This window comes from Andrographis paniculata, unplaced genomic scaffold (assembly GCF_009805555.1).
Source record: "Andrographis paniculata isolate CXL003 unplaced genomic scaffold, ASM980555v1 Contig15END, whole genome shotgun sequence".
Classification (NCBI taxonomy): Eukaryota; Viridiplantae; Streptophyta; class Magnoliopsida; order Lamiales; family Acanthaceae; genus Andrographis; species Andrographis paniculata.
Genome location: NW_026137435.1, coordinates 1,330,698 through 1,384,688, shown reverse-complemented (window position 1 = coordinate 1,384,688; position 53,991 = coordinate 1,330,698). Strand labels below are relative to the sequence as shown.

The window sequence follows — 53,991 nt, the reverse complement described above, 5'->3', positions numbered from 1 at the left end:
ATTGATTTGATTTCTTTGTTTAAATACTCCCTCCAGCAGCTAGAAAGTATATATGTTTCTACGTCCAATTACAATAAATATTTTACTTTTTTTTAACAAATACCCCTACTTTACAAACTATCCATTATAATTAAAATACTATTATTTCTTAAACACTGCGTCAAAAGTAATTATATTTTTTTTTTTTGTGGACGAAGGGAGTATTATTTTAACATAATATTTTGAATAATACCCCCGTCAGTCTCCTATTTATTTATCGTATTGTGATATGAATAAAGTAGAAAAAATTTGTATTATATGATATAAAAATAATTGTATTTGTGTAATATATTATGTAAGTGTATTTTTAATATTAGTATAAAGTACGATCAAAATAGAAAAATTTATAAATTGTTAAGGGACAGAAGAAATATTAATTTTGATTTTAATTATATAATAATTTAAATAAAAATTATGTGATTTTAGTTGTAATTATTTTTAGTTGTTGGTTAAATTTATATTTAATATATTTATGGTAAATAATATTATTTAATTTTTTCTGTTTATTTTACTATTTCTACTGTTTACATTTAAGGGGATGAAAAGTATTTATTTCATAAATATCAAGGTTTTGTTTTTTCTATTATTTTTTTTATATATATTTTTTAAAATATAATATTTCATTAATTTTATATTTCCTATACAATTCTTTTATTATTTCATATATAAAAAAAAAAAAAAAAATTACTGCCCTAAACAAATGCATCCCATATTCAATTACATTTCAGATGAAAAGTACTAAAACATAACATTATAAAAATAAATTATTAAAAATATTGTAGTATTAAATTAAATATTAATATATACTAGTATTTGAAGAAGGTAGATTGTATTTTATTTTTTATTTAACTTTGAATACTAATATTTTATATATATATAAAATGCTATATTTGTGCAAATAAAATGATAAAAAATTAAATAATTGTTGGTTCGTTTATTTTATCAATATATATATACATTTATATATTTTTTATATAATTTTATATATTTTATGTAAAAAGAAAATATATATATATATGAAAAAATATTCCTTCACATAAAAACACAAAACAAGCAAACCATATGAACTATATTTTTTATTTTAGAGAATTTGATGTCATGCCCTAAACCCTAACTCCCAAAATACTGACATAATAATACTAACATAATAATAATAACTCGCTCCAAAATCTTCATCGTTTCTTCATATTTCCGGAAGAAAAATTACCAACGTGCTTTTCTCTGAATTGGCCAGCTGCGATAAACATCAGAATGGCTCTCAATTCCAAATTCGTGCAGCAGTACGGTATGATGAACTTGACCAACAGTCACGATTCGATTCAATTTTGTTGTTGTTTACTTCAATTGTGTCAATTTAATGAGTACTGCAGTGGTTTCGGAATTTGATTAAGGGTATGATTTGCTGCTGGGTTCCATTGCTGCCTTTTATTTATTCATGGCCCCTTACACCAAGGTTGAAGAAAGCTTCAATGTTCAGGTAAAATTGATTCCAATGACTGGGGTTTAGCATCTCTGCTTCTTGGATGGACTTATTTTCTTGATCAGATTTTTTTTTTTTTTCCTTTTTTATTTCATCATTTGGAAACGGTTTTCCATTTTAATTCAATGTTTCTTGAATTATTTTAGAAAGTGCTTGTATCAATGCTTTACTTGTTAATAGAACAAGGATTGTAAAGAAATTTGAGAGCTATTGTCGTAATCGATATTGGCTATGAATCAACAACTCCAACTGAGTCAAGAAGAAATGACATTGGCCTTCATTTGTTCTTCCAACTGATCTTGTTTAAGTGAAAGGGGAAAAAATGGAATTTTAGTTAGTTCAGGATCACATTGCCTACGGAATTTTACATAAATTATGAGACTAGGCATTATTTACTCAGCAGTTAATTGTTTTGCTTTACAAGTTGCAACTGGTGATATTTTGATTTCATATGTCTTTAGTATAAGTTTTTATCTTTTATTTATGTATATTTTATTTATTATTTGACTATAAGTTTCAATATTGACTTATTAGGGGTGTGATTACTTATGTTTTGGATTGTCTTTGGTGTTTGAGTTATTTTAGATTTGAGTTTTCTATGAAAAGTACATATTAAATGTGATAATAGGTTTTTAATGTGGTGTTTTTTGCTAAAATATATTTCAAAGTGGATTGTATAGTGCCAAAATGGGGACAAAAGCATAAGTGAACACACTCTGTATCAATTTAGGTAAACAAACAAAGTCATTTAATTGTCTATGAGCACTGAATAAATGAGCCTAAATGTTTTTCCATGAACGTATGGGACGATATAGAATATTGGCAATCACAAGCACATACATGAACAAGCCCTTCGGTGTCTAGCAAGTTATATTTCTACTAGTGTTCATTGAGATATAGTTTTGGACTTTGGCTGTGAACAAGCTTTACTTTTGAACGCTACTATCTTGTAATATATGTTTCCTTTAGTTCTTGGTCCTGATGAATATTGGGGAAAGATCAGGCCCTCTAATGTGAGTCCTATTGTACAGGCAATGCATGACATTTTGTACCATGGGCTTCATATAGAGAAGGTAAATGTTAGATTTTCTAATTACGGTTGTCCTGAATTGGATTCTCTCTATTTCAAAATAGTTTGGTCGTTTTAGAGCTATAAATGCATTTCAAAATAATTTTCATCTGAGAATGTTTTGTTATTGTTGACCAAATTGTTATTCCCTTGCTTACTCCTACATCTAATGGATATAATGTATTAAAGTAGTTGATGGCATATTTATAAAATATATACCTAATTAAATGGTTTTCTTGATATGCTTGTTTTTCTCTCAGCGATGTATACTTGAAATAGGGAGAGTATCAGAATATTTTGGCATTTGGTTTATTTAACTAATAATATTGTTTTTTCTGATCTGTCTCAGTATGACCACTTGGAGTTTCCTGGTGTAGTGCCTCGTACATTTATTGGTAGGTTTCCTCATGCTGTTTTTTTCTTGTGCTGCTATTGTAGCCATTGCTTTAGAGGCTTCAAACTTAAATGTACATTTATATAATTTAAAGTCTTTGTTCATTGGCAACAGTAGAAGTTGTGAGTAATCAATTGAATTGCTATAGTTGGAGATATAGTGATGAATAAGTACCGTAGTAAGTTGTGGTACTGGCTATTAGGAATAGAACTGTTGTAGTCAGCTTGATTTGTGGACTACGAGGTGGACATAGTTTTGCTGATTACTCTCTCATGCCTATTGCGAATTCCTGTTGGCTGCGCCGGTGTTCATGATGCATACATAGTTTCTCATGCCATGCCTAACTTTTAGCATGTACAGGCTATCAGACATTTGACTAGATAGCAAGTAATTTAGCGACCTATGCATTTTGTTGCTGAAATTTTTTCTTGCAATGGCTGTTTTTCTTATATCTATGGAAGTTAGATTAGAAATGAGATTTTCCATTTATCATTGGCTTTGATTTTAGATGAACCATTTGCGGAAGCAACAACTACCTGTGAAGAATTTGGGGTCTTCCTTTGTTCTATTGAAGTTATAATAGCTGATTTTTGGTAGATTGTTTGCTGTCTAGTTCTTTCAGGAATAACAACCTAAGAAGGTATTATTGATCTCTGACACAAGTTGAAATTCGGGCATGGAAGTGCTTTTAAGAAGAAGCCATTGTTAAATTGATGGATAAGCACTGTTTCATGTATCAAACATTTGGCAAATTTTTTTATTTTTTATTTTTTTTTAAAAATTTTCCTGCAAGATATGTAGTGAAATGATAAGCCAACTGTCCAACAAAAGTGACGAATTAATACTAGCAGAGAAGATGTCTAATTTTAGTTAATTGCATCTGTTTCAGAGCATAGTTACAATATAATATTAGGCTCTACCATTTATTGGAATGATCTATACCTCTTAGAATTGATCACTACTGGTTTCATACTTGGTGCCTTATGTATGTATAAGTTCTTGGGTATGAGTGATATAACCTTCAAACGTGGAGAAACAATATCAAGGGAAGGTTAATCAATCAGAGTGTAGTGCTCTTTCCACAAAATTCTTGTTTTTTGCAGGTGCCCTACTCGTGTCAATTTTAGCTTCTCCGTTTGTACTGGTTGCTAGTTTACTACAGCTGCCAAAGTTAATCAGTCTTTATGCAGGTAATACCTATTTCTGTGGCATGTGAAAGTTGTTTTAAATTAATATTAAGAAGCTTTTGCCAATATTTACCAAAAATGTAATAATTTTTGACAGAATTATGTGCATTTGCATGCTATATGTTTTGGTCTCTTTTGTGTTGTTTAGGAATTTAGGAATTATAACCAATGTATATTAATAACTTTTTATACAATTTGGTCAGATGTTTGCATTCAATTTATTATTCTTTTTCATCGGCCTTCATAGTTCTTCTACAGACAAAATCTCCATCTACAATGATATTGCTTCTTGAAAATTACAGAAACTGATTGGTCTAATGAAACTATTCTTTGCCTTGTGCAAATATCACTAGTTTTCACGTCTAAACTAGTGAGATCAGTAGTATATAGAATCATAGAATCCTTGATGTCTGTTTGACCATTTTGTGGTTCTTTCTCCCAGGGTGTATGCTATTTGTTTTTTCACTTCTGCTTTGTGATTCATTGGCATTCGGTTAATCATAAATCTGCTGAATTCACATTTCTCACATATAACATATGTCCATGCCAATTCACTTTGTCATATGTTCTGTTTAGTTCGTTTCGTGTTAGGTGGCATCATCTTGTCCACACTGCGGTTCTTTCGTATCCAGGTATAACCTTGAGATTGCTATTTCATTTTGCTTCACCCTTTTCACTCTTATTTATTTCCACGAGTTCTGCATAATAATGAATTATGCCTAAAGATATGTTATATTATTATTGTTGCCATTTTACATTCTTTTTTCCTCAATAATTTTCCGATCTATAATAGTGTTTATACAGTCCTCATCGTCACTCATTCAAAAGTTCTGTGATTTTAAGCAGATTAGGAAGAGTTTTGGATCTCAAGTCGAAGCCTTCTTTGTATTATTGACTGCACTTCAATTTCATTTGCTGTTCTACTGCACCCGGCCCCTACCTAACATACTGGCTTTTGGTCTAGGTAATATCACCTGCGGTGATGACCTGAAACCTTTTATTTATTTATGCTGGCAAGGTCTGTTTCCTCCTGAAATGAAGATTTGCTGCTCAATATGTTATGACAGGAATCAGACATGGTACCGTGTATGATTAGACCAATCTCCAACTTGATTGAACTGAGGATTGGCTAAGTTCCTTACATGTAGTTAGTCAGAATACTATTAAGGGTGTGTTTGTTTGGAGGTTTGGATTTTGAGTTGAGATTTGAATAGTAAAAATTTTGAATTGGAATAGTTGTATAATGTGATTTAAATAGGTGTTGATGTGATGTTTTGGATGTAAAATTAATTTTTAGTATAATATAAAAATGAAAAATAGGTATTTGATTTGATGTTTTTGGAGGAGGGGGAGAAATTTTTTGTGAATAGTGAAAATCTTGACAAATCCCCCAAACAAACACACCCTTATATCTGAGTTGGCTTCATTTCCAGTAGGACTATTTTTTTTGGCTGTGTTTTGAGTGTGAATCCTAGTTTTCCATTAAAATTGTTCTTTTCTGCAGTGATATTGACTAGAGTACACTCCTATTAAATTTTCAAATCAGGACATCATTGTTAATACAACAAATTGCTGATGTGTGCCCACTGAAGATTTGTTCCACTCCAATATATACTTTCCTTATAATTGAACTTTTGAATGTTTAATTGTCAACATATAACCTTGCTGACATTTCATTTTTTTGCACTAATGTTATGCCAATTTGTTGTGTAGTTAACTTGGCGTATGGATGTTGGTTTAAGAAGAGCTATTATGCAGCACTTAATTATTTGGTATGGTTGCTCTAACTGTTGAAAGTTCGCAATATCTATCAGATACTGTGCCTATGATTCATTTGTGTGTATATAAATAATGTTCTAGTTTCTCATTTCACTGCCCCAGTAAATCTTAGTTCCTGTTACTTGACAAAGATACAGCTTGTATTTTGTTGCCTTCTCTTTATCTCATTTACTATTATGATTTCCATTTTATTAATTGGATCAGCAATTATCTTGCAATTTTTCCGAAATTTAAATATGTCAACTGGTATTTTCTTATTTGTCTCTCATCATCAACACATATTCAGTTTGCAGAAAAACATCATCTTTTCAGGCTTATGCATACATCTTATCTTTTGATTCTGGCTATTCTGGATTGGCATTTTGGCATCCATCTGATTTTAACCTTATTATATTTGAAATTTATTTATTTATTTAGATTTTCTAATATACCCTGTTCACATATTGCAATAGCTTATTCTTCTCTTTAAGTTATGATTCTCTTCACTTCCCTCAGTCCAGGAAGTTCCCTTGATAAGTAGAAAAATAGAGAATTTAATGGGATAAACATCATTACAGCTTGGTTTTTTAATTGGCAGGTTTTTGCTACCCTCATGTTCAGATGTGACATTTTATTACTGGCTGCACCACTGGGCCTGGAGCTATTGCTGGTATGCTGTGTGACCCGTAACTAGTATCATTACCTGGTCCCTTTTGATTTATGCTTTTAACTCTCCTGATTTTGATCTACTAAGTTTATTAGTTTGCTCAATCATGAAGTTCTCTTCAGTTTTAATGCATTCTTATGTTTATCAAAATCCTATAGCTGTCTACTTATACAGAGAAAAATTCTTACTCAACCAACTTGACAGATGCTTTATTTATTTATTAGTTTTTGGTAGTAAAATTTATAGACAACATATTCTAAAAAATATATTTCTTTAGAATTTTACTATTCCGTTTCGTATATTAAACTTGATTTGAATTTCGGAGCTTGTGCGATAACTAAAATACGGGTGCATAGGTAGTGTGCCATCCTTTAAAATTTTCAATTCTAATAAGATATGACACATTGATGGCTGTTTTCTGCTGTTGTTTGTGCTATGTTTGCATGAAGTTCTACTAGTTTCTGACTTTGTTGACTTAATTTGCAGACAAGATCAGTTTCATTGCCAAAAGCTATATTATCCTGTACGGCAGCTGCTATGTTTTGTATAGGTTTGTGAAGGAAATTATGCCATTTTTACATCTCTTTATGTATTTAAATACAATTATGTTGATCATAATATATATTCATTATATTATCCATTACAGGTCTAACTGTAATAGTTGATTCATTCCTGTGGAGGAAGTTATTGTGGCCTGAGTTTGAAGTTTTTTGGTTCAATTCTGTGTTGAATCGAAGTTCTGAATGGGGTGTATCCTTTCATTTTGGGAAACTTTTACTATATCTTCTTTGCATTTCTATGTCAATTTCTCTTATCTTTGTGGTTCACAGCATATAAGCAAGTGCAAAATTGTATCATCTATGGTCTAAACAAGAATGAAATTATTCATGCTTCTGAGCTTGGTTCTTTATTTGTTTGCTTAAAGTTACATAATGTTAGTACTGACTTGTAATATCTGTGAGGATATGAGTCAATCATGTTAGGTAATATTGAATTGCATTTCCATATGGAATTATGATCGATATCCTAGTTTTTATTTTAATATAGTAGGTCTTTACTACTTGGATAAATTTGTAATATTGTTAATTATGTTGGAATGTCAACTTATTTCAAGTTTGTCCTTGTAATGGCCTTCATTGAATAGAGTGACAGTTACTTATTCATTTGGGATAACACATTTTAGTTTTGAACAGATAATGTTGCAGAGTATGTAAGTTTAAATGGTTACTTGTATATCGATGACAAGAACGAGCTTGGGCCTGTTGTTCGCGGGTTTAAACTTTATATATTTGTCTTCCGTTAAGATATTATATTTTGAATTGGGCTTGCCATTTGGTTATTGTGTGGACTTATTTATTTCTAGTAAGTAGGATTTAGTAGTAGTATTAAATGACAAATACCTAGGTTCGAACGCATTATTGAACTTGGAAATAAAGTAGTTTGGAGGCTTTTAGGCAAATACTTGGTTTCGTTTGATTGTTCTAATTTCTTTTATCTTGTTCTAACATTAACTATGGCTATTAAATGCTCGATTGTATGAATATGACTATTTGTAGATATATGCTAAGCAGAGGACAAGCATTCTTTCTTTGATGTTGAAAGCGTCTAACATGAATACTACTCTAGGCTTGACTGAAAAGTGAATATTTCCTTGCTATATTTGTGTCTGTTGATTCTTTCTTCATGTAATTTTCAAATTTCTCTTTTTGTTTCTTGCTATCTTGCCTTCAGACACATTCTTTCCACTGGTACTTCACATCAGCTCTTCCACGTTCTTTGCTGGCAGCATATCCACTTTTTGTGGTGAGTGACACAAAATATGATAATTGTAGAATGTTGATCAATGCACCTGAAACCTACCTTTAAACTTCTTTGTTTGTTCTCCTTGCATGCATACAATCAGTTTTCCTTTAACACCAGTATCATATCATTCTCCATTGATCAATCCTATAGCTTAATATTCTGTGCAACTATTTCATTAGTATTGCATAATGAATATCATGTGTGTAGATTTTCATTACTTGATTTGTTAAAGTTATTTGGCATCAATATATGAAAACACTCAAAATTTTGATCTGATACTTAATGAAAGCCTGTGAAACGGAAGATGTTGCAAATGCAAGTTCTAATGGGAACAAATTATCACCCTGTTTAATGGTTTTTTACGTTCTTGAGAGACTAATAACTAAAATTTCATTTTGTCTGATAAAGTTTTTTTCTTATTTATTTATTTATTTTTTTTAATTTTTTTATTGCAGTTGGGTGCTTTATTTGACAGAAGAGCCTTGTTTTATGTTGTTCCTGCTCTGTCATTTGTTTTAATTTATTCAAAGCTCCCCCATAAGGTAATGCAAACACATTGTGCTTGGCTGCATTTGACGTCATAAATACTGTTTCAAACACAACTAGTTATCAAAACTTTACTACTGCAGGAACTCCGGTTCATTATTAGTTCTTTTCCAATTTTCAACTTTTCAGCAGCAGTGGCAGCAACCAGAATGTATGTAGCTTCTCTAGTTAATGTTTAATTACTTGCTACAGAAAGTTAGAACCTATTGTTCCTAATGTATCTGCCAGTCATTTTGATGCTGATTTCTTTCTACCTTGGGAGACCCATAGATTTTCATTTCTTATAGTACTGAAAGAGTGCATGAACCATGATGGTTAGCGGCTTAGAAAATTCTGTGATTTTTTTGTTTACTTGCATAACAAAGTAGAAATTGCAAAAAAGTTAACGGCTATAGAAAATGGCTTAGCAAGGTAGTTCTACTGCTTGAATAAACTACATCACCAACTTTTACTAAATTGTAAAAGAAGAATACACATATATGAAGTAGATCTATGACTATTTTTCCCTAGTTTGCAAGAGAAAATACTCAACCCAGAGAAATTGGGTGTTTCTACCCCTTCAGAAATTGAAATTTGGTAAATAGTAGATCCACAACGTAATAAAGTCATAAGACATCTGGGTGAACAACCTTTAGGTTTGCATTCTATTTGTTTGCATTGTATTACTAATGTTTATTTATTTACAATGCCAGCTGAAGAAAATCTAAGTAGCAATAGCGTTAATCATTAATTTTACAGCACTTTCCATCTAAAGAGTCTACTGTTTGAGCATCTCATGTGGCAAATTAATTGATAAAGATAGTTGTGACTTGTTACTGTCAAGATGAACTATGAGAGATAGATTTTCTCTACTCTAGCATGTCTGTCTGCTCACCCATTTTCTGAAAGTCATCCATTCTTCACAACTCTGCCTTAGCCTAGGCTTATTCAGGAGCTGGGGAAGAGTGGATTATTTCTCAGAAAGAACAAAAAAACTGTCTTTTATGTCTTCTAATAAAAGTATATTTCTGCGAACAACTTTTGTGTGTCTTTGGTGTGTGTGCTCAAAATCCTCGAGTTTTCTACCCCTTGTTGGAAGTATTATTTTATCAGATCTTTTATTTGTTAAGTTGTTCAGACTTTCACACTTGTACTTCATTTTATCTCTCTGCATCTTTGCTACATGCCAAAAAATCAAGTATAAGTCAGCCATCGCTTTTGTATCTTATGTCTGTGCCTGATGATTTTATTTGGTCTGCTTTCGTGATTTTCTCCAGCTACAACAATAGGAGGAAGAGTGTTTGGAAATTTCTTTATGTTGGCATGCTGGCATTGTTCTTGATCAGGTTAAGTGAAGCAATATATCATTCTATGATTTAATCACGATATTTCGGCTGACTTCACTTTATGTAGTCTAGGGTGCACACTCATGATATTTATGGCATCATATGAGAACTATCCAAGTGGCCATGCCCTCGAAGCATTGCATAAGATGGGTGAGATCTCCCTTCCTATGCTCCCTTTCCTTGCACTCACCCCACACGCTGAATTCATTTTTCTTGTAGCAGGTCAATTAGAAAACAATTCAAAGGAAGTATGGGTTCATATTGACACTTTCTCAGCAATTAATGGAGTGTCCCGCTTCTGTGAAAATCCTGAACCATGGCGGTATGCCTATTATCTTTTTGTTGAAATTCTGTTTATAATTTAATGTGTCGAATTCTAATGATTTTTTTGAAAATATTTGGTGTGCTTCCACAATTTCCTTAGGCTTTCAAAATCAAGGATAATTGTTGGTACAAAGTCATCATTAGCTTTCTATAAATGTCCACCCGGGTTGGTGATATGTACATTTGATTTAGATTTCTCTGCCTTAACAATATTTTTTAGATAGAATGAAAGGTTCACTTTTCCTGTACTTTTATATGAAACTATCTATTCCTTTCTAGGTTCTTTTTACAAAACTTATGGGTGTGTTTGGTTGTGGATTTTGGGTTTGGGTTTTGAATTGAAATAAATGTAATATAATGCTATGAATGTAAAATTAAATTTTAATATAATAAATAAATAGGTGTTTTGATTTGATATTTTTTTGGAATAGTAAAAATCCTAAAAATATTCACAACCAAATATGTTCCGAGCTACTACTTCCATGTTTTAAAATTAGAATATTACTGCGTGTTCACTTGGTGTTTCTTTTTGTGTGTGTGTGTTTTGTTTGAGGTGAAATGATTTTTAGATATGATGTTTGTACGGGAAAGGGATGTTAGATGTAATGTTCTCAAAGGGAATTGATATGTTGAAATAGTAAAAAGTCAGAAAAAAAATGCAAAGTGAACAAATCACATGATTCTGATTATTGTGTGTACTTTGGTATGTGTAATATCATCCCTTTGCATATGATTCTTGGCATAAAATATACTTCACTTTGTTTCTTGTGTTCATTGATATAATTTAGTGTTTTAAAATGAATCAAATAGCTTGAAGGTTTGTTAGGCTTGAACTTGGCAAGTGGGCTTGAGCATGAAAACTGCTTGATAATTAACCCGGCCAATGCGCTCAATTCGAACAAACACGCGGGTTAATTTGTGATTTTTGTTGAATAATTTCTTATTTCATAGGAATTATCGGTTCGAGGCTCATTTGGTTTAAACAAGCTCATACTCGAGTGAAAAATATATACTCATCTTGCTGGGCTTGATCTTGGTTTCCTAATTGAGTGAGCTCAAGTGCCGCCTGAGTCAAAGCTTGGCTCTCTTCAGTTGTCCAATCAACTGCTTTATTACGGATGTTTTAATTTACTTAGTACTAGTGCTATACCACCTTGAGAATCTTGAGGCCTTTTCAAATGGGTATTGTTTGTGCAATACTGCAATAACTTTTTGAAATAGAAAGTTTCAAATGAGTATTGTATGCATACTATGCAACACCAGATTCATGAATTTTTTGATTTAACTGATTTCGCTCTCTCTTTCTCTCCCAGGTACTCAAAAGAAGAAGATATTCCTCTGGAGGAATTTCAGCAAAGAAATTTTACATACCTTTTAAGGTGAGTTTCATGCCACTGCATGCATATATGTATGCCAGACCAGCATGTATCATGTGGACTATTGATATGCTTTGGTGAATGATATTAAACTGGTTAGTCTCTTTGGTGTTTATGTCAATTCTTTATCAATCTGATTCAAGGATCCTCGCGTTGAAGCTAGCTAAATCTATCTAATTTTGAAGTGATTGAGGTCCTGTTAACATGTCTTACTGAAGCTTGAGCTCTGCTTTCCATTCAAATTCATTCTTCCGTCATAAATACTGTGAACCCCATGCTTTTTGTGTTTGCTGGTTTTGCAGCGAACATGCTTTAATAAGTGGTTATAGGTGTCTGTTTAGCATAAAAGGGTTTTCTGGGGCTCGTCTTCATGTTGGATTTCCTCCCATATCACTTGTAAGGGGCAAAACACATTCTCGCCCTTTTCCTTTCTTCATACTGGCATGGCATATAGCATTTACTTCTCTATGTTCAATAGGTCAAACATCCCAAGGTATATGTCCATGGAAATTCCAAAAGTAAGGATATAATGCATAGAAGCTGGCCGGGGTGCTAATCTACAGTGAGTGAGGTAAGATCTTAACTGAAACTGCATTCTCTATGAGATAAATAACATGGAAAATATTATCGGTTCTGGATCATATATACGGATAAACAACTGAAACTTATATGTTTTGTGCTTCTTTACATTTGGCTATAGTTTAGTAGCTTGAAACTGAAAAATTTACGAACATTTGAAGGTTCACTCTGCTCTAACTGAAAATGGATAACTGTTTACTACTTACTGACTTCAGGAAGCATCATTGCATGCAATTTTTGTAAAAAAAAATAAAAATAAATAGTGTATGGATAGGTCTTCTTTCTATAATAGTCTTGTTTCACTAGGGCACAATCACTTAGACTGATATCTACATTGATTATTCGTAGAACTAGTTGGGAATGCATTTCAGCGACAATAGTCATACAAATTATGACTATGACTATTCTTGGAAGTTGGAAAACAACCATTAGTTATATAAGAGCTGGGAAAGTGCATTAAATAAGGATGAACCATGTTGCACTGATGTAGTTTAATGTGCAAAATGTAAATAAAAGTAAGATTCATAGGCCAACACCATAAAAGAAGCTAGGGTAATAAGCACAAAGATGGGGGAAATTAGGGTTTATTTGGTTTTGATTTGAAATTGAGCTTTTTATTTGAGTGTTGGTTTAAATAGTATTTTGATGTATGTTTTGTGAGATAAAATATTGTATTGTATGGACTGAATAATGTAGTTTTTTATTTGATAAAAAAAAAAAAAAAAAAAAAAAAAAAAAAGACAACCTTAATTATAGTGTTTTTTTATGAAAACTATAATGTTTTTCCCATTAAATCAACTTATGGAAAGTGAGACTCCAAATGATGGTGCTTGAACTTTATCATATATCCCATATAATTAAACTTTGAATTTAACAATAATCTATTAATCTTACTAATGTACAATTAATTCAACTATGAAAATTCATTTCCGAACAATCCACAACTAGATCTATTTCAATAATGAGTCCAAATGTTTCCCCCAATCAATCTAAGCCTTCATTTATTTTTTATTTTTGGAAAATCCACAGCCATTATGTGGTTTATGGATCACGTTGCCCGTAAAAAAGTTATTGGTGTACTACTTATGGACGCAGCTATGGTTGCCCAGTTGGACAGGTTGGATGGCTTTGCATGAAATAGTCATTTTTCTCCTTCTGATTTGATTCTTGATCCCATGTAGAGATAGGGTGTCTTCATTATAACACTCATGACTCATTTGGTAATAACTAAATCAGGCGGAGGCGCCATCGTTCATGTCCTATAATTTCTTAAAAATTCAATAAATGATCCTCTCCTATATATCGTAGTAAACTTGGGCATAAGTCATCATCTTCTAATCAAGTATGCCACAAATTAGCTAGAACCATTTGCATTGTAGTTGTAACATATCAATTGTTATTTTGTTTTTTACCATACCCAACCTCAACACACAAACACATATCATAGCAATTGCAGTGCTTAACCGTTGCCAGGCAAGAAATGTATTTTACGCGACCTTATTTCTTGTTTAGACTCATAGAAACAACTCTGGTGAATGTTATATTCTACACCTTTAGAAAGCTTCAACTTCATAGGCCTCACGTATTCTCTGTGCATCCGTATCCAACCTCTCTATACATGAAAGCTAAGGTTGAATGATTGATACAAATTATATATATATATATATGTTGAGATATTTTAGATATTCAGTTTAGATTTAGTAAATTTAGATTTGGCCTTATCTTATTTAGATTTGAGTCTATTGAGTTTGTATATTATGCCTATTATAGGCCTCTATTTTCGTTAACAATGCAATTTTTCAGTCTTTATAATTTATTTTCACAATAAATAAATAGCATTGACTTAATTACTTGCATCGGAGACCTCAACCACTTGATTCACAAATCATAATTTTACAAAGCCCATATGCAAGAACATCACTTTCCATTACATCATTTGATTTTCTTTTTTGTTATTGAAAATTGTGAAAGTATTTTAAAGAACTGTGACTTTGTTTGGATGAAGTGATTTTTTATTATTTTAAATAGTGTATTTTTACACAGAAATATGAATAGAAAAATCTTATCGGGAATGGTGTAAGGTATAAAAGAACAAACCCTTTACTTTGACTGTTTCCAATTCCTAATTTTGTATTAACTTCCATAGAAGCATATACTTTGTTCTTCGTTGCCAGCAAAGATTCATGAAAGTCTCATTTTTTAACTTTTGACTTCTTCAATTTCGATTCGATTGGGGCAGACAGATATTATTGTTTATATTCACTCTGCTCTGTATTCTATTCCTTCTTGAATGATAAATTCTTGTAGGTTTTAATTCAGACATGGCTACCTCTGCCACATCTTGCGCCAGCTTCGATTCGCAGCCATCCCTCTCAATCGACACAGAGCTGAATATTCCAAGCCGAAATAAGTTTTGTACCTTCTTCCTTTCAAGTCCCTTAACTGTATTTTCCGAGTCCTCACAAAAGTCTCCTGCTGTTAGAGTCATCGTGTACCTGGAAAAATTCGGTTTATACTATGCAATGTTCATCTGGATTGCACAATTTATGACACTTTTGCAGAAACACAAACTGTCGTTGATTTCTTTCTTTGCTTCATCACATGTCATTTTACTTTATGTCGGATTGCTTCGCATTCTCCCCGATCTCATAGCTTTCTACAAGCAAATAGGGACATGGCCCCGGGTGCTTCTCGTCATTATGGCCTGGTTTCTTGTAGGTTCAGTGACGCTTCTTGGGCTCGTTCTGACAAAAGGTGAGACGATTCTTTTTGTTGCTCTGGCTGCATTGATGCCGGTTTTACGACTTCTTGCAGAGTTGAGTAAAGGAGAGGATGAGATTGTGGATGAGAGGTTTGGGTTAGTTGTGGCTTCTTTTGGTGAAAGTTCGCTGTGATTTTGGTGTGCTTCTTTGCATTGATGCTAATAATAATCGAGTTGCTACTGAGTTGAACATTTCATGTCTGAGCCCGGCTGGTTTATACCGTTTCATATTACATTTGTTTACAAATATACTTTAACTATTTACGCACTCAATTTATCAAAAGTCTTCTCTCATTTGTATACTTTTTAAAATATAATATTTTTCATTCTTGTATGTTTTACATACTTTGCAATATTTTTAAATTATAAAATAATTAAATACACTTTATCATATCGCATCATTCAAATAAAAAAATATATATTTTTAAATTACATAATCTAATTCCCAATTTATTTTGTTTACTGTCTACTTAAATTTCCCGTGTCGAAAATCAAATATTTCACTATATATGGTACGGAAGGAATACTATATTCATTAAATAAAAATTAGAGATAGTTTAGTATTAATGTATAATTATTTTTTTAAAAATAAGAAACAAATACTTTGAGGAGAATATACTAGTACTTTGAATTGGGATAGACGAGGGCGGAATATGAAGTACTCCCCCATTTCTTAACAATCTATCTATTTTTTATCTTGATTCGTCTCATAACAAAGTATCCATTATCGTTTTTAGTAACTGTACTATCTATCTAACATTACAAATACTCTTTTAATTTACAATATATTACACATGTCGTTACTTTTATATCATACAATGGGTAGTTTAGTTTTTTTACTTTTATTTCTACTATATTCCAATATAATACTAATATTTCTAAAATTATGTGCAAAAAGTAAATGGGTAAAGGAGAGTATAATTTATACTATAAAACACCGAAAGAACAAGGCATATACAACATCTATTCCCCCATTTAAAATATCATATCTCATCTAATATTTCTCCAAAATTCAAGTAACCTTACTTATGCTCAAACTATAAACTTACCCAATGAACTATATGTAAGAAACATACCTTACTTGAGATAAATGAGTTCTCACAAGCTTTCCAGGAATTGGTAGACATCGGTATCGATGCAATCGCCGTCACCGTTACGGTCTGCTTGATCACAGCTCGTAATCTTCCCATCGCGCAAGTCAGAAACATATCCCATGTATTTCGTGTCGCTAAGGCACCTGACTTCCTGCAAAACATCCATTAAAACATCCTTGTTAGCCATATCATCTTCTTCCTCGCAAATCTCGAGAATGGCCGACACATTCGCAGGTTTAGGCTTCCATCGCTTCGATCCATTAACCGTAGCAGCATTCCTCAAGCACGACACGGCCTCGGAAATCCTCAAATTACGAATATGGTCCTCCGAAAGAATCTCCCAAGCCATCGAATTAGGCTCCCCGCCCGCCTCGATCATTTGGTTAAAAAAGTCTTTTACCTTGTCGGATTTCCCCTCCTTAACATACCGCGCTAGAATAAGATTCCCAATTCTGTGGTCGTATTTTGTTTTCACCCCGAGCCATTCATCGTAGAGTTTCTCAGCCCCGTCAATGTCGTTGGCAGCAATCAGGGTGGAGATAACGGCTTGGAAGCCGAAATTAGGAATCTTGCTGAATGAATTCTTGTAATCATTCCATATCCGATAAACTGATTCTTTTTTACCGGAGCTGCCGTAAAGACTGATAAGATAATGATACGGCTCGCGATCCCGACCAGTCATCATGCTTTCAATCTTCCTCAAATAGCCTGCAGCTTTCTCGATTTCTCCTAATTTAATGTACATTGTAGCCATGGTGCTAAATGTAGTCCATATTGGCCTGACAGTGGTGTCCGCCTTCATTTGTTCGTAAACTTGTTCCATTTTCGCAATCGATCCTTGATATCCGCAGGATGACATCCAAATATTGTACGTACAGACATCAAGCGCAACATTCTTTTCCTTCATCTCGGACACCAATAGCTCGATCTTATTATGATCTTTGAGTTTCATGTAGAGCGTCATCATCACATTGTATGAGAGGGTATGAGCAAAGTAGCCTCTTTTTCGCATTTCCTTCATTAGGAATTCGGCACTTTCCCTCATTCCCGCATGGACATACACATTCAAAAGAGAGCCATAAACTCTCCTGTCTTTTAAGCCATTCGAGAGTTTCTGGAGATAATGCTCGGCGCATTGAACCCCTTCCACTTTAGCAATCAGATCGAGTTGAATAGCGGCGTCACTTGAGGTTATAAGATACTTATCGTCTCTACTATTCATCCATTCATAGACCTGCAAGGCGGAAAAAAAAAAAAAAAAAAATGATTAATTAAACACAAGAAATACTCTCTCCATCTCAATTCAACGTACCATTTTTACAATTTTGGTCCGTCAAAAAAGTTATACACTAATACCAAAATATCTTTAATTTTACTTAAATTACAAATATGCCATTACACATGCAATTATGTCAATGGACAAAACTGCAAAAACTCTTACACACTTCCACTAACCAATAAAATACTATTGTTTTTTAATTTACTACAAAACTTCAAAAAGCCCCGTTGAATTGGAAATGAGGGAGTACAAAATATCAAAGTTTTGCAATAAGGTAACTATTGATCTGATAGATCATCAATCTCACATACACATCGTCACATCCAGAAGTTCAGTATAGGGTGTGTTCTTTTATCAAACTTCACCCAATTTTTACTATTCACGAATAATTTTCCACCAAAAAATATCAAATCAAACACTTATTTTTTATTTTTTATATTATACTAAAAATTAATTTTACATTCAAAACATCAAATCAATACTTATTTATATCGTATTACACAACTATTCAAATTCAAAATTTTTACGCAAAATCCAAACCCCCAAACAAATAGAACATCCAGAAGAACAGAAATGAAACCAATAAAGCATCCCCTGCTCTACATCTGCCGACTACTTCATCGGGTTAGGTTATGTCCCCTTGCTCAATAGAGAGCTTTGGACAGATGAATCATCAAGATATTTATGATCTTTATTACAATTGCACCACAAACAAGATTCATTCCTATTAACAACAACGAGCGAACTCGATTTATGGTTAGAATACAACAATCCCATCCCTAATGAAACACAACCTACACAATCTCACATCAATTTGTAGGAAGCACTAGCAGCATGTAATCAATTATTCGTACACTCTTAAGACACCGAATATTGAGTCATATACCATCATACACAAATCCATACGATAAAGTCTTCGACATCACCACCTATAAACAAATGAACACAAAAATCGCCCATAGCAACTCAGGAGTACCTATAATCAGCAACACTCAAGTCCTACTTTAAGATATGTAACATCATCTGTGCTGTTTCATAAACATCGAAACTCTCATGAACCAAACTCGAATCCGACAGGCTCTGAATAGCAGGATTGTAGTAGCAGACTTTTATCTGATTAAATCAAATGTTGTTGGAAATTTTGAAGGTTAATTTATATACCTCAAGAGCAGATTTGTAGCGTCGGAACTTCCGAAGCTCTTTGACGACTCTGCAAAGGTCCCATTTCGAGAGCAGCTCGCCCTCGCCCTCCGCCTGGCTCAAAAACACCGAAGCAGAGCTCCGATTCAGGGAATCCACCAGGGAAATTCTCTTGCATAGGTCTTTCCAATTCGACGGAGGCCTCCTTTCATAGTCAACCGTTCTGTAGCTACGAAATTTCGACTTCGACAAGCATGTAACAGAGGCCGACTTCCTACGGGTTCCATACCTGGTGAAGACGACAGGCTTGATTAAAAATGAAGCTGAATTTCGCAGATATCCGCATGACGGGAATGAAGCCGAACTCGAAATGCAGAGTTCGCCGTGATTCTGGTGGCAATAATTCGGGGCGATGGATCGGAGGAGCATGGCGCACGCGGTAGTGCGGAAATTAGGGTTTAGGGTTTAAGCTGAAGTGACAGTAGTACACAGGAAATTTGGTGGGTCGCATTGCGTAAATGATGAGAACCCGGAGCTGTAATCCAGATTAATCTGTACTGTACTGCTCAGACTGCCCTTACTGTAAGGAAAGGTGTAGTTAGATTATTCATTTTACAGCTCCCGGCCGGTCCTGGGACTCCTGGTACATGCATAAGTAAATTCGGGTATTGAGTTGGTAATATAAAAAATTATTAAATTACTAATTTTTTTTATAAGTAAATAAAATATATAATATATTATACTCAATGTTTTTTGGAATTGTGTACCAATTAAAAAATAATAATATTTATTAATCAGTAAAAATGTATATTAAATAATCATATATATATATATATAATATATTTATAATTTTAAAAAAATTAATAATAATTTAATATCCGTGTATATATATTTAAAATTAGAACGAAAAAGTATATATATTACTTTATTATGAATATATATTGTATTTTTTTTATATCAAATTACTTACAAAAGGTAAACAAATCCATTATTTTTTGTTTAAGTCTATTATCAAATTTATGTTTATATCATGTATAAATATTATACTTCTTTTTTCGACATTTTACTTATAAATATATACTTTTATTATTATTATTATTATTATTATTATTATTATTATTATTATTATTACATTTCAACTAATAGTAGTATTAGTTACTGTATATTATTTTTTTTATCAAAATTTTTCTTATTATTTTTACTTTGTTTTTTTATTATGCTCCTAAGGACTAACCAAACTAAAACCCCAAGCGTTTGATCTTTCAATTAATTTTTTTTAGACAAAGATTTTTTTGGTGGATAAGTCGGATTTCAAGGATGATCAGCATATATTTATACATATTTTAATGTATATTACATTATAATTCACCGTATATTTTAACATATATTACATTATTTCAATATATATATTTTTTTAGTTTTAAATATATAATATTTTCTCTATCCCTTAACAGTTTTATTATTTTTTTATTTTAATTCGTCTCATAACAAAATATTCAATTTTTTTTTTCAATAATTGTATTATATACTAATAAGATTAGCTTTATATCATACAATACTAATAAAATTAGCTTAATCTTTTTACTTTTACTTTTACTATATCTCAATATAATATATTACTAATATTTCTAAAATTTCATAAAAGAAAATAAATAAATAAATATGAAACAGAAAGAGTATATATATTACCTACAAAATGTTTTTTTTAAAACAAGATCACTGATATTACTGATAAATGCGAATATAATAATACACAATGAATCGCACCAATTACCAGACCTCAATACCCATAACATTGCAATAATCCATAGCAAATGTCAAGCAGACGACCAAAATTCCCACTGCCCAGGACTGAATGCACACTTTCTCCCTACAAAATGTTTTACTTTGTACTAAAAAGAGAAAAAAAGTATTCCTCAACCAAAATACTAAACAAACAAGCCAAGAGTTTTTTATTTAGCATAATCAACCTCAAATTTTACTATTGTTTTCAAAGAAAAAATAATAATAAATTCTCAAATAAATATAATTTCAAATAATATTTTAATATAAATTCAAATTAAATATTTCCAAACTTTTATCTATAATTCTTTTTTTAAAAAAAAAACAAAGCTAAAACACTTGCGGTCCAGATCTACCCACAGGTCCAATCTCTAACCCATCCGACCGTCCACGTGTCCACGCTCTACTTCTAGAAAGTGCCTTAGTTTCCCCCATTTCACAATTCTTCTAGAACACGTGAATTTCCACCGCACCTGTAAATCTGATCCCAGGCCGCGGCCTGCCCCATGACGCCACAACCGTCGGCGCCGCCCCGCCCCGCCTGACGCGGCGGACCCGATATTCCAACCACCACATTTACAATATTCACTAAAATACAAACCCCCCCCCCCCCCCCACACCTTTCGCGCACGTTAGCCTCCTCTCTTCCTCCCTAAGCGGTGCCGCCACCGCCCGCCGCCCCCTTTTAACCACCCCACAATTATGACCCCCAATTCACCATTTCCCCCTCCCCCTCCCTCTCTATCATTTTCTTCTCAGATCTGCTCTGTTCTCGACAATGGCTACGATTGTGTCGCCGGCGCCGCCGTTGAACGACGATGAGATACCGACGGTCACGTTAGCGGTGCCTGCGATGGCCACGGCGTCGCGGCGGCTTCCGCCGCCGTGCTGGACGGCGGAGGAGACGGCGGCTCTGATCGACGCGTACAGGGATAAGTGGTACTCCCTCCGCCGGGGGAATCTCCGGGCGAACCACTGGCAGGAGGTCGCCGACGCCGTGGCGTCCCGGTGCACCGCCGTCAGCCCCCTGAAGACCTCCGTACAGTGCCGGCACAAGATGGAGAAACTCCGGAAGCGCTACCGCGGCGAGATCCAACGCGCCGCCGCGCACGGAGGCGTCCGGCGGTACTCCTCGCCGTGGACGCACTTCCGAAGCATGCACGCCATGGAAAAAGGCTCCAATCAATCTCCACCTTCCTCCTCCTCCTCCGAACACGAAGATCCGACCGCCACCGCCACCGCCGCCGCCGCCGTAAAACGGATCAACAATCTGTACAATTACAACCACCAGAGAGGCGTTTTGGATCCGAATCGCGGCGGTACGCCTGGATTTCGAATTAAAATCCCCGCGGCGGCGAGGGTATACCCAAAATTGGAAGAAGAAATTGGGCAAAACCAAAACCCTAACCCTAACCCTAAATTCCCGAAATCAGAAATGAGAAAGAGGAAATTGGTGGGTGCGATAGAGGCATTAGGGGAAGGGTTGATGAGAATGGAGAAGGTGAAGATGGAGATGGTGCAGAAGATCGAGGAGATGAGAATGGAGAACGAGCTGAAGAGAACGGAGATGATCCTCGCTGCCCAGCAGAGGATCGTCGCTGCATTTGCCGACGCAGCAGCCCTCAAGATCAAGGATGATCTGCCATAGATTGATTATTACAATGCTTGCTTATGTCAAATAATGTGTTTGTTTTTCAATGTATTTGATGAGTTTGTGTATTAATATATTTATTTTGTTATTTTTAAATACTTGTTAAAAAAATACTAATATATTTTTATTTTAAAAAATAAAAAATTTGTATTGAATATAATACTCTCTCCTAGTATATGTATTTTAATTTAATTATTAATTAATTTATTATTACAATTTTTAATAAATTTAATCTATTGTATCTATTTAATATAACATTTATATATAAAAATAAATTGATAATAATTCGGTGTGTTTACTTGTAAGATTTTGATTTTTTGTTTTGGTTTTGAATAGTAATATTTTGAATTAAAATAGTTATTTGATGTGATATAAATATATATTGATGTTATGTTTTAAATATAAAATTTAATTTTAGTGTAATATAATAAATAAAAAATAGATGTTTGATTTGATATTTTTGGGGAAAAAAAGTTGGAATAGTAGAACAGAAAAACAAATCTCACAAAGAAAAAAATACTCCCCCTCACATAATAAACTATTTTTCTATTTTAGTTGTCCATAACAAAGTATCCATGTGTTTGTTTAGGGGACTGGATTAGATTTTTCACTATTCATCTTATTTTTTACCCTTTAAAAACATCAAATCAAACACCTATTTTTCATTTTTTATATTATACTAAAAATAAATTTTACATTTAAAATATTACACCAACACCTATTTATATCACATCATACAACTATTCAAATTCAAATTTTTTACTATTCAAATCCCAACTTAAAATCCAAACCTCAAACAAACACACCCTTACTTAGTAACTGTACTATCTATCGTTGCAATTACCATTACAATTTAAAATATATTAGTCATTACTTTTATATAACAAGTTATTTTATTCATTTCTACTTTATTTTTGCTATATTTTAATATAATACTAAAATTTTTAAAATTACATACAAAAAATAAATAAATACTTAATTATAGGACAAAGGGAGAATATAAATAATTAATAATTTTAATTACTTGAAAATTAAAAATAAAATTATAATTAAAAAATATAAATATTAAAATAATAAATAAAAACTGTGCAAGAAAAATAATTAATATTTAAGAACAATTATGTAATTAATATAATTAAAGTAAGATAATTTTTCATAAACTAGTTTGTTTTTTCAAAAACACTTATTTACTAAAAATTCTCATTAACTTTTTTACTGTCAAACAGTTTATTACTAAACATTCTCTATATCGGACAAGACTTGGTAGACTCAAAATATTTTTTTACAATTTTTAAAATTTAATTTAAAATTAAAATTGAATTCAGACAGAGAATATTAAAATTTGTATATTTTATTCTAAATTATTATAATAAAATAATAAATAAATTAAAATTTATTTATATATATATAATTAATATATTAGTAATAGATTAAAAGGAAAGTATAATTCTCTGAACAGTTTATGTTGAATATTATTTTCTCCGTCTCATGTAATATGGGTGTATTACAGTAGATACGAGAATTTAGGTAAAGTATAATTAGTAAATAATTAATAAAAGTGTATTAGTAAAAATAATTATAGATTAAAATTAAAATAAGTAAATAGTTTAATTAAAATTAAGAAAATTATAAAATTTAAAATTTAAAATGCGATTAAAGTGCATAATTATATTTTCAAAAATAGAAATGAGAAGTTACGTGACAAACGAAAATAGAAAATATGGACAAATTATATGCAATGGAGGGGAGAGAGTAATTTATAATAAAATAAAATATTTATTTTAAAAATTATGGCGAAAAAATGTTTTTTTTTTTTTTTTTTTCAAACAAATCCTTGATATTATATATATATATATATATATATTTAAAATTTAAAACGAGGCAAAATTGATTTGAAATTATAGTAATAAATGGCACCTTAGCAATAATTACATGAGAACAGAAACAAGGTAGAATCGCCAGCACAGCACTGCACTGTACCATTTCTCTCTTTCTGGTCTTCAAGGACCGATTGAAGCAAACCCTAGTCTCCATCTCTCTATCTGTCCGTCCCCGATTTTCGTTCGCTTCTCTCGTCACCGGATTGAGTTTCGGGATTCCGATAAACTGTTTGTAGGTTCTCAATTTCATCCATATATATATATATATAGATGATGTTTGTGTGCTGATATGAGCGAGCATGTGCAGAGATCGGGCGGGAGGGGGCTCATCCGAGGGCGGAGAGATGCTGGATCGGAAGCGAATCAACGATGCGTTGGACAAGCACTTGGAGAAGTCTTCTCCTTCTGCATCCAGAAACAAGGGTTCCGCCGTCGCCTTACCCTCCACCTCAGCTGCTGGGAAGCATGTCGATCCCCGGGATAATCGCTCTTCTTCCAACTTCACTTCCAACAAAAGCAAGCTGTCTGAAGGTTCTTTGCTGCGTTTTGTTCGATTTGGTTATGTTTTCTTTGAATTTTTGTTGTTAATCTTTTGTGGTTTGGTGAAATTGTTTAAAATTGCTTAGTGGGTTTGGATAACATATCCTTTATTAGCTGAAATTGAATGCATTTTGTGTTAAATAATGGGCTTAACCTATCTCAGTGGCTCCATAGATCTGTCGGAGGTGCAACCTATACCATTTAGGAATTGTTAAGGTTATCTCTGAAATCCTAGAAACTAATGTTCAGAAGGTTCAAGTCTCTGCTTGTCTCAGGTGGAAGTCTCATTTACTACTCCAGATATGAAAAAAGGTCACAATTGTGCTTCTGTGAACATGACTGTCTTTTGTGGGTTTTAATGATTTGCAAAAGATCTTCCCTGAGCTCAAGGAAGTGCATTTTGCTGGGGGCAGCAATGGGCTATTTAAAGATACAATTTATGAGTGCCTTAGAAATAATTTTCTTATATATGTATTTATTTCTCTTTATTTTTGTGATTGGGTGCATTTGATTCTTAAATGGGAGTCCAGACTTGGAACCAGCTGTATGGATTGATATTGACATTTTTACTGTGAAGTTAATGAATAAGGCAGGCATTAATTAATTCTTGGTGGGGTCATTTACTATCAATTTCCATAATAGCTTATAAGATTTGAAAATCAACCAATGCAATTCATATAATGATGGCATATAGAAATTTGTGTTTTTGAGTGACTGCACTGTCTTGCATAGAAAAGCTATTCATTCCAAATTTTCATGTTGTCTGCAGAACTATGCTATGCTTTTAATTATCCAGATCTGATACATATTTACATTTTTTATTAATTGGAACCTCTCAATTATTGGAAGTTTCTACAATTGTTTTTACAGAGGAATCAGAAACAGACAGTGAAGAGTCTGATGTTAGTGGTTCTGACGGGGAAGATACATCTTGGATTTCATGGTTTTGCAACTTAAGGGGAAATGAGTTCTTTTGTGAAGTCGATGATGATTATATCCAAGATGATTTTAATCTCTGTGGGTTGAGCAGTCAAGTCCCATACTACGATTATGCACTTGATCTAATTCTGGATGTAGAATCATCTCATGGTAAGTAGTGTTTCATTTCCATATGTCTCTTGAGGTTTTGTTGGATATTTTAATCTTAAACACATCTTTTATAGATATAGGAGTCAAATTACTTTTATTGATCCCCCCCCCCCCCCCACCCCTCTCTTTGTTTTTTTTGTATTTTCTGTCCAATGAACCAAATTTCACTAAAGCAGTAATCTATTTGTTTCAGCTGTTTATGGTTTGTCCATAACAGAAATTGTTCATCTGAGATCACATCCCCATGTGTAGTAAGTCACTTTGGGTGTGTTTGTTTTGGGTTTTGGTTTGAAAAGAACTTTTTGATGTGACGTATAGGAAATTGTGTAGATAATATAAAAATGATGAATGTGTAGAGTATATTAATTTTTTTGTAGGGAAATGTGTTGAATTTTTTTTGGAAAAGAAACAAACCCTTTATTTCCACTTACTTTGAGGTGTTGGTTGGATTTCGTTAGGAAGTATTGTGGACGGGTTATATATATTTATAATGGATAACACGCCCACCTAGATGGGTGTGATTAATTTTTAATAAACTTGTATAAGTCCATTTAGCTACCTTTTTCTTCCTCCATATTCTTCCCCATATGATCATGTTGATAGCATTTTGTCTATGGTGGTTCTATGTGTAGGTGACATGTTCACCGAGGAACAGAATGAACTAGTTGAATCAGCCGCTGAAATGCTATATGGACTTATTCATGTTAGATACATTTTGACAAGCAAGGGACTGGCTGCAATGGTAATATACTTATTCTGACTAATTTATACTGGATACCTCCCGTTTTAAAGTTTTAAACCATGATCTCTTTTAACTTGCTGAGCTGGATTTGAAATGCAGTTAGAGAAGTACAAAAACTATGACTTCGGTAGATGCCCAAGAGTTTACTGCTGTGGACAACCCTGCCTTCCTGTTGGACAATCTGATATCCCGCGCTCGAGTACTGTGAAGATTTACTGTCCTAAATGTGAAGATATATACTACCCCCGATCCAAGTATCAAGGCAGTATCCTTACCCTCTGCTTTTGTGTTAAGATCTGTTCCCTTCCGTGTTCCATTTGCATGCTTGATTTCTCTCTCTCTCTCTAACACATGTGCACACATACTTATGCATGCACGGCTCGATACACTAGGATTAAGGATTGTAGTAATAGTCCACCTCAAAGTTGTAATGCTCAGAGAGAACCAGTTTCGAAAAAGTTACCCTATTTCTCCTTCCGTCCCAAATAATTTGTCTTTATTTTCTATTTTTGTCCGTCCACATAACTTGTCCTTTACTTTTTTTTGAAAAATGATTATACATTTTAATTATCTTTTAAATTTTATAATTCATAATTTTTAAAATTTTAATTAAACTATTTAGTTATCTTAATCTATAATTATTTTTATTAGAATATTTTTTAATTATTTATTAATTATACTTTATCTAAATTTCCGTATCTACAGTAATGTGCCCAAAATATGTGGGACGGAGGGAGTATAATTTCTAGATTGATTCTTTCCTTTTACCTTTATGTAGTTGTAGTTGCATGATGTGATATAAATAGGTGTGATGTGATGATTTGAATGTAAAATTAATTTTTAATATAATATAAAAAATGAAAAATAGGTGTTTGATTTGATTTTTTAAGGAAAAAAATTTGATGAATGGTAGGATTTTGGAAGAATCCCCACCCTATATGTTAGCCTTAATTTCAAATTCATGGAGGCTAAGCAATGGTTTTAATATTGCATCTCTGATCTCTCACATATTGTTGATTTGCACTCTGCATTTAAAAATATTCAGTCTCGTACTTACACTTTGATGATTTCCTTGACTTCCAAAGACATTGATGGAGCATACTTCGGGACCACATTCCCTCATCTATTCTTGATGACTTACGGCCACCTCAAGCCCCAGAAGCCGACACAGAGCTACACACCAAGAGTCTTTGGTTTCAAGATGCACAAGCCTTGACCAATGAATTTACTAAACGTGCTGTGAAGCTGTCGATTGTTCTTCCAGCCTATGGCCACACAAACATTATAAATCTGGTTGTAAGTTATCCAGGTAAAAATGCTTTAATTATGTGCAAAACATGTGATTTAAGGGAGAAAGCATTTTTACCACATCTATGAAGCAACTCATCTTCAGATTCGGAAGCATGTAAGCTTGTATTTGTTTCCTTGTTGAGAAGTGACTTAACTGTTGCAATACATTTTAGCATAGTCGTACAATACTTATCCTTATAAATTCCGTGCTAACTTTCTTGGTGTTAATAGTAGGTAAATTTATATATATATATATATTTCTTTTCCCCTGCTAATCATGATCATTGTGATGAGATTTATGCAGGCAACAATCTATTCATTTCTTTGTACTATGAAAGCTGAAAATTTTACTTCTTTTTTCATATTTATGTATTAATTTCAGGTATTTTTGGAGGTATATTGAATTGTAGTTGAAAAATTAAGTATTATTATTATTATTATTATTGAAAGTAAATTTATTCATGAAAAAAAAAAAAAAAGAAAAGCTAAGAAAAATGGCAAGAGTGGTTTCCCCTTTATTGGCAGCTTGTAAATTAGGTAGCATCTTATGAGTTTTGTGGCCAGAATGGCTGTCTGAAGTTCTATTTATTTGTTTGGTTGTCATTTGGAATTTTGAAATATGGATTTGATTTAATTTGAAATGAGATTTGTTTTGATGGTTTTAGTGATGATGTGAATGTCATAAAATGTAGGTATAGGTAAATTCTATATGCATCATCTTTATCTTAATTTAAATGTGTGAAATATTCTATGTAAATTTTATTATGTAGAATTCCTTATATCCCTATTTTGTTCATATTGTAAGGTGTGGCACTGTGGTGTGCAGTAAAACTTAGAAAGAGCAATTTTTATTTTGAAACTTTTATTTATCTTCACCTTTTCTCCTTTACTATTTTTAAATATAATTTATAAAATTATTTGTCAAATTATATTACTTCAAAAATTGTGGTGAAAGAAGTACCACACATTGTGCGTTTAGTATAATTTATCTTATCATTTCTAGTTTGCAGACTATAAGTTTAAATTTAAGATTTTTCCAAAGTGCACTCGAAGATAAATAATAATGTTATTTTATAATTGTCGTATCTATCACAAATGTCTCTATTATTTTGAATTTTGAAACAGAAGAAGTATAAGTTATCTATATTTGTTATATATATATATATAACATTAAAATAATAATGATAAATCCCTCATAATTTATTTACTGTATAACTCCTACATAACTTGTTATAACCCCTCTTATTCAATTCAAGCCTTAATAATGAAGCTTTCATGAATAAGTTTCATTAGTTCCTTAGACAAAAAGTCTTCAATTTCAAATATGTTTTCTTATTCCAATATATTATATGTATATATATATATATTTATTTATTTATTTTATTTTTTTAATTTTTTCTTTTAGGTGTTTTCTTTCAAAGTCTTGAATTTTTTCCACCAAAATTTTGCACAATGCCTCCATGTCTCTAAATTCCTCCAAGTAATGAGGCATTCTCCACTCTCATCAAATAAATTTTTCAAAAGGTCTCACATAACAAGCCTGGTCCAAAAGAATAAACTTTTTGACCCAAAAAATCAGATTTTGGACTTTGTACAACCTAAGTGAGTTTGTTTAGTGAAATTGTTTGGAAAGATATATATTTTTTTTAATTTATTTTTTTATGTAAAGTATAGAGAATTGTGTAAGTAATATAAAAATAATAAATTTATGGAATATATTAATTTTTTTTTAAAAAAATATAATTTTGAAAATTTGTGTTAGATAACATCTGACTTTCTCCGAACTAGACTTCGGCTGAATTCCTTTGCGATTCCTTCAAAATCGATTTGATGTCTTTGGCCGGTCATAATATAAACATAATCTTAGTATTTGAATGTATTTAGGTTTTGTTCTTCAAGTTTTTATTTTTTTTTAATTTCTACTATTCAATTTTCATAACTTTGGTAAAAATAATGTGTTTTATTTGATTTTTATGCAAAACCAAATTAATACTATTCAACCATCCTAATTATCAATAAAAAGAAATATTTTTTTTTCTTTTATAAAATATTACGATATATCAAAATAATATTTAAATTAAAATTCAAAAAAAAAGTTAAACTCATAGAAAAACTATAAAGATAGTTCCCGTAAAAAAAAAAAAAAAAAAAAAACACTCAACATAATATTGACAACACTTTAATATTGATAAACATACATAAAAAATAAAATAAAATAACAACATAATATTTGTATTAATATAATGTAAATATTGTATTAGTTTAAATAATGTGCTCACCCTACATTTTATTATGGGTTGATTAGCGCAAATCAACATAGAACTTATTTTTACATAAGTAGCTTAATTTTCAGCCAAAACCAAACACTAGGTTGTGTTTGTTTATGGGTCTGAATTTTGAGTTGGGATTTGAATAGTAAAAATTTGAATTTGAATAATTGTATGATGTGATATAAATAAGTGTTGATGTGATGTTTTGAATATAAAATTGATTTTTAGTATAATATAAAAAAAGAAATAGGTGTTTGATTTGATATTTTTGGGGAAAAAATGGGATGAACAGTAAAAATCTAATCCAATCCCCCAAACAAATTGATTCATAACTTTTTGAGCGAAACCGATAGCTATTCGAACTCGTTTTACTTGTAGGAATGTACCTGTCGATTATGTTATCGTCGGAATTCTACTCTGACAACCTGGTTGAATTGGAAGAATTATTTTTGCTTGTAAAAATATAATATTAAAATAATATTTAAAAAAAAAACAATGAGAATACACAATGCTTTTGTAGTTTTAAACTTTGAAAAGGGTAAATTGTTTTTTTTTTTTTCCATAACTGGACCCCTTATTATTTTAGTCTCATAAGTGGAATCTGTTACAAACTAGTCTCATAAGTAAAATTTTTTTGCTATTTTAGTCCTCCGGCGCCGGAGAGGCCCGCGTGGCTCGCCGGAGGCCACGTGTCCGCCAGGTCAGTGACACCTAGCGGACACGTGAATTTTATTTTATTTTTAAATTTTTTTATTTTTTTAAAAAAATTTGTTTAAAATTTATTTTTAAATTTATTGTTTTTCTTTTAATTTTTTTATTTGATCCAATTAAAAATAACTAAAAAAATGAAAAATAAAGTAAAATCCACATGACACGTGGCTTCCGGCGAGCCACGCGGACATCTCCGGCGCCGGAGGACTAAAACAACAAAAAAATTTCACCTATGAGACTAGTTTGCTGACAGGCTCCAGACTAAAATGATAAAAGAGTCCAGTTACGGGACTAAAAAAACAGTTTACCCTTTTGAAAATTAGGATAATAAAACATTTTCATAAAACAAATAGGGTAAATTATATAATCCTTTAGTAAAAATACACAAAATATCGTATGTTTTATTTATTGCGTGAAACTTCTTGTGTAATGTAAAATTTGTACGAAAAGTTCAAAATTGATATATTTGGTTTTAACTAAATATCACATAAAATATCTCAAATAATTTTTATAATAAAATAAATAAATGAATAATTAAAATAAGTTGCGTATTGGTCACATAATTAAGAATGAGTCAAATCGAAAATAGATCATTACCCAAAATTAGCTTTGAATTATTAATTGAATAATCAGTCAACTATTCTTGCAGATTAAGCTACAGTATATACATATATTTATTTATTTATTTATTTATTTATTAATAATATACTCAATTATTTAATGATACTGGATAATATTTTTAAGAATTAATTTGTCATCCGACAAGAACAAGATTATTTAATTTAATATATTACCAATATATATATATATATATACTTTTAATTAATTTTATTTTATAGTAATTAAATCTTATCTCTGATCTTTTGTGCTTGTGCATCAATCAATGAAGTTGACTAACCCCTTCTTGTTATTGTAAATTAATATTAATTACAACTATATGTTATATATTATTAAAGAATGATAACAAAATAATTTCATAATTGAAAAATTTTCGCTGTTTTAGTTTTTCGACGTCGGAGACGTCCGCATGGCTCCACGTCAGCGACACTTGATGGACACGTAGATTTTTATTTTTATTTTTTCATTTTTTTAAATTTTCTAAAATTTATTTTTATTTTATTTGTCTTTTTTTAATTTTGTTATTTGGTCCCATTGAAAAAATGAAAAAAAAAATGAAAAACAAATTAAAATCCATGCGTCCGCCGGGTGTCGCTGACCTGGCGGAACACCCGGCGGACACGTGGCTTCCGGCGAGCCACGAAGGTGTCTCCGACGCCGAAGGACTAAAACAACGAAAATTTTTCACTTATGAAACTAGTTTGCGCCATACTCCACTTATAAGACTAAAATGATAAGGGGTCCAGTTACGGAACTATAAAAAACAGTCTATTAAAATATCAAAATGATTTTATTTCAATATTCTTAGGAATTATATTTTAATTTTAAAAACTTTATAGTGTGTTTGATTTTATTTTTTAATTTTTAATATTTTGTGTTTACATAATAGTTGAAAGTGATAATTATAAAAGAAAATTATATTTTTATAACATCCAGAGAACTACATAGTAAGAAAATAAAATAAAATAAAATAAAGATAATAATACTATAAAATAAATATATAATTGCAGCATGAACAATGACAACTCGGCACCTACGTATACTTGCAAATTGCAATGCATTTCTAAATATTTTATGACAATTTTTTATTTTATTTTATTTTATAAATAATATTTATTATAATTTTAATTTAAAAATAATTTAAAGTCAATTTTGGAATGGATTAAATATTTGAACATTGATATCCATTTGCATGTCACTATATCTTAAATGAATTATTATTATATATAATATATTAAATAAAAAATATCTGTATAATATTATCTTTTAAAAGAAAAAAATATCATAAATGAACATATAGTGACAGTGGGAAGAAGAAAACACAACCAAACAAAATACTTTAAGTTTGTCTTCTCTTGCGGTTTTATCATAAGTTTTTACTTACTAATTTTTTTTTCAAAAAATATTACATCACACAATTATTATTATTATTTTTTATATTATACTGCCTCCGTCCCAAATATTTAATTTTGGCACGGGTTTTTAGGTAGATAGTATTAAGTAGGATAATTTAGAAATTAGGTGATGTGATGGAGAGAAAAATATATATTTTATTTTTTTATTTGGATGATGTAAGAGGACAGAGATTAAGTATAATTAATTATTTCCTATTTTGGAAATGTTGACGTACCGAAAAGGAAATATTGCAGGATGTTTGGGACGGAGGGAGTACTATAACTTTATTTTACATTAAAAGATCATATCAATATTTATTTATATAACATCAAACAACTATTCAAATTGAACATTTTACTATTAAAAAATTTAAATCCAAAACTAAAAATTCAAATGATTGTTATTATGGACTTGGTTTTCTAGCACTTTTTTTTAAAAAATAAAAAATAAAATTATTTACTGTTGTTTTTCTCCTTAAGTGCCTTTGTAAAAAATTAACTTCAGTAAATTTAACCACATTCCTTTTTATTCTAAATTCACCAGAGGAATCTTAAATCAAAATTTTCTATTATTTTTTCTCAATATATTTTTAGTATTTTAGAAGTGATTTCTTCATACTTAGGTTCTTGAGTAATTTCATTGATTCATAACTTTTACTCATTCTCTCCCAATACAATGTTCATATTTTTTGTCCGTTCCAAAACAATAGTCTCATTTTCATAAATAATCATATGACTACACAACTACGCTTATCTTTTCATTATTATTACACAATTGCCATTATTTTTTACACTAATACACTCATTAGGACAAAAAAGTCTTTTACCCATACTTTTTACCTACTCGTGCCAAACACAACCTAGACTATAATTTTGGGACGGAGGGAGTAACTTTTTGCATTGAAATTGTTGGTGATTTATCTTTTTGATTAGGATTTCGAATCCAAAATTATTATGGTGATTAATTGTCAATCAGATTAATTTACAATATTTTCACTATTTTTTTTTTTTTCCGTTTTTATTCTATCATTATTCACCCTACTTCAAACCTATTAATGCTATTGAACTTTTGATTAAGGAATATATTTTGAAATTTTAGTACATTCCGTAATAAAATATTCATTTTTTTAGTAATTGTATTATCTACCTAATATTATAAATACTTTTACAATTTACAATATATAAACAAATGTTATTATCTTTATATCACACATACTAATAAGGTTATTTTAGTCATTTCTATTTTATTCATATTATATTCCAATATAATACTAATATTTCTAAAACTACGTGTAAAAAGCAAACGAGTACTTAGTTATGAGATCGAGGAAGTATATAATACTAACAAAGGTGTTATTAAGCATTGAAGTAAAAAATATACTATTACGGTATAAATTTATATTTTTTAAAAATAAATAAACAAATATATTTTTTATAAATTAATTTATATAAATCATATTTAAATATACAAACATTTTTTATGTCTTTATATTATATACAAGTTTATTTGATATAAAACAATATTCATATAAATTAAATATTATATTATATACTAATTTAACTTACAATCAAGTTATTTCATTATTTTAATATAAAACAGAATTGACTATTATACTCTCCCTCTCTTAACAATGTATTAACTTTTTTATTTTTTTTAACAAAATATTCATTTTTTTTCTAATAATTATACTATCTACTTAGCATTACAGATACTTTTTTTTTTAATATGTCTATTCATCTGTTTTCTTTAACATAAAAATATACTCTCTTCGTCCAAAAATAATTTTTTTTTTCGTTTGTTTCAAAAATAATTGCCACGTTTTCTTATTTAGTAATTGAGATTACTAATTTATAACAAAATTATTCGTATTTTTTCAAATTACTCATAATCATTATTCTATTCTATTTTTTAAAAATTTTTCAAAAATATGAGTATTTTAGTCTTTTATATTATTTTATACCCTTTTTAATTAAATACTATTACTTTTTAATTTCAGTGCCAACTCTCACGGGGAAGTGTTATTATTATTTTTTATAATAAAATATTACATAAAAATTCAAATCAAACACATTTGTTGGTGATGTTTTGGCTTTGGATTGGCAGCTAAATTCAAATTGTCTCCACCCGTCACTCCTAAGTAATTATGTTATTTTCTTCGTTCCACTTAGCCTGTTTGGATTATTGTAAATAAAAGAATTTATAATAAATATAATTAGTAAAAATAATTATTTTAAATATAAATAATTATAAATTAAGAATAAAATAGTTAATTAATCTAATTAAAATTTAAAAAATTATAAATTAAAAAATTTAAAATGAGATTAAAATTTATATAAAAAAAAATAAAATTGATGACATGTGAGACGGATAAAACCGATATTAAATATACGCGGGATGGAAATTTTTTTTTTTTTTTTGTCTTTTAAATGAATATATAATTTATTTATAATATAATGAAAAGAAAAAAAATGGGGCGAAGAAGTAATAAAGTAGAAATAGAGGGGTACAACCGAAAATAGAAAGAAAAACAATCGATTTATGGATATATAGGAAAAGGGTAATACCAAGCCCCCCTTTCCTTTTCCCTTTTTGCTGCTCCTGCTTTTAATTGTTTTTGAATTCAATCTCTCCTCCTTCCTTCCGACCGCCACCACCGCCGCCGCCGCCGCCGCCGCACCACTGCCATTAATAACCACTCCTCACCTCCTACTCTACGCTCCTCCATCTTCCTCCTGCACGCCATCACTCTGCTCTTATCTTTTCCATTTTTAGACATAGACAGATTCGCCATCGCCTGCACGCGCTATATATAAACATACCTCTGTGTTCGTGTCTGTGTGTGGGGTAGAAATTGGGGAAAAGTTTGCTTGCGTTTGGCTTAGGGCTGCAATCCCGAGGATAGGATACGATTGGAGGAAGAAATCGCCGATTTTCGATTGATTGATTTGCCCAGTGGTGTTCAATTAGGGATTTGGATTTGGATTTGGATTTGTTGGCTATGTGATGCATCAGAAGAAATCGGAAGTACAGATCGGAAAAGACAGCAGCGGCGTCTCTTCCGATTTCAATCCCACTCCGCCGCTACCGCCGGCGTCCCTCACGCAGAAGCATCCCCACCCTTCCAATCCGCCGGCCGTCCATCCGCCGTCCTCCGCCGCCCATACGACGCTGCAGATCCTAATCGACGCCGAGAATGAGCAGAATGACGGTTTTGCCCTCAAGCGCGCCCCCTTCAAGAGGTCTCCTCAGCAGCAGCAGAGGCAACAGCGCTTTGCCAAGACCCCCACCCTCTCCAACGCTCTGCACAACTACGGCCGCGCCGTCTCTCCGCCGCCGGACCACCATCACCATCACCACCACCGCCCGGCGAATTTCAATCTCTTCTACAACAGGTCTCACAACTTCCTGACACACTTCCACCACCAGTTCCGCCACCTGCGCCGCCGGCTGCGCCTCCACGTCCGCCTGATTCTCCTCCTCAGCCTCCCTTTCTTCTACTTTTTAGTATCCCATCCTTCCAGCTCTTTTATCCTCGATTTCCTATCGGCTTTCGCCTTCTCCGCTGCCCTCCTTTTCTCCCTTAACTTAGCCATCCCAAGGCTCCCCACCATAAGACTCTTCCTGTCCAGATCACTCCCGCTCAAGATATCTGCGAAGGACCGAATCTCCCGCCCACATTTGCCTGTCTTTTGGTCGATAGGGTCTCGAGCAAAACCAGACAAGAAGGCGATCACAGGATGCTACGTGCAAGCCTACAGCAATGGGGATGTGTTCGAGGGAGAGTTTCACAAGGGCAAGTGTTCGGGGAGTGGAGTGTATTACTATTACATGAGTGGAAGATACGAAGGGGATTGGATCGACGGCAAGTATGATGGTTATGGGGTGGAGACATGGGCGAGAGGGAGCCGATATAGAGGGCAGTATCGACAAGGTCTTAGGCATGGTTTCGGAGTGTATAGGTTTTACACGGGGGATGTGTACGCCGGGGAATGGTCTAATGGGCAGAGCCATGGATGTGGGATTCATACCTGTGAGGATGGGAGTCGATATGTTGGAGAATTTAAGTGGGGTGTTAAGCATGGCCTTGGACATTACCATTTCAGGTATAGCTGCTGATAATTGGTTTCTTATGTGTTGCATTTTGCATTTTGGTTTTTTGATGTTAGCTATATAAGCATACCCCAATGGACTAGCTTTTCGAATAGGTTGAATGTATTCTTTTGACTATTATTTGTGCAGCTTTGAGTATTGATACTCTTAAGAACCATTTAGTTGTTTGTGCAAAAAAATTATTCTAAGCATGGTATGAAATAGGGTTTCGAATGACATGTGCTTCTAGCTGCTGGAATTTGGGGATATATTAGGTTATCTTATTAGAAACTTGCTCAAAACGAAGGTCTTGTGGTGTTTGATATTGTCTGTTATTATCTTGTTATTCTTGTTGCTAGCAATATAATTCTCTTCAACTTTTAGTAGATTTTTCTGATGCTGTGTGATGCTTAATGGTTGGTTTATAGCAAGCCAAGCAGAATCTACGAGCAAGAAGATGGTTTTAGACGAATAAATGGTGTTGATTTTTCTTGTTTATGCATCTGCATACTTAATAAAATCTATTGGGTTGATGAAGATGCGATATTCTGGTGTTGTTGAGTCCAGGAATGGGGACAGGTATGCTGGAGAATATTTTGCTGATAAGATGCACGGATTCGGAGTGTATTTCTTTGCGAATGGGCACCGCTATGAGGGTGCTTGGCACGAGGGTAGAAGGCAGGGGCTTGGAATGTACACTTTCAGAAATGGCGAAACTCAGTCTGGCCATTGGCAGAATGGAATTCTTGATGTCCCAAGCACGCAGAGTGCTAGCTATCCCGTTTCTCCTGTTGCCGTAAACCACTCCAAAGTTCTTAATGCTGTTCAGGTAATAAGTTTCCCTTATTGTTCTTCACATTTACCCGACATTATTCTCGCTTTGATGATAACACTGATGCTTTCTTGAATTATCCCGGGAAGTTTAAAGCTGAGCCCTTTTCCGAAACTCTGATAAAACAATTTGGCAGTGTAATGTAATGATGCAGAACAGAAAATGGAAATGTTGGTTATAATCTCGAAGAATCTCTAATGAGCTTATGTTTTGATCTTATTAGGAAGCTCGACGAGCTGCTGAGAAAGCCTATGAAGTGAGTAAGGTTGACGAGAGAGTGAACCGAGCAGTTACTGCAGCCAATAAGGCGGCCAATGCTGCTCGAGTGGCTGCAGTGAAGGCTGTGCAGAAACAAATGCACCGCAGAAGCGGGAGTGACGAGAATCCGATACCCATTGCATAATACAAACTGCGAGCCTTATGGGGCAGTCTTCTTGCTGATGACGACGATGACACACACCGCCAATAATTAGTACGCGAACTGGGGTTTGTCCGAACATGGCAGGCAAGATCTTCTCTGGTTTCCTTGCACTACAACGCAAGCTGAATTTTCGTCAGCAGCCGGTGTTTCGATAGTAAGCATCAGAGTGTTGGGAGGAGAGAGACATGAAGATGATCTCTCTCTCTCTCTCTCTCTCTCTCTCTCTCTCTCTCTCACAGTCTCTGTCTCTGTCTCTCTTTGTTATTGTGTTTTTGGTATTTTGGTATATGGTTGGCGTGTTTTGTGTATGTATAGTATAGTATAGTATAGGAAATGTTAAGTTTGAGTGGTGCTGTGGTGGTGAGGGAAACCCCTTGCCACATACTTGCTTACTAATCACCACACCACTGCTCTCTCTCTCTCTCTAGATTTCTCTGTCTCTGTCTAGAATGTGAGGGTTGGGAAGGAGGGAGGAGAGCATATGACTGACAGACAGACAGAAAGACACACACTGCTAATCAAGAAACTGCTTCTTAATAGAGAGGTGTAATATTTTCAACTTAACTTCTACTACTTTATTAGGGGCTTCTTTCTTTTACTTACTTAATTGCCTGCCTGCTGCTCATTCTGAATCATCTATCTGTCTCTCTCTCTCTGGGTATGTATTGTATTGAATGTGCAGAGATATATATATATATATATATGTTTTGGTGTGGAGAGAGAGTGAGAGTGAGAGAGTTTAGTTAAGATTAATTGATTGATGAATGATGGGATTATTATTGTGTTGGATTGGGAGAGAGAGAGTGATGGATAGAAGTAGAAGTGTTTTTATTTATGATTTGATTTAGTATTATAGTGATGGATGATAGATATTGATTGGTGTTTGATATTAGAAATGGATAGGATTGGATTGGATTGGTGATGGCTGCTGCAATTTCACTGTAATGTAGAACACAGCAGCATTGGAACTTGGGTGTGGGGTGGGTGGGGTGGGGTGGGGTTGAAATGAATCAAGTATGATGATCATGTATCTACTTTCCATATTTAATGCATTTCTTATCCATCAATTGAATCAACAAGTACTATTACATTAAGGACTCAATAATAAGTTGAGCAAACTCGGTTTATTATTTACTTTTCTATCCCACCTATTATCTTAGAGCATGTTTAGTTTAAGAAAAAATTGGTTTGATTTTAGTACTAAAATATTGTACCATGGAATATTTTGTAGGAAGAAAAATTATTTTTTTTTCGAGAAATATGCAAAATCTAAATAGTAAATTTGAAAAGTAAAAAACAAATTCTTACAATTTTTATTTTATGTACGTTTCACATCATGTTACCTTTTTTTTAAAAAAAAAAATTATATATTTTAAATTTTATAATTTATCTAATTTTAATTAGATTAATTAATTATTTTAATTTTAACATATATTTATTTTATATTATATTGTAATTAATTTTATTAAGTATATTTTTAATTATTTATTAATTATATTTCCCATAAATTCTTTTGGATATCGTAATTGTAATTAGGGACATATATAAATAAAAATTTCTAATATCATACGACTCTTGAACCAACACCAACGCGGGATTTTCTAATGTCCATTTAGATCAAGTATTATCCATTAAATAATAATAATAATAATTATTATTATTATTATTATAATAAATAATCATATTAAATATTTTTTTATTTAATATATTACCAAATAATAATAATAATAATAATAATAATAATAATAAGTTTATGTTCCAAATATTAAATTAAACATTTGGTTATATCAAACACTATTCATTACAATTTTTTTGCATTTTCAAGCCATAACATTCAAACCTATGGGTTTACTTTTAAAGATTTTATTATTTTTATTATTATTATTTTTCTAAATATATCAAATCAAACTTTTATTTTTTATTTATTATATTACACTATAATTTATTTTTACATCAAACATGTATCATGTTAACAATTATTTCAATTTAAAATTTTATTATTTAAAACAAAAAAACAAAATCAAAATATTACAAGTAAATACATATGCATATATAGTTAACATATACGTTCATCGGACATAATTATATCATTATTTGTTTTAATTTTCATGTCATACAAGCACAAAAATCCCTACAGAGAGAATATTAAGGGTGTGCTTGTTTAGAATTTGGATAATAAAATTTCTGAATTAAAATAGTGATATAATATGATACTTTAAATATAAAAATTATTTTATAGTTAAAAAAATAAAAAAAATAGATATTTAATTTGATATTTCTAGAATAAAAGGATTTGATAAAGAAAACACCCAAATTATTTGAAATATCACTGTGTGTGTTTGTTTGGGGGTTTAGATTTTGGATTTGGACTTGAATAGTAAAAATTTTGAATGTAAAATTAATTTTTGGTATAATATCAAAAATAAAAAATAAGTGTTTGATTTGATATTTTTGAGAGAAAATTTTGGATGAATAGTAGGATTTTGACAAAATCCTACAAACGATTTTTTTCCTTTTTTTTTTTCTTTTTTTTTTTTTTTTTTAAAGGCAAACAAATCAAAACCACTCATTTGTTTCCTATTGGAAAGCCTTATAAGCTATGCGAAAAGCCCAAAACAGCTCAGTATATGAAGTGCACTATAAATTATACTATCGTATAATTTATAAAACAGTCTAAATAATATATCCATCGTTCTATAAAAGTAACCCCATTATAATGGATACAATTTTTTTTTTTTTTAAAAAAAAAAAAACTATTTTATTAAAAAGTAAAAAAAAAAAAAAATTAATTTGAGGTACTTTCGTAGATTTAGTAATTAATTAAAGAAAATAAAAAAAATAATTATAATAAATAATATTGAATAAAGAATACAAATTAAATATTAAATTTTTTAATTTATTAAAAGTAGTCATAAAATAAATTTAACTAACGGAAAAAAAATAAAAAATAAATAAATAAATAAAAATGAGAATAAGTATTACATGCAATCGAAAAATTAGTGAACTTTTGCTTGTATTTTACGACATGTTGCACTATTATAAACCTTCAAAAAAGAAAAAAAAACACCATTCAAATGCATAATATTTCAAATACCAACACACCCACCCCACCCCACCCCACCCCACCCGTCCGTAACCAACATGTTAAAAGTTTAATAGCTAAAACCTGAAGTTAAAGTATCATCTAAAAGAGTAAAAGCTTAAAAAAGCAGTTGAATAAAACCAAGTTGAAGATAAAGCAGCAAGGCAACAAACACCCAATGGCAAGATTATTTAGAAGATGGTAAAAAAAGCAGCGAAAATCGAGTGCCGATATCCCGTCGGGTTTGAGCTGATTCCATGTGTTTTAAGCATGCATTATTATGTTTCCACATTATATCCTAAGATACGAAATGCATTGAAGATTTTAAGGCAGTTAAAGCAGAGGTACCTGTGACAGAGCTAAGAGCCGGCTCGGCGAACTGAATCCCAGATTTGGCACGCTGCATTCCAAATGCCAGAGGAGGCGACGCCGAGTGCCAAGGCCTGTGGGTAACTGGGCTTGGAGTCGAGCTTGGATTCGATGTGGAGGAGACGAGAATGGAGTGTGTCCAGCTTGGTTGAGGCGGGGGCGCCCTTGGTGGTGTTTTGGGAGTTGGTCTTTCGGCTATCTGTCACTAACTTGAATAGTGCTCCCTGTAGGTCCTGAATCACTTTGAGGGAGGCTTCTTGAGTTTCCATCCCCTGTTTCTCGTAGTGAGACACCATTTCACGCGGGCTCGGCATTCTTCTACGCTGCTTCTTGTTATCATTATTTTTCTTAGCTTCTGCATTTGCATTTACATTTGCATTTGAATTTGCATTTGCATTTGACTGCGCAGCACTCATTTGCTCTGCTACAAGTGTTTTCTCCATGGCTTCGGGCAGGCTAACCTGCAGATATGTCCACTACGCAATTACTTTATATTCTATTTTCGACTCCCAAATTCTAATATGGATTTTAGACTCAGACACAAGAATGAAAACCATAATGATAGAGTGTGCAAATGCCGTGTACGGTCTGAAAGGGTCATGTAAAATGAACTTGTATTCATCCTAAGATATGTGAGTTGAAAAGCTATGCAGAAAATATTTTCACCTCGAAATACGTCTTGCACTTAACAAACAAGTAATAAGCAACAATCTATGGAGCTATAACATTACAAATTCCTAACTCGGAATTTCAATAGTAATTTGATACGAGGCAGTAAATTCAGGTGTTGATTAAAAGATAGCAAGCAAATTATCACCCCTAAGCAACTCCACTAGGCCCGATTAAGCTCTAATGACATACTTAAATACAAGATTAAGACAGGTTCATCAAGGATCTTAGTATCTTATTGCCTTACAGAGTGGATAGCCGGTGTTGAAAATCACTGGATGAAGTAAGTGGCGAGTTGATGAATGAACAAAAAAGAAGACATGAGTGATTAATAGCGGAAAAAATAAAAAGCTTTTATATTTGTCGCATTTCAGGTAATAAAAAAGAACAGAAAACAAATTGATTCCATTCATGTTTCACAAATGAAAGATAACCTACTAATTCAAGAGTTTGAGAAAGAAGACATACTTGAATGCTGTGAATAATAATATAATTACATTTTAATATGATTCATATCCCAAACATGGCAAACAAACAGTCACAAACTATAATAAACAGGCAGACGAATGGTTAAAGAACCAAAAAAAGATTTTCGTCCTGACCTCAACATTGAAGTTTTGTTCACTCTGTATATGAAAGGAATCTACAGTAATCTTACGTTCTTTCTTTGTAATTGAAAGATGCTTTCACTCCCCAAATTAAGCCGTTTCCACCCTAAAACTTTTCTTTTAGTGTTCCGCTCTCAATCACTGCTTCTATGTAAAACCTATGCTGGAGGAAAAAAACAAATCATACACATATCCTTTTAACTAAGAACATATCCATGGATTCTAATGAAACATCTTCTCTCAAGTTATTTTAGCATCCCCATCACTAGAGCATATGGTCATCTATTATCATTTCGACTACTCAAAGAAGAAACAAGTAACAAAGAAACAAGAAGTAGCCCTCAATGCCATAAACACGCTTGACATCCTCTCAACAATAAAACAACAGCAATTCACTGCACATCAATTACGAAATAACAGTTAATCAACAAAAACAGAAACACAAAAAACGCATTAAGGCCACAGTTACTCCAGTGAACAATCTTCCCTATAATAAACCATGACAAAATCATTTCAACAACAAATGTGATGTAGCTCCAATTCAATTTCATAATTCAGGAAACTTTTTCAGAAAAATTCTCAGCAATCCAGTTAACTAAACGAAAACTAACTCGTAAAACAACAACAACAATAATAATAATAAAGCAACGAAACCATCATATTCACAACATTTCGATATTTCTGAAACTCCGCTCGCATTCTCAGGGCTTCTAAACGGAAAAAAAAAACGTCGAAACTTACTAGAGAGAGACGAATTCTAGGCAGCGGCGACGGCGGTTGGAGCAGTGGTTGGTTGAGACTTGAGAGGGTAAGGCACGGAGAGACTCGCTCAATAAAACTGAACGATGCTTCAAAACCGCTAATATCTACAAAAATTGCAGAGAGGCCCTTCAGTTTATATAAAATTCGTTTCCATTTAGTTAATGGACCGACACTTTTGAGCCCATTGGGCCTAAGGAAATAGATTATCGGCTTAAAGATATTGTAATGGATTTGGGTTCAAATTTTAGCAGCATAAATTAAAGACCATGCATAATCTAACTTATTAATATTTAAAAATTATTGTTATTATTATTATCATTTTTTTAAGATCACAACAACAATGCGCTTTGTTTACCGGTAAGATTTTATCCATAATTTTACTATTTTAATTTTTTTTCCTAAAAAAAAATCAAATTAAATACCCAATTTTTATTTATTTTATTACACTAAAATCTAATTTTGCAATTTAATCATCACATTAACACATATTTATATCACATCAAACAACTATTTCAATTCAAAATTTTACTATTCAAAATTAAAATCCAAAACCAAAATCTCACAACTAAACACACAGTATAATTAGCATTTTTATTACTACTATCTATTTTGTATAATAAATAAAATACTAGCCTAAATTTTATAATTAAGCTTATTACTCCTTCCGTCCTTGCTAATTTGTCCAATTTAGATTAGGAACGGAATTTTAAATATTTTGTAATTAGTGAGTAATTAAAAAGTATATTAGTAAAAAAAATTATGATTTTATAAAAATAATTTGAAATTAAGATTAAAATAACTAAATAGTTTCATTAAAATAAAAATATATATATAAATTATGAACTTTAAATATAATTAAAGTTTATAATTGTATTTCAAATGAAAAAGATAAATTATATGGAACAAATAAAAATTAGAATAATAGATAAATTAAGTGGGACATAGAATATATATTTAACATTCATAGTTATATAACTAGAATTTAGTAGCAATTCTAATCCAACCCACTAAAGCATTGTTTTGTTAATTTAAATAAATAGTGCTATAAATAAATGTAACGTAAAATTGAGTCAAGAATGATTTTTTTTTTTTTTTTTTTCGAAAATTAGATACCTCCGATAATGCTTCCGATGGTCGGCGTTCTTATTCAAATGAGAGAAGAACTGAACTTGAGAAAATGTTTGTTGGTGTTTTTAGCGGAGAGGACCTGCATTTTCACTGTGCCAAAATGACAATGAATCAATTACGATCTTAATTATCGATGTAATTTTATTCTAATTTCAAACTTCCGTTTAAGCTGGTCGTAATTTATTCTAATTTTAAAGATTTCGTTTGAAACGATTGTAATTTATTCTAATTTTAAATTATCATTTTAAACAATCGTAATTTATTCTAATTTCAAACTTTCTATTTGAAACGATTGTAATTTATTCTAACTTCAAACCTTCAATTTGAGATTATAATAAATCTATCGATAGGATAAAATTTCATCCAGATAATCCTGCTACTTAAGCTATATACCTGAGTTTAACTTAAAGCTGTACAATTTGATTTGTTTTAAAACAGACAAAATAGTCAAAATATTAAAAAACCTCATATCCAGTAAATAAATAATTTTTATTTATTTCATCCAAATTAATATAATTAACTTGGTTTATCGGCTCGTCGCAATTTCACTTACCGATTAATGCGTTCGGTAGATTTCAAATTTAATTTGCTAACATTAAATTTCACTGATTAAATAACTGATTATCCAACAGAGATGGCCAATAGAACGATCATTTCCATATAAATTTTCCAATCAAGTACAGATATGGACATTAGTTGATGATATAAGTTGCAGTGGGACTTTGGCTAAATAGGTCTGACATATTTTAAAAATATTTGGTTTAAATTTGGCTGTAAAAACTCTAAAAACCATTTTTAAAAATCTGGCATAGTTTACAAACTTATTTAAAAGACTACATAATATTTTTATTTATTTACAAATGTAGTATTAGAAATAAAAAAATAAAGTATATATAATTATTTAATATATATAAATTAAAAAAATATATTTTTTATAATAAATTTATAATTAAAATTACTTAGATAAATATTATTGTTAAGTCGAAAGTTATTCTTAATATATAATAATAAAATAATATTTTTATAAAAAAAAAATAATAATAAATCGGTCGGTCGGTTAATTAAAAAGATTTTTTTTAAGTCTAAGTTTATTCTATTTAAGTAGAAAAACTTTTTAAAAAATTTGGATTTGATATTTCTGTATGTTTTATTATACCACTTGAGTTTGATAAGAATGTTGAATAACAGATCTATTCAAAAACAAAGTGAACAAACTTAATTATTTTTTTGATAAAATATTTTAAAATTAACAAAAACACAAAATTTAATTTAATCTAAATTAGATTTTGTGTTTGTTTGGAGGATTGAATTTTAAATCAACTATTCATCCAATTTTTTTCTCCAAAAAATATCAAATCAAACACCTATTTTTTCATTTTTCATATTATACTCCCTCCGTCCCAAACACCGTGCAACATTTGTATTTTGCATGGTATTTTAGGTGGAGAGTATTAAGTATGATAATTTAAGATAATTTGGATATTAAGTGATGTGATTGGAGAGAAAAATGATTATTTATTTTTTTATTTGAGTGATGTGATAGAATAAAGTGAATATGTATATAAATATTATTAATTATTTCTAAATTTTGAAATGTTGCAATGAGTTTGGGACAAACAAAAAATAAAATGTTGCAGAGTGTTTGGGACGGAGGGAGTACTAAAAATCAATTTTACATTCAAAATATCACATCAACACCTATTTATATCATATCATACAATTATTCAAATTCAAAATTTTTACTATTCAAATCTCAATCCAAATTCAAAATTATAGTATTAGCGCTGTTCAAACACAACCTAAAGTGTATCGAATTCTTCCCGTGCATGAGGCCACCGCTAAAATTTGATGGCTGACTGGATTTTGAACAGCGAATCAATTAAAGAGTTGACAATTATTTATTTATTTATTTTATTACAAAAATATTATTTAATATATTCTACTATATATTTTTTTATGACCATATTCTACTATTTTTGTTTATGTATGAACTTGTATAATTTAATTATACATTTATAATCAAATATCAGTTTTGAATGAACAGAATATTTTATGTATATTTTAATTTAAAGTATAATTTACACTATAAATAAAATACGTAATATTTCATACATTTTTACTAAAATACAAATGATATTATATAATTTATTTTTTCAATATCCCATGAATATTTCTTCTAATTAAAATTTTGTCTATGAGGTGGGATTTTTTAGTAAAGGGTCACGAAATGCATTTAAATAACAAAATAGATATATTTATTTATTCTCACTAATATTTTTATATTTTCATTGATTGAAAAATCTCTCTAAATTAGTACACCATTTTTTTTTTAATAGGACTATATATGCTAGTAGAAATGTATTTTAACAATTTAATTTTATTTATTTATTTATTTCTTGTTTTCTCTTAGTTAATAGTTTATTTTAAAATATATTTTTACAATTTCTTGCAGAAAACCGTTTTTTTATAATAAATATATAAATTTTAAAAAAAATTTAAAAAAAAGGTCAAAAGAACACACCCAATATAGTACTATTATGATATTCCATAATATAAATCACCTTGCCTTCAACAAAATTTTTGTTTTTATGGTTTGTATTTATATTTGATCATGTATTATTATTTTAATATAATTTTGAGGGATATCTTAAAAAAAGAATAATATGTTTTATTAGAAAAAAAAGAAGGAATTCATAATAAAAAAAAAACAAAATTTTATCTCTTAAATGGGATGATAGAGGCCATAAAGAATAAGTTTTTATAACTATATATATTTACTATTTCAATGTAATTTAAAATTGTTTAAAATAAAAAATGCTGTGTTTATCAAATGTCTAGAAGAATACAAAATAAAAAAATGCTCTATTTCAATGTAATTTAAAATTGTTTAAAATAGAAAATGCTCTGTTTATCAAATATCTAGAAGAATACAAAATAAAAAATGCTCTATTTCAATGTAATTTAAAATTATATCGATAATATAAAAAAAATATTAATATTTTATATTAAATATTAATTTTTTTAAATATATATATATTGGTATATAACAATATTCTATTAGTATATTAAATTATATTTATTAAATTAAAAAATGAATATATTTAACTATTCATAGCTCGTAGAATAAATCCATTCATAGTCAAAATTATACTAACTCTGTCTCTTAATTAAGTATTTATTTTTTTTTTTTTTCGTGTGTAGTATAAATTAAAATAAAATTATCTATTAGTACAATACAAATATAACGATATTTGTGTGGGAGTTGGACTTATAACCGTGAGGTCACCTGTCACACATAGTTCGCCTAGTGTGACTTACCTGTCGGGCATAGTTTATATGGTATAAGGTTCGGCCAAAATTTATTTAGTGAGCACTTTCAGATAGTGGTGGTGGATTCTCAAGTCAATGGATAAAAATATTTTAAATATTGAATACAACTACACAAAAAATAAATGAATATATTATTAAAAGACGAAGGGAGTATTATTTCAATCGCAAATCAATCTATTTATTTTTTTAACTTAGCATTATTATGCTTTCCCACATTATATCCTAAGATGTGAAAATGCATGCATTGAAGATTTAAGGCAGTTAAAGCATAGGTACCTGTAACAGCTAAGAGCCGGCCCTGCGAACCGAATCCCAGATTTGGCACGCTGCATTGCAAATGCCAGAAGAGGCGACGCCGAGCGCCAATGCCTGTGGGTAGCCGGGCTTGGAGTCGAGCTTGGATTCGAGGTGGAGGAGACGAGAATGGAGAGTGTCCAGCTGGTTGGAGGTTGTGTTCTGAGAGTCGGTCTTTCGACTATCTGTCAATAACTTGAATACTGCTCCCTGTAGGTTCTTGATCACTTTGAGGGAGGCTTCTTGAGTTTCCATCCCCTGTTTTTCGTAGTGAGACACCATTTCACGCGGGCTCGGCATTCTTCTAAGCTTCTTGTCGTCGTTCTTTTTTTTAGCTTCTGCATTTGCATTTGCATTTGAGTTTGAATTTGAATTTGTATTTGCAGCACTCATTTGCTCTTGTACAAGTGCTTTCTCCATGGCTTCGGGCAGGCAAACCTGCAGATATGTTCATTATGGAAATATTTTGAGAGTGTTTGGAAAGAGTTTTTTTTTTTTTTGAAGAATTTTTACGTTATTGAACAGTTTTTAATTTGTTTGGTAAATTAATTTTTTTAAATAATTATTTAGACTTAAAAAACTAATTTATCGGGTGTTTTAGAATAGTTTTTTAATTAATATTTTTTATTTTTTATTTGCCCTTAAAAATTTATTATGAATTTTATCCAAATAAATATATTTGGATTATTTATTAATTATATTATAATATTTTATTATATTATATATTTACTTTTATAAATTTATTTTAATTGTAAAACATATAAATTTATTAAAATTAACACAAAATAGGAAATATAAAAATTCATAATTTATTTTTATATTAAAATTATATTATATAAATTTTATACTAAAATTAAATTAAATAAATTGAAAATTATAAATATAATGAACTAATCGATATTTAACATAATAAATATATACACAAAAAAATTTATTATTTATTATTTTATATTTTATAGAAAAAAATTATTTATATTTTTCAATAAAAATATTTTTTTTTAAAAAAATCTAACTATAATAAAAATAAATACTATTTTATAACACTTTTGCAACATTCAATAACTAATAACAAAATTTCGAACATTCTAAACTCAAAAAATAATATATAAACCACTAATATCAAACAATTAAATCAGCTAACCGCTAACAGTTAATCAGCTAATTGTCAAACACGCCCTTTCTATTCTTTTGTCGACCCCTTTATATTCTTTTCTCGACCCCTTTATAATGAAAACCATAATGGTGGGAGTGTGCAAACATAAAAGAACAGAAAAGAAATTGATTCCATTCATGTTTCACAACTGAAAGACAACTAAACCTACCTATTCAAGAGTTTGACAAAGAAGACATTTTAATGGTGTTTTGTTGCATCAAGTACTAGAGCTCATCAAACTTTTATTCAGGTCACCATATGAGCTGAATAATTATGTAATTCAAGATTTTAAAAAAATAAAAAAATACTAACGTACTCTCAATCAACTTCTTAAAATTACTAAATCATAATTATAAATTATGTTTTGCGGGTAACGGATCAAAATTTCATCATCCTAACCCAACCTACCGCGGGTGGCGAGTTAAGCAGGCTAGCCCACGAGCTTTTAAAAATATTAATATTATAAAATTTTTGTAATTAATTTTAAAAATAGCTAAAAAATAGTTTTTGTAGAATTTAAATAATAAATATTTTAAAATAAATAACAAATATAAAAATTCTCAATTCTAAATCTTATTATTAGTTAATGTATTTAAAAAAATTAATAATAAAAAATATTTTAGTGTAAAATAAAAAAAATATATATTATAAAATAATAAAATGAAAGAGGAACAAAAACAAATAATAAAATCTCAAAATAAATAAGATAGAGAAAAAAAAACAACATGTAGACAATATTCATTAATTTATTTAATCTAATAATAATATAAATTTTATTTTATTCGTCTTAATTAAAAATAATAATATGTTATTTATTAAATAAAGTGTATTACCCACTGTCCGTCCGCATTTTAATGGGTTTAAAAAATTACAATACAACCCTCCTTGGGTGGGGCGAGCCATCCCGACGGACTTAACCAATTTTTACGGCTCTACTTGACATCGTCTCAACGATAAAACAACAGTAATTCACTGCACATCAATCACGAAATAACAGTTCATCAAAAAAACCAAAAAAAACGCATTAAGGCCACAGTTACTCCAGCCAACAATCTTCAGTATAATAAACCTCGACAAAATCATTTCAACAGCAAATGTGACTCAATTTCATAATTCAGGAAACAGTTTCAGAAAAATTCTCAGCAATCCAGTTAACAAAACGAAAACGAAAACTAAATCATAAACAACAACAATAATAATAAAGCAACGAAACCATCAAATTCACAACATTTCGATATTTCTGCAACTCCGATTGCATTCTCAGGGAACCTAAACGGAAAAGAAAACATCGAAACTTACTAGAGAGAGGCGAATTCTACGCAGCTGCGACGGCGGTTGGAGCAGTGGTTGGTTGAGACATGAGAGGGTAAGGCACAGAGAGACTCGCTCTATAAAACTGAATGATCCTTCAAAACCGCTAATAGCTACAAAAATTGCAGAGAGGCCCTTCAGTTTATATAAAATTCGTTTCCATATAGTTAATGGGCCGACGCCTGTGAGCCTATTGGGCCTAAAAAAGTAAATTATTGGCTTAAAGATATTACCAATGGTTTTGGGTTTGAATCCCCGTATCACATTCACTATATTTTTATTATTATTATTATTATTATTATTATTATTATTATTTCAAACTACCAACTATTAAAAAAAATTAGCAGCATAAATTAAAGACCATGCATAATCTAAATTATAAATATTTACAAATTATTTATTTTTATTTTATTTTCTTAAGAACGCAACAACAATATAAATAGCATTTTTATTACTACTATCCATTTTGTATAATAAATACTCACTTCGTCCGTCTTTAGGATCACATTTACCTTTTGCGTGATTGTATTTAAAATTAAAAATATATTTATATTTGTATAATCTTTTGTACAAATGTCCTTCTATTAGTATTATAATAAACTAATTAAAGTATTCTTATAATTTTTTCTTAATTTGTACTACATTTTGATATAATAATTAATATTTAAATATCAATGTGCAAAAAGTAAATGAGACTCTTAGAGCTGCACGAAGGTAGTAAATTTTATTATATGTTTAACATTCATAGATATATAGTAAGAATTCATGACTTTATAACTGTTCGTGTCCTATTCATGAGACTTACAAGAGGCCTTTGATTGTTATAAATATAATACTATTCTGTCACATAACTAGGTATCCGTTTTCTTTTTTGTACAAAATTTTAAAAATATTAGTATTATATTGAGATTTAGTAGGAATAAATTAAAAATTACTAAATAACCTTATTAGTATTGTGTAATATAAAAGCAATGACATTTGTGTAATATATTATAAGTTGTAAGAGTATTTGTAATGTTAGATAGATAGTACCGTTACTAAAAAAATATATGAATACTTTGTTATGGAACAGATTAAAATAAAAAATAATAATAATTTATTATGGAACGGAGGGGTATTGCGATAAATAAATTTAGTGTAAAAAATTGAGTTGGCCAACAAAATATACAGACTGTAACGTTGTTACAAACATTTTCCTATGCACGTATTACTATTATAATAATAGTAATTATTATTATTATTAGTAACACATTGTATGCCGTAATTTTAACGTTATTTTCATTGTATAATTTTCTTATTCAATTTAGTGTGTGTTTGTTTGGGGTTTGGATTTTGAGTTGGGATTTGAATAGTACAAATTTTGAATTTGAATAGTTGTATGATGTGATATAAATAGGTGTTCGATGTAATACTTTGAATGTAAAATTGATTTTTAGTATAATATAAAAAATGCAAAATAGATGTTTGATTTGATGTTTTTGGGGAAAAAAAATTGGATGAATAGTGAATTTAAAATCCAATCCCTCAAACAAACACACTTATTTATCTTATAATTATTTTTATTTTTTTCAGAAAAAGTATCCCAGCAACACACAAAAATACTAAAATTTTAACTAAACAAAATTCTCATAAAAAATAAAATAAAAAAGTAAGAAATCAAAACAATTGTTCTTTCACAATTACGTTATTCAGAAAAAGAAAATCACATTTTCAGTAAAATACACTATTTTTTAAATAAATTATTCAAAAAATTAAGAAAACTATTTCACCCAAATAAAATCACAATTCTCCAAAATATTTTCAATTTTAATGAATAACATAAAAAATTTCAATAAATTAAACACTACAAATATTCTTCTAAAACAGTTACATTTTCATTAGAAATTTCTTTACCAACAATTTCAACAAAAATACACGAGGATGTGTTTATTTGGGGGTTTGAATTTTGAGTTGAGATTTAAATAGTAAAACTCTTGAATTTGAATAGTTGTATGATGTGATATAAATAGGTGTTGATGTGATATTTTGAATATAAAATTGATTTTTAGTATAATATAAAAAATAAAAAATAGGTATTTGATTTGATATTTTTGAGAGAAAAAATAGAATGAATAGTATATTTAAAATCCAATCCCCCAAACAAACACACCTTGACCTATTCACTTGATTTTATTTATTTATTTATTTTTGTGTTACGATACTCATAAAAATTATTGTGAAAATTACTTTTATTTTTTTATTTTTTATTTGACTTTTTGCGTGTTGATTTTTAAATATTAATTATGATATCAATATATAGTACAAATGAAGAAAAGAAAACAAAAATATATTTATTAGTCTTTTATAATATATATACAATAATATTTGTCGAGTAAATTATTCAAATATAAAAATATTTGTAATGTTAAGTACAATGACGCAAAAACCAAATAACAACCTTCTTGCGGGACGGAGGGAGTATATTCTTTGTTACAACAAATAATTTATACTTGCCTTTTATTTTGTACTACATTTAATATTATATTCCCTTCGTTTCAATTCAAAGTATTTTTTTTACCATTTTTGTATGTCTTATTTCAAAGTATTTATTTTTTATTTTAGATAAAATAATAATACATTAATACCAAAATATCCTTATCTTTTCTTAAATTATAAATATACCATTACACATACAATTATTTTATACAAAAAGTCTAGCGGATAAAAACGTCAAAATCTCTTACACACTTTTATTAATTAATAAAATACTATTATTATTTTTATTTTAATACAAAACCCCAAAAAGTCCTTTATGCACGAGGGAATATTTATTTATAAATGTGTCACTGTTGGTATTTTCAAATTCAAGTTCTCAAAAAGAATTTCTTTTTTCTCGTTTATTATCTTATTTATATATTTTAAAAATATTTATATTTTTTCATCACAATTAACTAATATAATGGAATATTATTATGTTTATTAGTAAAAATTATGTTCAAAGTATAAATTATTTTCACTGAATACTTTCTTCGTCAAATTTTTTTTGTACTATTTCTATTATGGTCCATCACACCTTATTTATTATTATTTTTTTAGTAAATATAATTATACACTTTAATTATATTTTATATTTCATAATTTATAATTTTTTTAATTTTAATTAAATTATTAAGTT

General features: G+C 30.5%; 7 protein-coding genes across 11 annotated transcripts; 4 read left to right on the top strand and 3 right to left on the bottom strand.

Annotated features, from left to right (window-relative positions):
* The first annotated feature begins 1,133 nt into the window (after nucleotides 1–1,133).
* LOC127260890 (dol-P-Man:Man(7)GlcNAc(2)-PP-Dol alpha-1,6-mannosyltransferase) lies at nucleotides 1,134–15,456 on the top strand. Of its 4 annotated transcripts, none has more exons than XM_051288917.1 (21): nucleotides 1,134–1,324; nucleotides 1,431–1,516; nucleotides 2,551–2,592; nucleotides 2,938–2,983; nucleotides 4,086–4,172; nucleotides 4,746–4,801; nucleotides 5,016–5,133; nucleotides 5,883–5,941; nucleotides 6,526–6,597; nucleotides 7,081–7,144; nucleotides 7,241–7,344; nucleotides 8,326–8,397; nucleotides 8,853–8,939; nucleotides 9,027–9,094; nucleotides 10,200–10,268; nucleotides 10,336–10,418; nucleotides 10,488–10,590; nucleotides 11,906–11,971; nucleotides 12,271–12,364; nucleotides 12,447–12,539; nucleotides 14,867–15,015. In XM_051288917.1, the coding sequence occupies exons 1-20, from the start codon at nucleotides 1,291–1,293 to the stop codon at nucleotides 12,522–12,524; spliced, it is 1,488 nt and encodes a 495-aa protein (XP_051144874.1). In that variant the 5' UTR covers nucleotides 1,134–1,290; the 3' UTR covers nucleotides 12,525–12,539; nucleotides 14,867–15,015. The 4 variants fall into 4 exon arrangements, with proteins under 4 accessions (XP_051144874.1, XP_051144867.1, XP_051144896.1 ...); XM_051288910.1 differs by having other exon boundaries at nucleotides 1,135–1,324; nucleotides 14,855–15,456; XM_051288939.1 differs by having other exon boundaries at nucleotides 1,135–1,324; nucleotides 1,410–1,516; nucleotides 14,855–15,456.
* A 766-nt stretch (nucleotides 15,457–16,222) lies between these two features.
* LOC127260881 (pentatricopeptide repeat-containing protein At1g02150-like) lies at nucleotides 16,223–19,357 on the bottom strand. Its single transcript, XM_051288899.1, has 2 exons — nucleotides 18,843–19,357; nucleotides 16,223–17,636 (listed from the first exon to the last, which is right to left on the bottom strand). The coding sequence occupies exons 1-2, from the start codon at nucleotides 19,248–19,250 to the stop codon at nucleotides 16,407–16,409; spliced, it is 1,638 nt and encodes a 545-aa protein (XP_051144856.1). The 5' UTR covers nucleotides 19,251–19,357; the 3' UTR covers nucleotides 16,223–16,406.
* A 1,709-nt stretch (nucleotides 19,358–21,066) lies between these two features.
* Nucleotides 21,067–22,350, top strand: LOC127260878 (trihelix transcription factor ENAP1-like). The gene has a single exon (XM_051288885.1). It carries the CDS (start codon nucleotides 21,382–21,384, stop codon nucleotides 22,249–22,251), a length of 870 nt encoding a protein of 289 aa, XP_051144842.1. The 5' UTR covers nucleotides 21,067–21,381; the 3' UTR covers nucleotides 22,252–22,350.
* A 2,083-nt stretch (nucleotides 22,351–24,433) lies between these two features.
* On the top strand, nucleotides 24,434–28,150 carry LOC127262781 (casein kinase II subunit beta-1-like). Of its 2 annotated transcripts, none has more exons than XM_051291603.1 (5): nucleotides 24,434–24,665; nucleotides 25,545–25,763; nucleotides 26,396–26,505; nucleotides 26,605–26,767; nucleotides 27,591–28,150. In XM_051291603.1, exons 1-5 carry the CDS (start codon nucleotides 24,434–24,436, stop codon nucleotides 27,719–27,721), a joined length of 855 nt encoding a protein of 284 aa, XP_051147560.1. In that variant the 3' UTR covers nucleotides 27,722–28,150. The 2 variants fall into 2 exon arrangements, with proteins under 2 accessions (XP_051147560.1, XP_051147552.1); XM_051291595.1 differs by having other exon boundaries at nucleotides 26,605–26,770.
* A 7,201-nt stretch (nucleotides 28,151–35,351) lies between these two features.
* On the top strand, nucleotides 35,352–38,720 carry LOC127261712 (uncharacterized). The gene is made up of 3 exons (XM_051290047.1): nucleotides 35,352–36,892; nucleotides 37,446–37,707; nucleotides 37,934–38,720. The coding sequence occupies exons 1-3, from the start codon at nucleotides 35,793–35,795 to the stop codon at nucleotides 38,111–38,113; spliced, it is 1,542 nt and encodes a 513-aa protein (XP_051146004.1). The 5' UTR covers nucleotides 35,352–35,792; the 3' UTR covers nucleotides 38,114–38,720.
* Nucleotides 38,721–41,377: 2,657 nt separating this feature from the next.
* LOC127260148 (uncharacterized) lies at nucleotides 41,378–43,754 on the bottom strand. The gene is made up of 2 exons (XM_051287836.1): nucleotides 43,601–43,754; nucleotides 41,378–42,043 (listed from the first exon to the last, which is right to left on the bottom strand). The coding sequence occupies exon 2, from the start codon at nucleotides 42,023–42,025 to the stop codon at nucleotides 41,573–41,575; it is 453 nt and encodes a 150-aa protein (XP_051143793.1). The 5' UTR covers nucleotides 42,026–42,043; nucleotides 43,601–43,754; the 3' UTR covers nucleotides 41,378–41,572.
* Nucleotides 43,755–48,220: 4,466 nt separating this feature from the next.
* Nucleotides 48,221–50,927, bottom strand: LOC127262757 (uncharacterized). Its single transcript, XM_051291573.1, has 2 exons — nucleotides 50,826–50,927; nucleotides 48,221–48,811 (listed from the first exon to the last, which is right to left on the bottom strand). Exon 2 carries the CDS (start codon nucleotides 48,791–48,793, stop codon nucleotides 48,365–48,367), a length of 429 nt encoding a protein of 142 aa, XP_051147530.1. The 5' UTR covers nucleotides 48,794–48,811; nucleotides 50,826–50,927; the 3' UTR covers nucleotides 48,221–48,364.
* Nucleotides 50,928–53,991: the final 3,064 nt, after the last annotated feature.

Excerpts from the sequence above, each read along its gene's own strand:
- LOC127260148 (XM_051287836.1), bottom strand. The coding sequence starts at position 42,025 with ATGGAGAAAACACTTGTAGCAGAGCAAATGAGTGCTGCGCAGTCAAAT.
- LOC127260890 (XM_051288910.1), top strand. The coding sequence starts at position 1,291 with ATGGCTCTCAATTCCAAATTCGTGCAGCAGTACG. Across the intron at positions 1,325-1,430 it reads CAAATTCGTGCAGCAGTACG|GGTATGATTTGCTGCTGGGT; the intron begins GTATGATGAACT and ends AATTTGATTAAG. Across the intron at positions 6,598-7,080 it reads TGGGCCTGGAGCTATTGCTG|ACAAGATCAGTTTCATTGCC; the intron begins GTATGCTGTGTG and ends CTTAATTTGCAG.
- LOC127262757 (XM_051291573.1), bottom strand. The coding sequence starts at position 48,793 with ATGGAGAAAGCACTTGTACAAGAGCAAATGAGTGCTGCAAATACAAAT.
- LOC127262781 (XM_051291595.1), top strand. The coding sequence starts at position 24,434 with ATGTGCAGAGATCGGGCGGGAGGGGGCTCATCCGAGGGCGGAGAGATG. Across the intron at positions 24,666-25,544 it reads CAAAAGCAAGCTGTCTGAAG|AGGAATCAGAAACAGACAGT; the intron begins GTTCTTTGCTGC and ends TTGTTTTTACAG. Across the intron at positions 25,764-26,395 it reads GGATGTAGAATCATCTCATG|GTGACATGTTCACCGAGGAA; the intron begins GTAAGTAGTGTT and ends TTCTATGTGTAG.
- LOC127260878 (XM_051288885.1), top strand. The coding sequence starts at position 21,382 with ATGGCTACGATTGTGTCGCCGGCGCCGCCGTTGAACGACGATGAGATA.
- LOC127260881 (XM_051288899.1), bottom strand. The coding sequence starts at position 19,250 with ATGCTCCTCCGATCCATCGCCCCGAATTATTGCCACCAGAATCACGGC. Across the intron at positions 17,637-18,842 it reads GCTACAAATCTGCTCTTGAG|GTCTATGAATGGATGAATAG; the intron begins GTATATAAATTA and ends TCCGCCTTGCAG.
- LOC127261712 (XM_051290047.1), top strand. The coding sequence starts at position 35,793 with ATGCATCAGAAGAAATCGGAAGTACAGATCGGAAAAGACAGCAGCGGC. Across the intron at positions 36,893-37,445 it reads CTTGGACATTACCATTTCAG|GAATGGGGACAGGTATGCTG; the intron begins GTATAGCTGCTG and ends TGTTGAGTCCAG. Across the intron at positions 37,708-37,933 it reads AAGTTCTTAATGCTGTTCAG|GAAGCTCGACGAGCTGCTGA; the intron begins GTAATAAGTTTC and ends TGATCTTATTAG.